The 70,213-nt window shown below is 51.5% G+C and overlaps 1 protein-coding gene across 1 annotated transcript; it reads left to right on the forward strand.

Annotated features, from left to right (window-relative positions):
• The first annotated feature begins 8,734 nt into the window (after positions 1–8,734).
• Positions 8,735–56,758, forward strand: EFCAB8 (EF-hand calcium binding domain 8). The gene is made up of 24 exons (XM_040638167.1): positions 8,735–9,159; positions 10,545–10,648; positions 13,008–13,143; positions 16,063–16,168; positions 16,388–16,472; positions 17,004–17,128; positions 19,768–19,841; positions 22,184–22,314; positions 26,797–26,864; positions 27,210–27,361; positions 28,791–28,928; positions 29,379–29,492; positions 29,932–30,159; positions 30,871–30,941; positions 31,717–31,921; positions 32,759–32,971; positions 34,102–34,230; positions 41,042–41,263; positions 41,799–41,936; positions 48,812–48,980; positions 53,685–53,814; positions 55,005–55,209; positions 55,293–55,391; positions 56,314–56,758. The coding sequence occupies exons 1-24, from the start codon at positions 9,049–9,051 to the stop codon at positions 56,671–56,673; spliced, it is 3,513 nt and encodes a 1,170-aa protein (XP_040494101.1). The 5' UTR covers positions 8,735–9,048; the 3' UTR covers positions 56,674–56,758.
• Positions 56,759–70,213: the final 13,455 nt, after the last annotated feature.

Below are 70,213 nucleotides of genomic sequence, written 5' to 3' on the forward strand. Positions count from 1 at the left end.
TCTGAGGCTACCAATTTGCAGTCTCTCCAGGGACTATCCTTAATTTTGTACAGCCAAGTTGTAGCAGTGGTGGGATAGGCTGTACAAATTACCCTCAAGCCTAAGATAAGTATTTAGTGTCCATTGTGCATGCTTGGGGCTGGGGAATAGAGAGATCATTAGTACAAGTTAAATTAAGATTAAATTAAGATAAACTAAATATGCCCTTGCCTTCAAAGAGCTCACTAGGAGATAGGACTAATAACAGGAGCTATCATTGATTGTGTAACTCAGTCTGCTGAGCCTGCCAGAATGTTCGGGGCTCACTTAGGTACCACTACAACCCTGCAAGGTGGGTACTACGGGTCTCTTTTGCAGATGAGACACGTGTGGCTCAGAGCAGTGATGTGATTTGCCCAAGGTAAATTAGCTTAGAAGTAGGGAGCTAGGCAGAATTCTCACCCAGAGCTCTGGGACTCTACAGCTGTGTGTGTTTCCCATCACGCCTTGCTGTCTACACATACAGACAGACATGCACAAGTATGCATGCATGGCAGATAGGAACAAAGAGTTTGGGAGCATGGGGTTGGCAGGGATGACTGTCACCTGAAAGTTATGGAAAAGCTCCTTGGAGGAGGTGTCATTGGAGCCAGACTTTGATGAGTGGGTAGGAGTTCACATCAAGGGGAGATGGTCTGCATTGCATAGAGGGAACATGTGAGTATAAGTGGAATGCTTGCTGTGTTTGGGGATGATGGGGAGCAGTTGGTGTGCCTGGATCATAGTGTGTGCATTGAAACTAGAAAGACAGGCCAGGGCTACAATGCAAACGGCTCTGAATGCCACACTCAGGAGTGGGGGTGGTGGTAGTAACCTGGAAAGTATCTGAGCTGGGATAAAGTTATAATCAGATTTGTCTTCCAGAAAGGAAGGATTGATCCCAGTATGCGGAGGTGAAGGGGAAAGTTAGGCCAAACTCTGGTGCCAGCTAGGGGACATGCTTGCTTGCACTTGTCCCAGCACAAGGCCATTGTTTGGGGTGGGCCAGGGATGGGGGTGGAGCAGGAGTTAGGTGTAGGAGTTAGGATCACAGTAAGAATCAGTAGGTGGGACAGTAAGAATGCATAGGAGGAGAAGGGAAGAGCCAAAGATGGTGCTGAGATGTCTAATCTGGGGCCTGGTGGCTGTGGGAGTATTACCTAGCTCAACTGTTGGGCTCCAGGAAGGCAGATCTTCACTGTGTTCACTCGTGTATCCACAGTCCTGGTGCTCAACAAATGTGTATAGACCATGAGGGAATGAACAAAAGTTCACAGGAGGATGGGCATGCTTGCTTGTTTGGTGGGGTTGGGGTGGGGAGAGAGAGCCATCCAACTTCCACCTTGTATTTTGGCTTTTTGAACTGAAGTCCTGAATGCTCAAGACCCAACTCAGTGCATTTCCGTGAGCAGCAGACACTCAATAGTTATCCCACGGTCCACTCTTGGCGTCCTTTGGGGGAAGCAGCCTTTGATGATCTGAGCCTTTTATGAGTGTGTGTAGGGGCTATGGGGAGGAGGCATTCATTGTTGAGGGCTGGATAGGGCAAAGTAGGCTATGGGGGGGGCATGGGGAGACGATGGGAAAAGGAAGCGGAAAGCCCCTGTCAGGGGTGTCTGCAGGAGCTTCGGTGTGTGTGCAGGTGATCCGATCTGACCCTGACCCAGGTGGGGGTTCTGGGATGCTCAGGACCAGATCAAATTGGCTGGGGAAGATGGAGCTGGATTCCTTGGGGTCTTGAATTCTGAGCATTGAAGATTGAAACAATACAGCACCTTATAAATTGGAGTCCTGGTCTGTGTGAGGTGAGACCTTGGCCATGTCCGCGAACCTCGCTGAGCCTCAGTCACGGCATCTGCAAAAGGAAAACAGTAGTGAGCTCCCCAAAGTCAGGAGAGACAGTCCAGACCTTTCTTGGTCTCCCTAGGTCTAAAAGTGGTTCAGATTTATTCGTTTGTCTCACTGTAACCCTATATACCCTGTCCTCCCCCCAAAGAGTCTCTATTTCAATAAGGTGTGCTTAGAAATGTTCAGCTCAGGCAATCAACCCTCTCACTCCCCGGTTCTTACAGTCATCTTTGTTTTAGGCATCCACCCCAGGTGGAGTCCAGAAGAACGAGGAGGTTCTTAGCTCCCCAGCATCATCCGTCACCCTTAGCCAACACGAGTCTCAACTGTTTACCCCGCTACACATGGCCAAGATGGAGAAAATATTTGAGGATGACAGTGACTCGACCGGAGGTAAAGGTGCCTTGCGGGCTCCATTTCCGGTTTCCTCGGTGTGTGCAGGGCTCAGATTTGACAAGCAGTTTTTCATCCGGTGTCTTTAAACTTTTAAAACTTTCTGTCTTTACATAAATATTGTAAGCATATTGGAGACTATTTCATACCTAGAAAAATAATACCCCCAATCCAAGCACCCAGATGTAACCACTGTCAGCATTTCGGTATATTTTCTTCCAAACAATTTCGTATGTGTGGTTTATTATCTATTGCTGTGTGACAATATTCTTGCACGCTTAGTGGCTTAAACCACACATTTATTGTCTCACAGTTTTGGTGGGTCAGGAGTCTGGGCATGGCTTAGCTGGCTCCTCTGCTCAGGGTCTCGCTAGGCCGGGGCTGTGGTAATCATCGGGGGCTTGCTGGGGAAAGGATCCACCTCCAAGTCCACTCGGGCTGTTGGCAGGATTTAGTTCTTTGCAGCTGCAGGACTGAGGGCTTCTGTCTCCTCCTGGCTAATTGGCCGGCGACTGTTTTTAGCTCCTGCAGCTGCCCACAGTTCCTGGCCATGTGGGAATCAGCAACATGGTGGATTTCAAGGCTCAGGGTAGCCGGGCAGATCGCAACTCCAGCAAGATGTGTGCTGCAGTCTTATAAGTATGCAATTATGCACACGTAACCCCACACATCCTGGCACCTTTGCCGTATTCTCTGGGTTAGAAGTGAGTCACAGGTTCTGCTCCACTCAGGAGGAGGGGATCACGGGAGGGCGTGAACACCGGGAGTGGACATCCTGGGGCCACCTGAAGTATCTCTGTGACAGATGGCTATGTGTGTTTTCACGTGTCGTAATTGTATTAGGTATGTAACTTCAGACCCTTCTTTTCCTCTTGATCTATGATACCTTTTACGTATCGTGTGTGGTCTTCCAAACCATCATTACCCACGAACACCAGTGCACTCCTTACGGGTGGGCTAAGCCATTCCCCCACAGTTGGCTATTTAGGTTTTACTGAGTTTAAAGAACGCTGAAGAACATCCTTTGTGCATCAAACTTTTCCTGTCTTTAGAGCTTAATTTTTCTCCTGGGGGTGATACACGTCAAGTCAAATAGTAGGAATACTTAAAGGCATCTTTGTTTGTATCCACTAGGCTCCGAGTACCAGCTCTGGGGGCATAGCTCCTTGTCCCATTAATTTGAGTTTTACGGTCATACCGCGATGTGGGCAGGAAAGGGTAGCAGATCCCCAGCTCACAGATAAACAAAGTGAGGGCAGGGACGGTGGGCGTGTGTGTGACACGGAGATGTGACAACTTCTAGCAGGAGTGATTTGGTGTTGGTGTTTGGTCTTGGAGGACCCTGAGTGTGCCAACTTTGACCACGACTTTTATCGTGTTTGTGTTTGAGTAGGCAGTGTATTCAGGCAGTTCAGAAGTCAAAACGTACCTTTCCCACGATACCTTTGTGGCATACAGAGAACATGTCTCCTCCGGCCCGGCCCGCGCTGCCCAGTTCTGCTCCGTCAGGCTGTGACCGCTTTCAGTCTCCGGTGACCTGGGGACGCTCAGAAGCGAAGTGGTCTCTTCTCCCTTTTGTATGCAGTGGCAGCCTGTCGTCCACGCTGTTCTGCGCTCGCTTCTTTCCTTCAGCTTTACCGAGCTACGACTGACAAATACGTTTGTAACGTATTCAAAGTGAACACCATGCTGAATCGATGTCCATGAACATCGAGAAAGGATCCCCACGATTGTCTACTCCTGCTTTTAATTTCTATCAAGTTTCCCCTTTTGCTTTTTACCTAATGTGTCTTGAAATACTTTCATATCAATGTAAGAAGAGTTTCCTCATTAAAAAAACCAAAAAAACAACAAACCCCCCCAAAAAAACTGGCCAGGTTTTAAATGGAGGAAAGGAAAATTCACCTTTCATTGATACAGGGTAAAGGAAAAGAGGATCATTTTTCTCGTTCGAAAGTCTTTTAAAGAGGTGGATCATGGGGGCGCCTGGGTGGTGGAGTTGATTTAACATCCAGCTCTTGATTTCGGCTTAGGTCATGATCTCAGGGTCGTGGGATCCAGCCCAGCATCGGGCTCCGCGCTCAGTGGGACATGGGCTTGAGATTCTCCCCCTCCGTCTGCTCCTCCTGCTTGCGCTCTTTCTCTCTCTCTCTCTGTCTAAAATAAATACATAAATCTTAAAAAAGTGGATCATGAACATGGGCTCCATAGCATTTCTTGAGAACCCTGACCTGACCATCCGTGCCTGTCTCGGAGGGAAAAGGGGAGAGGCCACTCGTCTATTCTACAAGTTCCCTTTAGGGGCCTTAGTTTTTTTTTATCTGTTGATTGGAGGTCTTTGAGGAGGGTCCGTGGTTCTTTGTTTTGTTTTAAAGATTTTATTTTAAGTGATCTCCTCACCAGATGTGGGGCTCTTATAACCCCGAGATCAAGCACTAGCTGAGCCAGCCAGGTGCCCTGAGGGTCTCTGGTTCTTTTCTTTTCTTTTTTCTTTTTTTTTTAAGATTTATTTATTTATTTGAGAGAGAGCAAGAGAATGCAGGGGGCAGGGACAGATGGAGAGGGACAGAAAGTCCTAAGCAGACTGCGCCGAGCACAGAGTTGGACACAGGGTTCGATCTCCCGACCCTGAGATCACACTCTGAGCCAAAAGCAAGAGTCGGACGCTCACCCAACTGTGCCACCCAGGTCCCGGGTCTGTGGTTCCTAGAGGGGAGTGCCCATGCCTCTCCTGGGAGAGATGCATCTACGTGCCCCTGGCCCCCACTCCAGGGGCGCTTGCAGGCTGCTGGGGTGGGGATCGAGGGAGAGCCACTGAGCTGGGGTCCCTGCAGCCCCAAGCCTGGGAGCCAGTGTGGCACTGATCTTCTGCACAGGCGATCCTGAGGGGACATGGGGGGCTACATGCCGAGTGTACCCCCACTTTCGCCAGCCGACATCTCATCAAGCACTGCAGGGCAGGGTAAGAATCAGCGTTGGTACGGAGCTTCATGGGTTAGCAAGTCCTCTGTCAGATTTGATTCAGTCGTCACAAAGCCCTGTGGCTTTCCATGTGACTTTCCATGTGACTTCACATAGGAGGGCCAGACACTAACGGCAGGCCCAAATGCAGTGGTCCGGGTGTCCTGATACAGAAACTGCTCTGTGGGCACCCCACACCGAGTGTAGCACTTCAGATCCAAAGTAGATGAAAGAAGGCCCCTTCTGGAAGAGCCAGGGGCATGACCATGCTTGGTGACTGTGCTGTAGGAAGGCAAGCACTGTGGGGCACACACATGGCCCTCCCTCCACCCCAACCCCAATGGCAGGGAGGCTAGGAAATATTTTCTTCTTAAATATTTTAAATACTGCATTTATTTAAAAAATGTTTGTAAGTATATAAAAAAGTAGAGGTAAATAGTCCATAATCCTACATCTTAGCATTACAAAGAAAGAGAAAGGTGACATGGGAGTTTCCCAGGAGGAGGAGGGGAGGGCAGTTCTCAGCAGAGGAGAGGTGTAGGGGTGTTGCTGCGCTGGGAGGAGGAGGGATATCCTGGGGCAAGGCTGGGAGGGAGGCAACCACAGATGATGTGGGTGCATTCGGGTCAGGAGGGGCCCTGAGCCCCAGTAGTGGGTCTGACAGGGAGGTGACACATCTAGAACTGCTGGAGAAAGGTGAGTGTCTTGGCCAGGGGGGACTGGCTCCCCACGTGACCACCGTACAGAGGGTATAGTGGACATTATAGTGGAGACAAGGGAAGGCTTCTGGTTTCAAATCCTCCTGGTGCCATTGTGCGTTCTTGGCAAATCCTAAACCTCTCCGTGCCTCTGTGTCCTCATCTGTAAGATGGGAAGAATGACAGTACCGTTCCTCTAGGACCACAGGATTCTTTTTTTTTTTTTAAGATTATATTTATTTATTTGATACAGAGAGAGCGCACAGAAGCAGGGGGAGCAGCAGAGGGAGAGGGAGAAGCAGGCTCCCCACTGAGCAGGGAGCCCGATGTGGAGCTTGATCCCAGGACCCTGGGATCACGACCTGAGCTGAAGGCAGACGCTTAACCGACTGAGCTCTCCAGGTGTTCCTGGACCGCAGGATTCTTGTGAGGTTTCCGGAGGGAGGACACTGGAAACCCCCCTCAGGTCCTCAGCCTGGGTGACTGGCTAGAGGTGACGCCATTAGCAGAGATGGGTGAATACGTGAGGTCACTCAAGAAGAGTGTCAGAAAAGCAAGGGGACAGTGATGAGAAGAGTTGAGGCACAATACTGAATGACAGGACAGGGCAGGCAACGGAGCCTGAAGGAGACCAGAGTGACCAGTGGGGTCACTGCTTGAAGGCAGGAGGCCCCTAAGGCAAGGAAGGGTCTGAGGTCTCTGGTGGCTGAGGAGGGTGGGTGGGCACAAGTCAGGGAGGGGTGGGCAGAGGTGGTGTCCAGTGCTGGGTGCTGGAGAGAACTTGTGGGGGTGGGGGGTGGGGGTGGAGGTGCAGGCAGAAGAGAGGAGGGTGGGAGTGAGGGTGGACCTTTGTCTCCTGAGGAAGGGGCCCGGGACCACCCAGGCTGGGAAGAGTTGGCTATCAGAACACCCCTTTATCTTCTGAGCTAGAAGGGGCAATAGTCACGGGTCATGAGATTGGGCCCCATGTTGGGCTCTGTGCTGGGTGTGGAGCCTGCTTAAGAATCTCCCTCTCCCTCTCTCTCTGCACACCCCCCCCCCCCGCCCCACTTGCGTTTGTTCTCGCTCTTTTAAAAAACAAGTGTAGAACAGCTGGCTAAGCTCAGAGGCTCAGGGAAAGGTGGTTAGAGAGTTCACCAAGTGTAATTCAGCGGTAAAATAATATGCATCTTTACATATTATTTTTTTCCATATTCCATATTACGTATCCCTCTTGAGAGGGATTTGTTCATTCAGCGCTGCACAAAGGCTCTTTGGCTTCTGGCTCCCTCCCAAAGGGAAGGCTCCGTGTCATGGACTGCCATCCGACTGACACCCGACTCTTAACATGGAAGGACCAGGTTGCCGGGGTCAGCCTTGGGCGCCACCCTGTGACCTTGGGTGCATGACCTCACCAGTTTCCTCACGAGTCCCTCTCATTAAATGGTCAGTGTGAATAAACGTAGAGAAACACCCAATATCATCACATCCACGTCCTAGCGCCAACAGCAGCATTCAGGGAACAAGCGTGTGCCCTGTGCCAAGGACCCAGTCATGGAGGGCACAGGCTCAGCCTGCCCTCACAGAGCTCACAGGCTGGAGTGGTGACAAAGAAGGTCAAGAGCAACAGTGGAGCCGGGTGGTGGGGTAGGGGGCCTCCCTAGATATTCCCCGGGAAGGCTTCCCTGTGGAGGAGACCAGATGGTGCAAAGGCCCTGGGGTGGGAGTATGCCTGGTGGTGTGAGAAACAGTGTGGGGACATTATGGCTGGAGGCAGGAATGAAGGGGATGGCAGTGGGAGGTGAGGTCTGAGCAGAGCCAGGAAATGCACAGCCTTCAGACTGGTGAAGATTCCAGATATTTGGAGGGGACTTTAGAAGCACTTTTTATAGACTGTGATTATAAAAAAAAAAAAAATGTAGGCGGGGATATTGGCCCATTGGCAGACAGATTCCCTTATAGTCACAAAACCCAGCATGGGGAGAGTATCCCTACCCTCTGCTCTTCTCCCCTCCCCAACTTCCCCTCCAGCCAAAGTTGGCATTTTAATTGCCCTTAATTTTTTTAAAGATTTTTATTTATTTATGTGACAGAGACAGCCAGCGAGAGAGGGAGCACAAGCAGGGGGAGTGGGAGAGGAAGAAGCAGGCTCTTAGCGGAGGAGCCTGATGTGGGGCTTTATCCCAGAATGCTGGGATCACGCCCTGAGCCGAAGGCAGACGCTTAACGACTGTGCCACCCAGGCGCCCCTTTATTTATTAATTTTTTAAAAAGATTTTATTTATTTATTTGAGAGAGAGAGTGAGAGTGAGAGAGTGAGCCCAAGTGGGCAGAGGGAGAGGCAGAGGGAGACGGAGAAGCAGACTGCCCCTGAGCAGGGAGCCCAATGCTGGGCTCAAACCCAGCACCCTGGGATCATGACCTGAGCTGAAGGCAGACGCTTAACTGACTGAACCACCCAGGTGTCCCTCAACTGCCTTTAAAACACAAACTTCACCTCTCTCTTTGTATATTTGAATTAATTTATGTCTTTGTTGCCATTATTAGTTCTGCCTCCCTCCCTTCCTCTTTCTTTCTTTCTTCTTTCTTTCTTTCTTTTCTTTCTTTCTTTCTTTCTTTCTTTCTTTCTTTCTTTCTTTCTTTCTTTCTTTCTTTCTTTCTTTCTTTCTCCTTTCCTCTTTCTCTCGCTCTCTGTCCCTCCCTCCCTCTTTTCCTTCCTTCCTTCCTTTCTTTCTTTCTTTCTTTCTTTCTTTCTTTCTTTCTTTCTTTCTCTCTTTTCTTTTCTTTTCTTTTCTTTTCTTTTCTTTTCTTTTCTTTTCTCTTTTCTTTCTTAGTTTTTGTCAGTTTTCTTTGTCTCAATGCCTGGCCTGTCTTACTTGTTCAGAAATGGGATGTGATCTTTTTAGCATCCCCTCACCCAGCAGGGCTGTGGGGCCAGTGCAGCGCTGCAGTGTAGACAGCATGCAGCCAGCATTTGCAGGCTGATTGAACGCCAAACAGATAGATGAGATTCAAGGGACAATGCAGCAAACGTGATTCTCTGGGTGCCCTCCCTCCGTGCCCAACACCCGAGAACCCTGCGGCTGCTGACGGGGCCAGGGACTTGCCATGACGTGGGTGATGTTCTTTCTTCTGTTTTGAAGTGCTGGACATGAAGGGTTTCATTAAGGCCGTGAAGAAGATTCTGAGCAGCACGTCAGATGAGGTGTTAGAGGCGCTGTTTTTGAAGGTGGACACAGACTGCAATGGCTCCGTCACCTGGGTGAGGAGGGTGCCCCTGTGCCCCCCCCCCGTAGCTGGAGGGAGGCTGAAGGGTCCCCGTGGCTGATCCGTAGAGCACGCGGAGGGTTGAGTATGGGGAGGTGGTCAAGGCATCGGAAAGCCTCCTGTGGGTTCTGGGGTGCTTGCTGGGTAGAGGGAACCCTCCTGAGACTTCTGTAAGCGGGGCTCATTGCAGCTCATTCTTCTCCTGGGGGAGTGTGTGTGACAAATGTCAGTGACCTTTGCATGAGGCCCCCCAGCGTGCAGCGGTGAGCAGGGAGGGCACCGCCCACCCACCAGCTGGCTCCCCTGCACACCAGCCTCCCATTCAGTCCCAGCAGGTGCCACAACCATCTCTCGGCCCTTTCTGGTCACTCAGCCAACGGACAGACCTGTGGCTGTTCAATCCAAAAATGCCAGGGTTAGAGCAGATATTTTTTTCCTGATTCTGTATGTTCTATGATGAGCAGACCTACCATTTAAGGATATGGAACACAAAAGGGTACAGAAAAGTACAAAAAAATAGCCTGACGTATTGACACAGCGATTCCAACAATGATAACTAGCCTTTACACCAGACATTATACTAAGCACTTATTGTATTGTTTTACTTAAACTTCACAGGAATCCTGCAGGGTAGGTGTTGTTACTTACTTAATTTGACAGATTGGGGAACTGAGGCATGAGGACGTTAAGGAACTTGCCCAGAGTGACAGAGCTAGTTAGCAGCTGAGCTAGTCTTCAGACGTGGGGAGCCTGCTTCAGGAACCCGTGTGTTAACTACTGTCATTCCTCCCCTTGGCTTAGGCATATATTCTTTTTCTTTCAGTTCTCTTAATATTCTACATAAACATGTTTCCAGAATTCTCTGCTATCTACACAATGATCTTAATAACTCCCCTTATAGGCTCATACGGTGGCCTGTTTTGGCCTTCATGAGGCATCAGCAGATTCTAGAGTTGCCCTTGCGGCCTGGCCTCTGGGTCTTCCCCTGCTGTTAACTTGTTATATGAGCTGGGACAACTCGTCTCTACTTTTATGGGCCTCAGTCTTATTATCCATAAAGTGGGGGGTGAATAAAGAGATTCAGACAGGATGCTGGATGTGTTGATCATATGGAGATGTATTTAGCATTACAGAAACGCGTTAAGGAGGGAGGTGCTGCTATGTACTTGCTGTTAGGCCCTTCACACATCCCAGATCCCAGAACAGCTCGGGGGCTTGGCTACTCCCCTTGGCCAGCCCCAGGAAGCAGCAGCCAGAGAGCCCCTTGGAAGGGGCTGGGAAAGATGGGGAAGGAACTGGAAGCCAGGCATGGGTTCCCACAGCCCAGGGCTCTGACGGCCTGGCCAACGCTGTCCTGCCTTGCGTTTCTTCCCGAGGCAGCAGAAGTACGTGGATTACATGATGCGGGAGTTCCAGAGAAAGGAAAGGATGCGGACGAGCCAGTACCGCCTGCGCTTCCACCTTCCCATGAAGATCATCCCCCTGTAAGGAGCCTCTCCCTGGACGGAAGGGGTGGTGGGAACAAGGCAGGGGCTGGCCCTGCAGTGAGTGCCCCTCCCTAAGTCCCTAAGCCACTCTTTTGGGGCCACCAAGGCTCATTTCAGCCTCTCAACCCTGTAGACGAGCCTGAGCATTAAGGCGTGATGTGTTCCCACTTTACAGACAAGTAAACAGAGGTTCAGAGAGGTCACATGAGAGTGATGGGTTTGCTGTGTTCTGACCCTCCCTGCAGCATCCAATGCTGCTCTTGCTTCCTCCCAGAGCTGGTGCTGAGTGGGCCTGGGGGTTTCATCCACAGGGCACAGATAGCTCACATGGCAGGGAGTAAAAGCCATCACTGGAAACTGCTCCTGGAGGCCACACCAGGCCTTAGGAACGGGCACTGGTCACTCCTGGGGCCTGTGGCTCTGTATGTGCCTTGACTCCCTCCTGACCTGCCTGTTTGCTCCTCCTCGTGGCTCCTCCCCACCGTGCCATCCGGACCGTCACCTCATCTTCTTTCTGTGCCTTGGCTCTGTCTGCCCCCACCCCACTGAACTCCCTAAGAACAAGGAGCCCTCCTGTGGACTGGCCGAGTTCCTTTCCCGGAGACCACCTGGGGGTTTGTGCACCTCCTGCCCAGTGCAGGTGGCCGGGCCAGGGAGCCGGGTCCTGTGGTCCGATGTTTGGTGACCGGCATTTGTGGCCTGCTTGGGAGTGGCTGTGGCTGGGACTGTCCTTGGGACCACCCCCCAGAACAGGCTGTGGGAAAGACCATAAACCAGAAGCCGTCTCTGCCCTGGAGCACCTGGAGATTCAGAGAGATGGTGTAATGAAAACCAGAAAGGGCAACTAAAACAATTTTGGTCAAGATTCAACTGAGGAATAGGCAATAAATATGAGCAGGGCAGGATTTTATAACCACACATCATGACCTGAAAACTTTGCTTGATGTGGCCAAGCCTTTATGGGTCTTTCTGTTCCCTTGGGACATTTAGATTCCCAGGGGTGCTTAAAGGGCCAGAACCAAAAACGTCAAGAAGCCTGTCCTTATTTTCCCCTATTTATTTGCTCAACCTTCAAACCCAGAGAGCATTTCCAACTTGGCAGAGAAAATAGCCAAGTACTATTTAATTACCTTCATGAAAGGGTTGTCTTAAAAGTTGGCTCCCCTTTCCTGAGGCTGGGCCAAGATCCCTGAACATCCATCTCCAGGATGCTGAAGCAGTCTAGCAGGTGGAGGTGCTGGCCTTGTGGGGTAACACCTCCCAAGGGCTCCCTGCACTTCTCACGGCTCTCACCTGTCGTGTTGACCCCTCAGAGTCCCGTGGCCCTGATGCGACAGGTGGCCCTGAGAGTGATGCTTGAGGGCAGACCGGGCAGCGCTGTGGGCCATGGGTGGGGGAGAGAGAGGAGCTGTGTCCAGACACACCCTCACCCTCTCTTCTGCTGAGACTGGTTCGGAGATAGAATTTCACAGTGGTGTGGGTTAGCCTTCGGCCACAGGTCACATGGTATCCCCAGTGACATTTGGAAAGGGCTCCAGCTGGAGTAGGGATTGAGGTGCCTAGGTTCTAGTTTGAGCTCTGCCCGTAGTCAGGACATAACTCCCGGCAAATGCTTATCCCTGGGTCCCTGTGAGGTGAGGTGACATTACCTGCCCTGCTGGGGGCCGCAGGTGTGGGATCATCAGGTGGGAGAATGTGTGCTGTGCTGTGTCCAGAAGTCAAAATGGCACTCCCTATAGTAGCCAGCCTGCCAGCTTAGCCAACTCGGGGCGGGAAAGAAGGCATCACTGTAGCTGGCTGGGGAGGGTACATGGTGGCTTCCTGCGAGGCCAGGCCTGTCGCGGGAGCCGTTTGCTGTGCTCAAGGCCTGGCCTTGGAGATGAGGAGTCAGGTACATGGGGTTCTGTTGGATACATTGTCCCTCGTCCACTTTCATCTCGTGCTTGGGTTATACTCCCTTCTCTGCCCTGAGTTGCCAGAACCTGTTATTATGAAGGTTTCAGTTGCAAGCCTCCCTCCACTTGCTTCCTGTAGACCATTTTTCTCATAAAAGAAGGTTTGCAAAAGACCTCTGTTCTCTGCCTCTCTTGACCCCGTCCCATCACGAGAAAGCTGACTGGCTGTGTGATAGGAGAAGCCTGCTGCTTGTGGAGCCCTGTCTCATACCAGCGGCCTCTTTAGGTCTCTTTTTCTTTGACCACTGCTGATAACGGTAGAAACCTGCCTGGCAGAGCCACGCATTGCGCAAGCGTGCACACCTGCGAGGGGAGCTCCCCTTGCTTGCTCTCCCCTTCCTCCTCTGTAGTCTTCATTCTGTTTCTGTTTGAGTCCTTCTCTCTCCTGTCACCTTCCACAGGAACCATGGATGCGAGATTGTGAAGGTGCAGTTTTTAACCCAGCGGTTCAAGAAGACGGGGCATCTCCTGACTGTCACCAAGGACGGGATCCTGCAGATCTGGTCTGAGGCCTTCTCGCTGCTTAACTCCTTTAGGGTGAGGGGGGCCGACCCATGGAGCACACATGGGGTGGTCGGAGAGCCTTTGCCTTTGTACCCCAATAGTGAAGGTGACCCGGACCCAGAATGAGCTCAGTCTTGGGGTTCATGGTCTAAGTGACCGCAGTCGCTGCTCCTGGGGCCAGGTTCTGGCTTCACTGTGGGACCGGGACCCTCACACTTCTCTTCTGTAAGCAGGATGACATCTGGGTATCCATTCTGCTTGGATGTCCAACAGACGCCTTATACCCAGTTTGTCCAAACAGAATGTCACTGTAGCCCTCCCTGGCCACCGGGCTTACTTCCCCTGGGCTCCATCTCAGTGAGTGATGTCATCACCCACCAAGGTTCCTGCGTTAGAGCTAAGCCCCCTCTCCTTTCCCTGTCACAACCACTCCATCACCAAGTGCTGCTGATTCGAATCCTTTACGTGGACCGGGCGGAAAATCACAGTGGTTGTGAGTGTGGGTTCTGGAGCCCACCTTAGAACCTGACAATGCCCTTTCCAGCTCTGTGACCTTAGACAGTTAGTATATAGTGCTCTGTGCCTCAGTTTCCTCATTTGTCAAATTGGGTCATCATAACCACCTCAGGCTGTTGGGAGGATTTAATGACATAAGAATACCCGTGTGGTACTCAGAGTAGGACAAGGCCCACAGCGAGTGCCAGACAAATACAAGCCGTTGTCATCATTGTCTGTGCTGTCAGCTCCTGGCCAAGTGCGGTAAGTGAGAAAACACTCAGAAAAGCTGGCTGTGCACTTAGTGTTGCCAGGCCAGTCCAGAATCGTCCAGCAAGTGAGGAAGGCACAGCTGCCCAGAGAAGGAAGGCTTACTGAGAAGGCTGCCAGCGGCAGGAAGGCTTTCATAAGTCTGTGAAACAGCAGTGTTTCATAGTGTATTGGGGGGCATCCCGTGGGGCTGGAGGGTTCTGGCTCGTCCCCTCTCAGTTGCCTAGGGAGACAGCTTAGGTCCGTGGAGGTCCAGTGACTCTCTTGGGTGTACTCGGTAGCCCAGGACCAAGGGGCACTCACACCCGAGTTCCCGAGGCTAGGGGTTCTGGCACCCTCCACCCTCTTTTTCTTTGTTGATGCTGTTGTGTGGGGGGGCACATTATAGCCTGAACTATGTAATGTTGGTTACGGCTGCTACTTGGTCACCTCAGCGCCCCTCAGAGACCAAGTCTGGGAGGGTTGAGGAGGACAGAGGGAGGCTCCCCGGAAGGCCCAGCATTCGTCCTTGAGGGGCTGCTTGGGCAAATAGATGTTGGCCAGGGTGATCCACCAGGCACCTTCCATGAACATCCACTGCATGCCGTGGTCATGCAGATGGAAAACCCTGGAGTTTGGGGGATGGGGGACTGGGCTTCACTTCCCAGTTGTGCAGCCTTGGACAAATCACTGAAACTCCCTAGGGCCCTGGGCTTCGGGGAGGAACATGGAGGTGATGGGGGTTACCATCCCCTCAGCTGTGTGTGGGGTAGAGGCCCCAGGGGGCCTGGCCCATTGTCCTCACTTCCCAGCCACCGGCACAAGCCTCTGTGCTCTCAGTGTGTTTGAGTTCTGATGGAATGGTCCCCTCCCTGCCCCGGCCTTTGCCAGCCCTTCTGCATACCCACCTGGAGGAGCTGCCAGAAAGCCTCCCCTCCCTGCTGTTTCACATGGTACTCCTCCCTGCTTCCTCAGTTCCCAGTTTGAGGCCTCGTTCAGGGAGTAAAATACAAGTTCCTTTGCTGGTCACCCCGAACTCCTCTCCCATCCTCTCTGCTCCTGCGCCCGCCGGGCTGGCCTCCTCTTTTCCCTGGACACCAACGCCCATTCCTGCTGACGTGCCTTTGTGTGTGGCGTCCCCCACCTGGAGCCTGGCATGCCCGCTCAGATTCCATCTGCAGGGGTGTTACGTGAGGCAGGCAGCAGAGCGCGGAAAGGCACCCTCCAACCTGGCGGGACGATGTCTTGTTCATAAGTCACTTGACACCCGTAGGTGACACCTGCAGATGGTAAACAAGATTCAGACAAAACAAGCAAAAGCGAATACAATGGTCATCCTCCCTCTCCCAGACCCTAATTCTCTCCTGGAGGCAATGACCAGTTTTGGGGTGCTCTTCTGTGGTTAGAAGAGGTACATACATCCCCCACCCTTTTCTTTTTAATTATACACATGGTAGCACATGATAGTGCTGCTTTCCACCTTGCCTTTTCATTTAATAATACAGCTTGGCGACTCTCTGTGACACGTGCACACCTCCCACGTTTGTAATGTCTGCGTCGTGTCCTGTGGTGTGGGTTTATATCAGCTCTCCTTTGCAGGCAGTCTGTGGCCTGTTGCCATCACAGCAGTGTGGCAGGGCCCGCCCTCACACACACTTCTCTGTGAGCACGTGGGAACACATCCATAGATGTGGCTTGGAAATAGAGCCTGGGATTACAAACCATGCACATTTAAAACTTTGGTGAGTGGGGCACCAGCGTGGCTCCCTCGGTTAAGTGTCTGACTTCAGCTGAGGTCATGATCTCAGGGTCCTAGGATCAGGCCCCTGTGTCAGGCAGGCTCCGTGCTCATTGGGGAGTCTGCTTCTCCCTCTGCGACTCTCTCTCTTGCTTTTGCCCTCTCTCTCTCAAATAAATAAAATCTTAAAAAAATCTTAAAACTTTGATGAGCATGTCAAATGCTCTAAAAAGGGGTTGTGAGGATGGGTGTTCTTTAAGCCCATTTGATGTGAAAACTGAGACTCAGAGAGGTCAGGGAACTTCTCCAAGGCCCCATCAGTAGTTGGTGGGAGCACTGGGCTTCATACCAGGTCTATGGATGCCTTCAGGGCTTTGGGTGGCAGGAGAGGGTTCATGGGGTCCCATGCTCTTGGCGTGCTCTGTCGGACAAGCCTCCCCAGCTCAGATCTCTGCTCTTCCTCTGGCCAGCTTAACCAGATCCAGCAGCTCTATAACCTGCAGATGTGGGTCATCGACATGGTGTGTCTCTATAACATGAACCTGATTGCGGTTGCATCTACGGACCAGAAGATAGGTGAGTCCCTGACGGCTCCCCGGGCCTGCGCTCGGCCGTTGGGAGGCATGCATTTGCACTTGGAGGGACCTGTCACCGAGCCAACCGTGGGCACGGGTTAGAGTCCTCTGGGGGTGCTGTAGCTGGTAAGCAGATGCTGCGTGTTGTCACCAGAGACCCCCAAGGCCTGGGACGTGGGCTTGGGCTCCGTGCATGCCTCCCCTTCTGTCTCTTCCCCAGAGTTTTTTGATATTAGCAACCATAACTGTGCCCGGGCCTTCACCTTCATTGACCTGGACAGCTGTGTCCTGGCCATGGACTACTGGTGAGTCTCAGGGGAGAGCGGCGCACGGTCTTGGCAGCCACAGCACTCAGCAGGGTTAGGACTCCCAGAAACCTCTCTGGAAACAGCCCTGGAAAGATTCCCGCTCTGTGTGCCTGTGTCCTCTTCACCAAGCTGCCCCTCCTGGGGGGTCACTCAGTCATCCGTCCCTCTTCCTCTCATGCCCGAGCAAGTCAGCCATCGAATCCTGGCAGAGGCTTGTCCTGCCAAGGCCGAGGACTCTGGGAATGTCATGGTCCATCGGTAGGGGTGAGTTGATAATGAGCGTCCAGAGGACCAGGGACTCATTTGTTTGGGTTTTAAAAGAAAATAATGATTTCTTTTGGACCTGGTTCACCGATGATCTGGATCTGGGCGGGTGGGCCCATGTTTGTCAGCTGTTGATGGCAGGGCTGGAAGGTCGTGTGGGAACTGCTCTCGGTCCCAGGGGGAGGAAGGTCACTGGACGCTGGGAGGGTGAGGGTTGCAGCTGGTGTGCCCAGCCCAGCCTCTTCTGTCTCCACCTCCCCTCAGGTCTGACTATCACAGAGGTGTGTTCTGCTATGGGGACACCAAAGGCAACGTCATCGTCTTCACCTCGGACAATGTGACCCTCGGCTTGTTCAACCCCCGAATCCTTCCCAGGACCTCCAAATGGGGTAGCTAAGATGCTGGGGAATTGATGGTGGAGGGAGGGAGATGGCCCTGCCCTGAGGAGCTCTTCTCTCTCCCGCCTCCCAGCTCAGGAGCCCCTGCTTCTTCGGAAGCCCAGGCAGCCGCGCAGCCGTGTGCTTAGCTCAGAGCGGCCTGTGGGGCAGGGGCTGATGAGGGGACAGCGGGAGCCAGAGGGGGCTGAGGAGAGGTGCAATGTCTGTGAAAGTGGGAGCTTGCACAGGTGAGGGGGAGCGGAGGGGCTGCAGGACCCTGCTCATCCCAGCAAGTGTGAACCTGTGCCTGCTGTGTGACCCCTGGGAAGCCACTCACCCCCTCGGGGTCTCGGGATGACAGCGCTACCTCTCTCCACGGTTGTGATGAGGGCTCGCTCTCCTTGGCTGGAGCTGCCTTTGGGTGGCTGGGGGTGAAGCAAGGCCTGCGGGAGAGCCTGGCCGAACGCGGATATGAACCTGTGTAAGCACGGTGACATGTCTTGCACACTTGGTGGGGCATGCTTTGGGCACGTCACCTCCTACAGTCCTCAGCCACTGCCAGGAGGGAGCCGCTGCTGTGACGGTCCATTAAGAGAGGAGGAAGGGTGCTTTTGGGGGTGAAGCATTTGCATGGGCCCCCCAGGGTGAGTGGCCTGAAGCAGGCAGTCTGCCCCGGAGACTGAACCTTAGCCCCTTGCTGGGCTGTACCCCAAACTGACTAACTGCTGCAGGGTACTGTTCGGGCTGCTCTGCCAAGGGCACTGGATCCGCGCTCTGGGGCCTGGGGCTGTTGGGGACTCAGCTGAGCCGGACCCAGTCCAGGATCGAGCCTTCGGTACAGTGTCAGGCCTCTAGGTTGCTTCATAGCCATCTAGAGGAGGCTCCACTACCAGGGGCCCCAGCCCGCAGGCTGTCCTCCAGGACACCAGAGCAGCCCCTTGGGCTTCTAGGCAGAGTTTCTGAGCAGGACATTCTTCAAGCGCTCCCGGGCCCTGGTGATCCCTCCTGCCGAGCTTGACAGGGCAACACTCCCCACACTGGCCTGATGGAAAACGGATCCCGCCCCGGATCCGGCAGTGGGCTGGCACCGGCTCGCTGCCCCTGGTGCCTGCCCGGCCCTGCCCCACCGAGTCGGCTGCCTGGCTGTGGTCATGCCGCGCCACCCGGGGCACCGGCAGGGGAGGTTGCCGTGGTCTTTGAACTGCGTGTTGGACGGGAGATCGGAGCAGGGGCAGGTGAAGCTGGAGTGTAGGAAGGAGACCTTCCATGCCACATGCTGCCTGAAGGCCGGGTCCCACACGAAGGTGGGCCCACCTGTGTTGACTCGGGAGGAGTTGGACAGACCAGCTGTGTGTGACCTGGAGCCACTTGCTTAACCTCTCTGTACCTCAGTTCCCTTATTAAACCGGGACGAGCAGACTCAGTTCATGGCTTTTCTATAAGGTGGAAGGAGAGTGTGCAGTGTGAGGCACACAGTAAGGGCCTGGTGACTACCTCCTCTGACCTCCTGGGGCTCCCCCGGCCTCATGGGAGAGGCAGACAGACAAACGTGTTTGCAGTGCAGCCCTGGCTAAGGGCCCATGCAGGCCACGCCCCACTTCAGCAACACTCCGCCCCTTGGGACTTTCTTGCAAGATGGGGCTGGTGACTTTGCAGCAGTAAAATGCTTGGCATAAGCCCCTAGGTCCCCCGTCTTTTCTCCGTTTTACTTGGGAGTTTCTCTCAGACTCGAGCCCAGATTGTCCCAATCCTTCTGACCTACCTCCTTAAAGCCTGCTCTGCAGGCAGACCCAGGCTTGTCCCCGTCACCGCTGGCTCCATCTGTCTGTGTCAAATCTTTCTGCTTGTGCCAGGGGCCTTTCCCTGGAGGCTTCTGGGCCCAGTGGCTGGCCATGGGAGGTTTTTGGAGGCCGGGAGACTCTAAATGCCGCAGAGGCCAGGCTGTGTTTAGGGCGGTTGCTCTAGGCATGCTCGCTGGAATCTTCTTCTTGGAACTTGTGTTTGCTGGGCAAGGTGGGGCATGTCGTTTGAAGCATGATGGTAAACTTCCAAATGATCCTTTCCAGAAAGAGTAGAGGGGTGCCTGGGTGGCTCAGTGGGTTAAGCAGCTGCCTTTGGCTCAGATCATGATCCTGGGGTTCTGGGATTGAGCCCGGCATCTGGCTCCCTGCTCAGCGGGGAGTCTGTTTCTCCCTCTCCCTCTGCTGCTCCCCCTGCTTGTGCTCTCTCTCTCTTTCTCTGTCAAATAAATAAAATCTTAAAAAAAAAAAAAAAAAAAAAGAAAGAGTAGAGCCTGGGGTCTCAGTTGATTCTCCACTGCAGCAGAGCTGGACCTCCCTCAATGAGAGTCACCTCGTGCAGATTGCCACATGCGGGCGAGAGCGGGGACCCTGAGATTTGGGGCTGGCTCCCCGTGCACCACCACAGGGGATCTGGCCAGCAGCATTTATCTGCCTGGGTCTGTGTTCTGGGTGTTGAGTTCACCCCACCGAACCCACCAGAACATGGTAAAGCTTGAACGAGCATTTGGATGGAAAAGCCTTTTGAGACCTACAGGAGTTGCAGACCAACTCAAGGTGTCCTCTGGGGTTTTGCTGGTCTGGCAAGGGCGGGGAGCTGGTGACGTGGACCTCGGTTTTCTCCCTGATCAGACCACTGGACCAGAGTTTCTGCACGGAAGCTCCTAAATGAGAAGTCCCCTTTGTACAGGAGTTATCAGCTGAAGGTACGTTGTATCTTTCCTTGGCCCATTACTGTGGTAATTATCTGTACACATGCACCACTCAAAAATCAATGCAGAAAGTGGATTTTCCCCTGGGTTCGGTGTTAGGCCCTGGGGCTTGGTCACTGGGAGCAGGATGGAGGCAGCTGGTGGACCCTGCGGCTTGTCTGCATGGCTCGTCTCTCTCATAACCTCCATTGCTCAAGGCCGGTCCTGGTAGACACCTGGATGGCTGCAGTGGCTTCTAGCTGTTTCTACACTTCCTTTCTCCATGCCGTGCTTTACTCCATTCTGCAGCCAGAGGAATGAGCAGCTAGAAACAGCCACGTCAGTCCTTTGCTCAAAATCGCCCAGTAGCTTCTCATCGCGTTTGGACAGAATCTCAAGTGCTTACCGTGACCATCAGGACATGAGATGACCTGGCCCCTGGCCTGTTCCCCATTGGCCTCGGCTCCGTTTCTTCTTCTCATTTACTCTGCCACAGAGACGCTGGCAATCGTGCTGTTCTCTGAACACCCCAAGCCTTTTCCCGCCTCAGGGCCTTGTCACACTCTGTCCTCTTCCCTAGCTTCCTGTATGCCCCTTTCTCTGCTTCCTTCGGGGCCCTCGCCAGCCAGCCTGGACCAGCCCCACTGCCTGCCCCTGCCTGTATCCCTTCACGCAGCAGCGCTTATAGGATTCTGACACCAAGGACAATGTGTTTTCCCCACATTGCCCCGCAATTCTTGGACCTAGCTGGGTGACCTACAATTCAACTCAGTTCTGACACTATCTACCCTGGGGAAAGCGTCAGATCCTACAGGTTGAGGGTCAGTCCCACAAGACTGCCCCCCCCCCCCACTGGAGGCCAGTCACAAGTGCAGGTAGTCATCTGTGCTTCTGACCCATCGGTTATAAATCAGAGGTTCCCATGACCCTCTATTTGGGTTTTGATTAATTCGCTAGAGTGTCTCGCAGAACTCAGAGAAATATTTACTTGCTAGATCACTGGTTTATTATAAGATACAACTCAGGAACAGCCAGAGGGAGGAGATGAGTAGGGCAAGGTGTGGGGAAGGGGGGGACAGAACTTCCCGGCCATCTCTGGGTACAAGGCTCACCCCACACCTCCACACGTTCACCAGCCCAGAGGCTCTCTGAACCCTGTCCTTTTGGGTTTTTATGGAGTTTCATTGCATAGATATGATTGATTAAATCATTAGCCATTGGCCATCAATTCAACCTGCAACTCCTCTCCCCAGGGGCCAGGGGGGTGGGATTGAAAGTTCCAGCCCTCCAGTCTCATGGTTGGTTCCCCTGGCCACCAGTCCCCATCCTTAGGGGCTTTCCAAAAATCACCCCATTAATGTAAACTCAGGTGTGGTTGAAAGGGGTTTGTTAATGAATATTAAGATACCTTTGTCTCATCACTTAGGAAATTCTAGGGGTTTTAGGAGCTCTGTGCCAGAAATGGTCATGAAGACCAAATATACATTTCTTACTGTAAATCACATTGTCACAGCTTACCGCCTCCCAACTTTGTGTCGTCCGCCCCTTGCTTTTTCTCATCCCGTCGCCCTCATGGGATTGGCAGCCCCTGAGGACAGGCACTTGGGGTCTCCCTGGGACCCTCTCAGGGAGAGTCACTCACGAATACCTTTTTCTGCACCGTCTGTGGGAATCTCATCTTGGGCTCGGTTTTCTACCTCAGTTGCTCAGTGTCCCATGTTCCGTTCGGTGCCCTGAATTCGGTGTCTTCACTGTGAGAGGCACTCAGTGAGGCAGTGCATGCAAAACCCGGCCCAGTGCCCAACATCCCCCTCCCTTCCTGCCCTGAAGAGGAGAATCCCCGGATTGGGAGGCCAAGTACAGGGCCAAAGCGCAGAGCCAGAGCTAGAGAGAGAATTCAGAGCCTGTGCAGTCAGACCGCCCCCTTGACGTCTGGTCTCAGCCTTCGTTGCTCGAGTTGCACCAGACAACATTCGCACACACTCCAAATCATGTCCTGAAACATGGAGGGCAGTGGTGGGCGGGGAGGCTCCTCTTTCCTCCGTGACAGGGCTCCCTGTGGATAAGAGGGACTGCGGGCCCGGCTGACTCCAATCCATCTTTCCACCTGCGCGGGGTGGGGTGGCAGACAGTGCTGTCACATGGGCCCGACCTAGCCTGTCTTCTAGCTTATAAACCAGACTTCCCGTGATAGCAGAGCTGGGTGCTTTTCACCTGTCTCACTGACAAGTGGTGGCCCAGGACTGGGCTAGGATCAGGGGGCCGTGTCGCCGTGTCAGAGCTGCGATCACTAGAGAGCATTCGACGTACTGACCTCCTGGCCCTGCCAGCCCCTACCGCTGCCGCTGTCTTCCCAGGCTCTCCATCCCAACTGGTGCCAGCAGGTCAAGTTCATCCCCCAGATGAACACGGTGGCCTCCTGCTCGGCCATTGAGAAATCCTCTCTGGTGCTGACCCTGTTGCCATCCAAAGCTCCAGAGAACCCCAAGTAAGGAGCGCCTCTCCCCAGGCTGGAGTGGGGGGTGCTGGGAGGGGGACGACATGACGGTGCGTCGGGGGGTCTGGCTTCACCTCAGCCCCCTGTGGCCATCCCTGCTGAGAGTGGGGGACAGCGACATCCTGTGGCTCTCACTGGGTCCGAGGGAGCAGTGTGTGTCCTGTGGGCCAACGGTGTGGAGTGGCAATCAGCACATGGGCTCTGTCGTCTATTTTTTTAAATTAAGATATAATTGACCTATACCACCATCTTAGTTTCAGGTGTGCCACATAATGATTTGGTATTTGTGTATATTGCAAAATAACCACCACAATAAGTCTAGGCAGCATCCATCGGCACAGTTACAATTTTTTTTCCTGTTACGAGAACTTTTATGGAGTATGGTTGTTTTTTTTTTTTTTTTAAAGATTTTATTTATTTATTCGACAGAGATAGAGACAGCCAGCGAGAGAGGGAACACAAGCAGGGGGAGTGGGAGAGGAAGAAGCAGGCTCACAGCGGAGGAGCCTGATGCGGGGCTCGATCCCATAACGCCGGGATCACGCCCTGAGCTGAAGGCAGACGCTTAACCGCTGTGCCACCCAGGCGCCCCTGGAGTATGGTTTTAATCATTGCTACCAGCAGCAAAAATATAACAAGGCTCTTTTATCCACCAATGTATATGCAAACCTCAGCACAGAAGCTGGAACACAGTGTAAGCAGGCAGTCAGAAAAAGATTTTCTGAAGGGAGGAACGAATGTGGGTTGCTTTACCTCTGTGCCCCTCACTCAGCGGCCTCGTCTGTAGAAGGGGTGATAGCAGGGCTTCTCCCCTCACGCCAGGGCCGACTGCTCTTTGTGCTGTACGGCCAGTAGTTGGCAGCACTTACTCTTTGGGTATGGTTCTAATCTCTCTCCTTTATTCCAAGTTCCACTACCCCAGAGTGAATTTTATTCTCCGTCCCTCCCTTCGTCCCTCCGTCCCTTCCTTCCCTCCTTCCCTCCATTCCTTTCTTCTTAATCAGTGATTAGTCACACTAGTAAGTCTACATACATAGGTTGACCCTGTAAAAAATTAAAACATTATAAATAAAGCCGTAATCCTTCTCTTGCCCAACCCCCACTGTCTCACTCCGTTCTCAAATGTCTCACTTTTTAAAAATTATTTTTTAATTTTTATGTAATATTTTAGAGAGAGAGGGTGAGGCGGGGCAGAGGGAGAGGGAGAATCTTAAGCAGGCTCCACGCCGACGCAGGGCTCGATCTCATGACCCTGAAATCACGACCTGAGCTGAAATCAAGAGTCTGACACTTAACCAACTGAGGCACCCAGGCGACCCTCATGTGTGTCTTTCAGTGAGCATTTCACTGTAGGTATTTTCTCCTGAGGGATTTTTTTTCCCTCCTGCCTCTGCAGTTTCCCTCCTGTGGCAGGTCTTTACCCCCTGGACCTTTTGGGTCTGTGACGTTTACTACTGGGCAGGTTAAACCATGAGCTGTACCACCCCCCTGTCTTCTTGGGGGAACAGCAGGAGATTTGAGGCTGTGTTGGGGGAGCAGCTGGGTGAGGCATAGCGGGAAGCCTGAGGGCCATTTCGACCCCATCTCTGTCTGTCCCTTCCTGTCCTGGTTGTTTTCCAGAAGGAAATTTGATCCTGGGATGGTAGGGCTAATTTGGTTCAGCTTCTCATTTTACAGACTGGAAACCTGAGACCTTTGAGTGAGGGACATGTCCCAGGCCTCACTGTACCTCCAGCGTCTTGTTAGCCAGAGCCCTCTGCGCATGTCCCCACCCAAGCCCAGGAACTAGCTGCTGGCTGGGCGGGGAGGGCCCGGAGAAGGCCCGAAGCCGTGGGGGAGCTTCAGTTGAGGCTTCCAGACCTTGAGTGAGGCAGTGCAGTCGGATTTTGCCTGGAGCTGACTTGCAGCAGAGGCTCATCTCTCTGCTTTGGTGGTAGTATTACCGCATGTCTGTGATACGTGTTTCATTCAGCTTCTTGTTTTATTTACTGGGTCTCAGTGGCAGGTGGACATCACAGGTTCACCTCTCTGTGGTCTGTCCCTGTTGCCTTCCTAATCTCACCTCTTCTACCTTCCTACTCCAGCCTCCTTGTGGCCCCCTAGTGGTTCAGGCATGCTCCTGCCCTGGGGCCTTTGAATTGCTCCTTTCTGCCTGGTATGCCCTTGTTTCTTCTGTTTTTATTTTTTAAAACATTTTCGTTACTAAAAATTTTAAACACACAGAAGTAGAGAAAATACTATAATATTTTAGTGTCACTAGTACCTAGCCCGAGTTTCTCCACTTGTCTCTAACATATCTTTTTACAATTATTTGCTAAGAGATATTAACAAGTTTTTAGATTTTGAGTACAGGAATGGTGTGGTCTGATGTAGAGGGACATCCTTCCGGCTGCTCTGTTGCAAGTGGAGCGGGCAGGTGTGCAGATGGGGACTCCGGTGATGACGCCATTGTAATAATTCAGGCTACCTATGATGGTGGCCTGGAATCGGCCAGTGGCGATAAGATGGAGGCATTTGAGATATACTTTGGGGGCAGGCTGGAGAATGTATTTACACACACAAGAGCACGCAGACCCTTTGGGTTGTCTGCATGCAGTACACCTGCTAGCCAACAGGTGGCACCATTGACTGCTTGCTAGTCTTTAGTTCTCGATAAGGACCTAAGGCATGGCCTCCACAGGTGGGGTCTGGCATTGTCACCCTCAAACTCTGCCTCTAGAGTCAGCCTCAGCTTCCGAGGCACTGTGGGCCCGAGCTGAATTCTTCAGGTGTTGGCAGCCAGCAGCGAATCTGAGGGGAAGAGCCGGGGTGGAGGTGGAGGGACCCTTGCTGGGTGTGTGGACTGACCTCTGCTTTCTCCCTGCTTTCCCCCTCTTCTCTCACTTCTGCCCCCACCACCGAGTCGAAGCCACCTGAACTGCTTGCCATGGCCTTCTTCCCTGTGTCCCCTCTGACATTCCAGTCCCCTCTCTGCAGAGCAGCCATCTGCAGACTGGTCTCCTCCAGCTACCCTATCAAAACCACCTGTTTATCTCCCTGCAGGACCTGCCACAACATGCAAATGTCCATCTCCTTTGTCTTCCTGTTCATTTACTTGCTCCTACTGTTTCCCTCTGAAGGAAAACTCCATGAAGGCAGGGGCATCTGATCTATGCCCCTGGTAATCCTGGAAGGGTGTAGATGCCAGTAAATCTTTGTTGCATGAGTGAGTGAATCAGCCTGAAATAACTTCTAGTGACCATTCTTCCCGAAGATTTCTCTGTGCATGTATGCATGGAGGAAGATGTATCTGGTTTGACAATAAATGAAAAACATGTATTTGATATGCTCTTCTTGAAGTTTCAGTTTTTTGAGGAATCTTTCTGGCAGTGGAAGGGAGAGTAGATTTGGAGTGGGAGCAAGACTGGAGGTTAAGACACCTGCTGGGAGGCTGATGCAGAGATGAAGGGGGCTTGAACTGAGCAAAGGCCAAGTCTGTGGTCAGATGCAGGCAACAAGGGTTCGGGGCCCAGCTGGATAATGGGAATGCTGGCAAGGGAGCCTCCAGGATGACCCCTGGGCAACTGCGTTAGGCACCCGGGGAGTGGCACAGGAGCCAGTTCAGGGGCACTTCAGTGGAAGGCATGCTGCGTTAGAGGGCTGGGGTACCCTGCAATGGGGGCCTCTGAGTTGAGTTTTGAAGGGGGAGTTTGAGTAGGAGCTGGCAGGGCAGGATGTATGGATAAGATGGAAGAGCACGTGCAAAGGCACAGAGCTTCCAGTACTCTTGGGCCTGACTTTCCTGAAACTCCTGTCTGGCTCACCCTGGCCCTCCTGAGCCCCATCTACCCGGCTGCACCTGTTCCTTTCCTGGAACACTGGTCACTGAGCCTGCCGCCTCTTCCTGCCACGCACACCCTGGGTCTCAATCCTGACCCCCCCATCTTGCCAGCTTCATGGCCTTGGGCAAACTCCTTAGTTTCTGCTTTCCGTATCCTCACTGGAGCACAGGGCTGATGACAGTCTCTAGGGTTATGTGAGGGGTCAGGTGATGCATGAGACAGTACCCAGCACCGGAACCAGCACAGAGCAGGCAGGGGCACAGCACCTGGGAGCTTGCCTTCCCCTGGCCCTTGGAATCCCCTTCTTTTTAAAAATCTGTGTCATGGGTGGGGGGACCGCCTGTCTCAGTATGGTTGAAGCGAGGATCAAGATTAGTTAAATGTATTACGGTGGTAAGAGGTGGGCGCCTCGTCGCTGAGCTGCTGGTTTGGGGCTGAGACCCATGGCAGCCACCCTGCCTATGGTGCTCAGCTCCGACTTGGCTGCAGGGCGAGCCCTGGACAGGGTTTCTGGGGCTGCTCCTTTCCTTGGGTAGAGAGGTAGTGGCTCCTCCCTGGCCTCCCTGCGGGCCTGCCTCCAGCTCCTCCAGCCTCAGAGGCTCCCCTGGGGCTGTCGCTCCCAGCCTACAGCCTTCCCCCTTTGCTGTTGTAGGTTTTCAGTGCTGAACTTAAGAAAAGGGATTCTTTGCTTTGATTACTGTCCAGATAAGAACTTAGTGGGTAAGTCATCTTCATGTCCCCCAGAAGCCCCAGGCCTGGTAGAACTGGGGTGAAGGCCCCTGGGGACGTGGGGACTGTCAGAGCTGAGAGGAGGCCCTGCAGAGTCCAGCCTCTGTCTGGGCTCCTGTCCTGCCACTCTGGTCCCTGCCCGTGGGCACCTGGGGCGGTGTGGTGACACAGGTTCTGCTTGGCCTGATGGGGGAGGTCATGGCGGAGGAGTGGCAAAGGGGCGGATTATAACCCCAACCTCCCATCTGCCACACCTGCCTGGGGTCCAAGGCCTGGTCCCAGGAGACGGTCCCAGCATAGGACCCTCGTGGTTGACACCCGTTCTTTTGACCCCAGTGACTGGTGGCTATGACCCGCTCATCCGCCTGTGGAACCCCCTCTTCTCAAAAAAGCCTGTGTGGGTGCTGAAGGGGCACCAGACTTCCGTGACGCACATCCTCGTGAACAGCAAGAACAGCGGCATCCTCCTCAGCGTCTCCAAGGACAAGGTGCTGGCCTCATGGAGCACTCACACAGTTCCTGCTCCCGACAGAGACGCTGGCCCTGGGATGGCCATCCAGCTCGGCCAGGCCAGGGGCCGGCAGTTGGCGGCAGCCTGAGGCCCAGGGGGATGGTGTGACCTCCCTGCCCATGGTTCCACACCTGGCCTCGGGCGCAGAGGGGGCTGCCCCAGCTGGAGTCACCATGAGGGGTCTCTGACAGCCCCTGGTAGAGGCTGCACCGCACTCCGAGCAGTCCACCAGGGCTGGGTCCCATGTAGCCCAGCCTGGCTTCTTACTCTGTGCTCCTGGGCGAGGCCCTTCCCTTTTCTGAGCCTCAGCTCCCCTCATCCATAGGATGGGTCGTTGAGAGCTTTAGAGCAGGACTGGCGGTAAAGCAGCACTGTCGTGGCTGGCACATGGTAGGTGTGCAATATGTGCGAGCCACTCTCCTGTCCTTTCCCCTGCCCCCAGACCCAGACTTGCACCCCAGCTCTCCTAGTGACCCCTTCTCGGCTGCCCTGGCTCTCAGGGCCTGACCGGACCTTCTCCAGCACCCGGGACTCCCTAGTTCCAGGCCTGTCACTTTGCGCCTCTGCATTGATTGGTTCAGGGTACCACCCCATCCGCGGGGCTGCTTGGCTGTGCTGGCCAATGTGGGGGTGCAGCCAATGGTGCCAGGTGTCGTCCTTCAGGGCACACGTTTGTGTCTTCTGGGAATCAGTAGATTGAGAGTTGGCAGGACCCTCGGGTCACCTAAGCCACCCTCCCCAATACAGCCCGCACTTGTTATTATCTGGAATTCTCTCAGTAGCCCCGAGAATTGGGTGTCATGGCCTCTGCTGAAGGATCTGAGGCTGGAGGGGCGGGGGACCAGGACAGTCTGGCCTAAATCCTCACAGTAGCGATGGGCAGAGGCAGGGTATGGATTGGAGTCACGCCCTTTCCTGCTTACTGCTGATGTCTCCAAGCAAGGAGCATCCCGGAGGGATTCCGTGAGGCCTCTAGGGACTTCCATGGGTTCCTCAACTTGGGATGAACTCGAGGGGGCTGCTGTGGGGACCCTGTCGGTGCCGCTGTGTGGTCCTGGCTCTAGTTGAGGCAGGCTGGGGGGAGCCTGTGAGGGTCTGCAGGGGCTCGTGCTGTCTTGCTCGGTCTTCCTCCTCAGCAGTTGAGTGGCAGCTGCTCCAGCAGGGTGGAGGCCCTGGGGGAAGGCTCTGGGTAGCGGGGGCGGAGGGGGTGCAGAGGGAGCCTCGGTTTCCTCATCGGAGCTTAAGAACAGCATCTCCGTGGCACGGTTGGTGTCCATGCAGTCGGTGTGTGTCAGGAGTGCTGGCGCCGTGTGCCACGGGCCCTCTTCACACCCCAAGGCCTCAGGCGCCTTCTGCCTCCCCGAGGGCCCACCCTCAGCTTCTTTGCCCGTTTCTCACCCCCCCAGAATATCCGGGTGTGGGACATGCAGGACTACATATGCCTCCAGTCCTTTTGCGGGAAGCTTTTCGCCCTGGGAAACTGCCCCATCACCAGCATCTACTTCCACAAGAGTGAAAACAGTCTCATCTGTAGCACCTATTCGGTGAGTGCTGTGCAGGAGGGAGCAAGCCCCGCCCCCCGCCACGGGAGCCAAGAAGGCATTCACTAGACGCTGGCCCCTCCCCCAAGGAACCTAGGAGGTAGAAGGAGAATGGAGAATGCCAGTAGAAAATGCTCTGTGCTGGGATGAAGATGCATGCCACGTGCTTCTTGGAGCACAGAGTGTGGTCGGAGAAGGCTCCCCGGAGGAGAGGACACCAGATTGAGGCTTTAAGCTTCTCAGGAATCATAAGGGACATTGGACTCCCAAGGAGTAGGCGTGAGCGGTATCAGCAGGCAGGCCGAGGAGCCAAGAGGCCTCTCTGGGCTCAGCTCTGCATGCAGTCACAGATGTCTTAATGTTTTAATTTATTGGCAGTTTCTCTCGGGGGCCAGTCACCAAGGGCAGAGCCCTTCTGACTGCCCAGCTGCCGGACCCTCTCCTCACCTACAGATTGGGATCCTCAAAGGGTACTTGGAGACCGAGGGCCCTGGGAGAGCCGGGGATAAGACCACGACCTACAGCTCTCCTCTGTGCGCCGTTCTCTACAGCAGGATTTTTAAGCAGGTGAGTGGGCTGGAGCTGGTCGTCCCTCAGGCTGGCAGGAGTGCCAGGGGACCTCGGGCAGGACCCAGACCCCCACGTGTCCAGAGCTGCATCCAAGGAGCCGTCAGCACCGTGGCGGGGTGGGGGGAGGATTCATAGCTTGGAGGGGCGTGGGGGCAGCGGCCTGTGGAGGAGAAGCAGCCCTGCAGAGGGGTCGGCGGCCTGAGGTGGGGTGCGAGCCCCACCACTTGGTCGGAGGATCGCCTCACTCCTCTGAGCAGAGGAAGGCCTGTCTTCACCAGGGGCTAATCGGGCAGCAGAAAGGCCCTGGATGTCCGCCTCGCAGGGCGTCGCGGGGAGGGGGGGGGGCTGTGCCAGCCCCGGCCATGACAGGGGGGGCCACCCTGGGGAGTGGGGACGCTCTCCTCTCCGGGAGCTCCAGCGGCGTGCTCCCCCACAGGTGGTGAGCGGCTGCCTGAGCAGCTTGGTGAGCGTGTGGGAGATGGAGACGGGCCGGCGGACGGCGGAGTTCTCGGTGAGCGGCGACCAGCAGGTGGAGCTGACCACCATGTGCCTGGACGAATCGGAGCGCCGCCTGCTGACGGGCTTGCGCGACGGCACCCTAAAGATGTGGAGCTACACCACCGGGGAGTGCCTGCTGGTCTTCCCCAACCCGGACCGCCTGGAGGTCGGTCTGCTGTGTCAGCTGGGGCCGGGGTGCCGCCTGAGCCGCAAAGCACGGCGCTCCCGACCCTGGGGCGCCCTGCGCTTTCGGCCCCCCTTTAAGGCTGTGCGCATAGACCGCCTGCCTTCGTGCCTCCCTGAGCCTTTGTGTTCTCGCCCGTGAAGGGAAGCCAGGTAACAGTGCCCGTCTTACTAAGGGTTCTGCAAGGGCTAGCTCCGCTCGGTCTTTGGATTTGTGAGCACGCCTTACCCCGGGCCGAGAGCTTCGACGGCATTTCTAGCTGTAGGCCAGCTGAGCCCCATGCTCACTCCCGTTCGGGAAATGTGTGCCAGCGTCCTCGAGACAGTCTGTGGCTGTGGCGCAGAGCAAAGCCAGCAGTCCGACTTCGGGACCTGAGCCCACGGCTAACTCGTATGAAAGTCCTTCAGCCAGCTCAGAAGGAGCCCTTGGCTGAGTAGCCAGGGACCTGAGTACTGGTCCAGCGCCTACCACTCAGTTTTTGACCTTTCCCAAGTAGCTACCTATTGAGCGGCCGTGGATACCTGCTCCATGTCTGTCAAACCGGATGATGTCGTGTGAGAGCGTTCTGAAAAATCTATGGTGGCACGGCCCCTAGGGAACTCTCATCATCAAGAAGAGGTTTGACTTCTTGCTTGGCCCAGGGCCATTTTCTCTGAGGCCCCTCAGGGCTCTGTTTTCTTTCATCCTCCACAGATCAGTGGGATTGTGCATATGAACAGAGCCTTCTACGTGACCGGGTGGAGTAAAAGAATCACTTGTTTCTTGTGAGTAGCAGGGGTGCGTGTGAGTAGCTCAGAGCAGGGACAGCTCTCTCTACTTCAGATGGGTTCCCCCATTCCTAGCTTCACTACTGGTTGGAAGACCAAGCCAGAAATCCGTGGTGGGTCATGTCCAATGCTCCATCTGCTTATCCATCGTTTCATTCATCACCCCTTGAGGCTAACATGTTCTAGATTTTGTGCTACGTGCTGGAGACGGGTGTGAGCAGGGATGATGGGGCCTCCACCCTCCTCGGGGGAGCAGATGCTAATCAAATAATTTCATTTATAATGATAAAGTCTGTTGAGTGCTGTGGGGAAAAAAAGCACAGGTTTCCATGGGGAGGGGTTGGGAATCTGATTTAGTCGCAGGGACAGTCAGGAAAGGCTCATCTGAGGATGTTGTGGGTGGAGTGGGATCTTCTCAGTAAAGCAGCAAAGGGCTTGGGGTAAGAGGAACATTCCAGGCAGAGGGAACAGAATATGCAAGTCCTCTTCCTTTCCAGAGGGCCTTTCTAGGGCCATGGTTTCCCTTCTTTCATCCTTACTCAGCTGTCCGAATGCGGTGGGTTTGTCAGATTAGTTTGTGTAAAGCCCCGAGGACAGGGCCTTTGTGAGAGGCACATAGTAGGTGCTTCGTAAATGAGGTCGCGGGGCAGAGCTTCAACCTGAGTGCCCTCTCCTGAGTTGCCTCCCAGAATCTAAAGGCCCCGGTGTTGCCCGCCCCCGTGGCACAGTAAGGCTGAGCTGTCTGCCCTCCCGCCTCCGGCCCTGTGCGCAGGCCCCACAAGACCAAGCCGGTGCTCACTTGCTACCACTGGCAGAGCTTCCACAGGGAGGACGTTCTGAGCATGGCCAAGTACCAGAACCAGTTCCTCGGGACCTCTTCCTACAACGGGGACATCCTCTTCTGGAACGTCAACATGTTCAAGCCCATCCTCAATTTCAACGCCTCTGTGAGCCCCTTGCCTTTGCAGCCCAAGAAGGTATGGTTAACAGGAGCGCCCCCCACTCTCTCTCGGCCGTGGGTCAGGATCAACCCGGCCGGGGGGTGGGGTAGGAAGCTCCCCTGGGAAGGAGAAAGGACGTGACGACTTCTTTTGGAGGAGGTTGGGAGCTAGGGAGGTGGTGCTAGTTTCTAGACTTACTCTCATTTGACAGGCAAGGAAACTGAGACACAGGGAAGTTAAGCGTCTTGCCTGAGGTTGCACAGCCAGAAGTGATCGGTGCAGACTCAGGTGGTCTGACAGCAGAGCCTGTGGTGGGGCCCTGTTCTGTCTAGTAGATGACTCTCTCCTTGGAGGCGGCTCCTGTCTTACCCTCACTGTTATGTGTTCCCACTCCGGGCTCACTGGGCTCATAGGAAGCCCACCGTCTCTGAATTATGCTGTCTTTGCAGATGAAAGCTGGAAGGGGCCTTCGGTGTCACCTCATCCAGTAATTTCCCAAACATGTTGGGGAGAGATGCTCAGAGGCTACTGCGGGGGCGTCTCCGAGCAGTCAGCTTTTTATCTGTTTCACACTTTGGAGCGTCCCTTCCGATTAAAAACAACCTCACAAATATTTGGAAACCACTGTCCATTTCACGGATGGGGAGACTGAGTCCCTCATGGGAGCAGTGTCCTGCCTGTGGGGACTCAGNNTGGTTGGCCCCGGGACAGGATTATGAGCTCTAGCTTGATGCTTCCAAGGGTACTCAGTTTCTAGGGAGCAAGGCCTGGGGCACCTGGAGGGCCCTTGGATATTGGCATCAGGCTGCGGAGGCCCTGCATGTCCCTCGGGGACACTGCAGGGTCACCGGGGCGGGTGTCTCCCTGGCACAGGTCCAAGAAGTGGACAACTTCCTGGCCGAGGGCCTCCGGGCCGGCAAGTCCTGCATGGAGAACCAGGAGTGGGCGTACAAACCGCCAGCGCGGCCCCCAGGCCCCAGAGGCAGGACGGTGGCCAACGCTAACCTGCAACGGAACCTGATGTCGGCCCCCCCGGTGATGAAGCACCCCAGAGACAAGCAGCCAGAGAGACCCACACCCCCGCAGGTGGGAGCGGGAGCTGAGCTGGTTGCTACCTTCACTCGCTGGCCACCCCGGGGGACTGTCCTGTGTTTGCGTTCTTATATGGAGGCACTCCCACCCCCCACCTCCCAGCACCTTTCCGTCCGTCAGCTCACCTCCCTGGTTAGATTCACCTGATCCACCCCACTCTGCGCCTGCAGTCAGGACATGCTCCCTTCCCAGAGTCTACAAGCTCGGGGGGCGGGGGGGGCGGCCGGACCTGGAGGGAGGACAACCCAGAGAACCTATAATCACAGGCTAGCTTCTGGGCTACTTTCTCAGTCCTCCAGCGAGTGTAACCTGGCAGAGATGAGCCACTGGGGCCTGCCTACCTCCCCCACCCAGCCTCACGTCCCTGGAGACCAGGCTCCGGTGGTGGTTGGGGGCTCAAGTAGAGGCAAACTACTTCCCTGCTCCTCTGAGCCCTCATCTCTGCCCCGGGATTAACCCTTCCAGCCTTGACTAATGGTCTCATTTTGAGAGGAGGAGGGAGAGAGAGCACAGGGCGGGTTTGGCCTCCGACTCTCAGCAGTGAAGACAGTATCTCGTACAGGGCTGGGGGAGCTCAGCAGACTGCTTCAGCAATGAAGCCTGATTCCCGTTCCTGGGAACTGAGGCTCGAAAGAGAGACCCCACCTGCAAACACATGACACTTGTAGGCAGCGCAGACTCGATCCCACGTGGGCTGCTCGGCCGGGTTCTGCTGTAGGGCTGCACTGCGCCTTACTACAGGGCACTCGGAGCACCTCTGGAGTATCGGGGCTGCACCACTGCATTAATATCTTCTAGAGCAATGGCTATGCACTCCCTAACCCTCACCTTTGGCCAGGGGTCTCTTCCAGGACAAAGTGGCAGGGAGGGGGTGTGTTTCCCCAAAGGCAAACTCGAAGTCTCTGTCCCAAGAGCAGAAGCTGCTGGTTTAAAATGGAGACTCCCTAGTGCTGGAATGCCTTACTGCAGGATTCCTTCAACACCTGGCCGTCCCTTTCACAAGGCAGTGGATGGGCTGAGGGAGGCTGGGCGGGTTGTCCTTGGCATCTGCCTCTGGTCTCTGTTCCCCCACAGGGTAGGGAGACCCTCCCATGATGACCTGGGAGGCCCATTTTTTTTCCCAGAAAACTGTCCGCTTTGGAAGCCCCAAGCTGTTAAGAAAACCCTATGGCAAACTGTCAATCATCAGAGATACTCAAAGAGAGGAGTTCCAGAAGAAGATACTGCTGCAGTCCAATGCATCGGTGGAGAAGGTGGGCCACGCTCGGGCAGGGTCTGGGCGTGAACAGTGGGGATGGGCTGGGAAGGGCAGGGCTGGTGAGCCTGGGGGGCCAGCCTCTTCTCCCCAGGCCCTGGAGAGGCATGGTACAGGTGAAGGTACCACTCAGGATTCTGGCTTCAGGGCTGCTGTGTGTGGGGGAAGCTCCTTGGGTGTGTGTGGGGGGCTGTCGAGGGTCCCCTCCTGGTTGGGAGGTAGGAGAAGCAGCATTGCCAGAAACCACTGTTAAAATGCCCTTCTGTGCTCTGGTAGGGTGTGTTTTGTTTTTGTTTTGTTTTTTAAAGATTTTATTTGTTTATTTGAGACACAGAGAGCGCGCGTGCGCGCGCACACACACACACACACACACACACACACACACACGAAGGGGGGGCAGAGAAAGAGGGAGAAGCAGACTCCCCACCCAGCAGGGAGCCCGACGTGGGGCTTGATCCCAGGACCTTGAGATCATGACCTGAGCTGAAGGCAGATACTTAACGACTGAGCCAGCCAGGCGCCCCTGGTAGGGTGTTTTGTATAACATGTGAGTAGGGATTGGGTCATCTCTGTTCTTCTCCCTTCCTCCTGCACCTTTCCCCTTTCTGACCCTGGACACCCCTCACTGTGTTGTCACCACTAAATGAAGTGACCACTAAGGCCCCTTCTAGCTGTGACCTGCAAAGATACGGTACTTCAGAGACTGTTTGGGTTCCCTTAGTCCGTACTAGGGGCCCAGTGAAAGTCCACATGACAGTTGTGTTAGGGTGTGGCAGGACCGGCCCCTCCCCCAGCTCCAGGGCACAGGGACTTGGGAATCGAGGAGCAGTGCCCTGCAGAGCTGGGTCCTGCAGGGGTGGGGGAAGTGGAGAGCTGTGAGCGGTGGGACAGGCTCTCCTCCAGGTTCTGAATGTGCTTTCCTCTCTTTTAAAAAAATGCCCTAGGGGTGCCTGGTGGGTAGAGCATGCAACTCTCGATTTTGGGGTTGTGAGTTTGAGTCCCGATTGGGTATAGGGATTACTTAAAAAAAAAAAAAAAGCCTTAAAAAAACTTTAAAAAGTAGTCATGCTAGTTGGTTAAAAAAAGAAAAAAAGAAGTGTGCGTAAAACAAACATCAAGTTCCCCTGTGTCTCACTCACTCCACCCCACCCAACAGCAGCAGCCACAGTCACCGCCAGTGAATTGGTGGACTGGGTTAGTCTTTATTCTTTCTATTTTTAGACCAGTGATGTAAAACAGCTACGTCCTACCATTTACTTTTTAAAAACTTAACTATATGGCGTGGATCTGTTTCCATATCAGTAATTTAGATTCATCTTATTCTTTATTATAATTGTGTAGTGCCACATAGGTTGGAGGGATCACACACGATTAAGCCAGTCGTCTCTTTTATTTATTTATTTACTTATTTATTTATGGATTTTATTTATTTACTTGTGAGAGAGAGAGAGGGAGCACAAGGGGGGTGAGGGGCAGAGAGAGAAGCAGACCCCCCCGCTGAGCAGGGAGCCTGATGGGGGCTCGATCCCAGGACTCCGGGACCATGACCTGAGCTGAAGGCAGACACTTAACGATGGAGCCACCCAGGCGCCCGCCAGCCTTCTCTTAACAGACATGTAGATGAGTTCTAGTTTTTAACTTTGGTGAGCAGCTGTGCATCGAACGTCCTTGTGCATATGTTTCTGTGCTCGTGTAAGTGCATTGAAAGGATGGATTCCTGGAAACAGTTGCCCCACAGATCGCATCCCTTTCAGCCTCTGAGTTTGACCCAAGTAGATGATTCGAAGTCTGACTTTTGATGGTGACCTAGTCCCCCTACAGCCCACATAGTTATTCATTAAGTGTTTACCCCATGCCAGGCCCTGGGGAGGCAGCAGGAAAGAAAACACCTGTGCCCCCGTGCAGCTGACATTCTAGCTGGGGTGAGACAATTAACCAGTGGGTAAAATAAATGGTAGGTCACAGGGTGAGCAAGTACAGCGGAGAACCAGAAAACTGAGGCAAGGGGAGGGGGGATGGCAAGGGAGGTGGAGAGGGCGAGGCTGTTTAAATAGGGTAGTCAGGGAGGGCTTCATGGAGGAGGTGGCATTTGCACAGAATGTGAAGCCTGCAGTTGTTTGGAAGGATGGTGATCCAGGCAGAGGGAGCAGCAAGTAGAAAGGCCCTCACAGGAGAGCTTATTTACAATGTTCAAGAAAGAGCACTTCTTTCTCTAATTAGAAAGTGGTACATGTCCTTCATTAAAATTGAATACTTCAAGCCTTATAGGAGTGTATAAAATAAAAGGATGACTTACCTTCTTCCTCAGTCTCCAGGGTAAGGACAGTGAAGGCATCCTTGTAGATATTTTTCTGTGCATATACAAGTACATACATGTACGAAAGTATGTATGTTCCTATAAATATTTTTTCACTGGATAGTATCCTATTATACATATGCTACTCTGCAATTTGCTCTTTTTCACCCAACACCTCATGGCATCGCTTCCTGCCAGTGTCTGTGGAGCTGCAGCCTCTCCTTTACCAGGTGCATGGCATTTGGGTTAATGGGATACCCGATCTATCCAGCTGGCCCGCTGTTGCTGCTAGACGGTTAACTTCGTAGGTTTTGCCTTTGTAGTTAACATTGCCATGAACATCTTTGTACATGAATTTTGGACCTCACATCCATTTCCCAGCTATAAAACTCCGGGGTTAGAAATGCACTCTTAGAAAGCTTTTGCGATGGAGTGTTACGTTCCTAATAATAAGATCAGCAGCAGTTGATACTAGTTAATACTAGTATCTACTACATGTGAGCTTAAACATTTGCCTAAATTATTTTTATTTTGTCTCTCAAACAGCCCTGGTGGGTGTGTACTATTATTATTCCCATTTTATGGATAAAGAGACGGGGGCTCAACAAAGTGAAGTGACTTGCCCAAGATTCTCACTGTCAGAAAGTAGCCGAGCCAAGGCCTGATTCCAGATCTGTTGGTTTTCAAAGTCTGTGTCCTTGACTCTTTGTGCTGCCACCATTGGGAATTCCTTGGGCTTTTTATCTGGACTGGTGATCTGTGTGTAATATGATTTGTATCATGAATCTTGACAAGAGTCTTTGGAGATTGTATGCAAAGCACTGAATGTCTACTGGTGAAATTTCAGGCTGGTGTGTGTGTGTAAGTGTGCGCATGTGTGTGGCTGGCAGTGCTGTCTAAGGCTGGCCCACTTCTGATGCTGACCCTCCTTCCTGGCTTCTAAGTGCTCTGTCTTCTACCCCCGGTATTTCTGAAGCAGTTGAGTCCTTTCCCTCTGGGGAGCTGGGTGGCAGACAGAGTGGAACTTCTCAGGATGGCTCCCTGGAGAGGGTCCCCCTCGGTCCTAGCCTTTCCATAGCAGATGAGAGAGGGGCAAGGACACCTGGGGGAGTCTTACCTGTCAGGTCCCCTTCGTCACCATTGCTGTCCGGCCATCTCAGAAGACCGTGGGGGAGGCAGGAAGGACATTTGGAGGGGGACAAGGACACAGATCCATGTACAGCTCTCTCTCTTACGGTTTAGAAATGAAGCCCCCATGCTTGACCCTCTCCTTAGTGGTGAAGCCCAGCCCAAGTGTAGCCTCACCTTCTTCTGAACGGGTCCCAGGCAGACCGTTTGTCCCCCTGCTGTTGAGAACTGTCTGGGACCAATGGGGTACGTGAGGCTGGAATGTCCAACCTCAGTCCAGAAGCTCTTTCCAAAGCAGGCAGGGGACTGTCTTTGAGGTCTCAGGGGCCAGGTGCAGAGTGCAAAAGGAATAGTGTTGCTTACCTGCCTTCCAACCACACGGATCCTGCTCTGTGCTGCCCAGGGCAGGGCATCCTTCTGTGCCCACACCTGACACTGGCCACACAGCCCTGCCGGTGGGCTCCCGCAGGCCCACGGCCCTCTCTGGCCATCATGCCCCTTCAGCCTGCCCACTTAAGCTGTCCCAGGGCTGGTGCAGGAAGGGTCGGGAGGAAGCCTCAGCTCTCCCCAGTTCAGAAATAGGAGATCTTTGTGGCACATCATTTTTGTGAATCCTGTGCAGGTATGAGGAATCACATTTTAAGAGAATATTTAATGATCTGAAATAGCCTTATAACAAAATTGTCTTTAAAACTGATAAATAATGACTACTATGAAAAATTAAGTGTGCCTCTTTGAGATTTGTTTTTATATGTCTGTATACTATATATACACGGAGGTATGGTTTTGGTGTTTAAACAAGACCAGGAGCATTTGAGACTGTAGTTCACCTGTTTGCTTTTATTTTTTCTTTTTAAACCTACCAATGTAGAGTAAACAACTTTTCCTCTCAGTGCGTATAAATCTATCTACTCCATTCTTGTTAATGGCTTCATACAGAGGGCCAATCTATGCTTTTTTGAACCTAAAACTTACACAATTTGGTAAGGCCCCCTTTATGAAAAATAACACAAAATTATGAAAAAAACCTAGATACAAAAGTGAAAATTTATTTAGAATCAGAAAAGAAATGACAATTTTAAAACTTAACAACTGACAATTACAACAGTCACCCCATGTTGCTAATTCCTCCCTTGGAAGGGCCTTGAACTTGACCTTGAAGTTTGCCTTTAGCTTTACGAACTTCACTGGCAAATCTGCCCCCCGGACTGCAGTATGTTTCTTTGGACTTGCCATAATTTATTTAATGAATGCCCAACTGATAGACATTTAACTTGTTCCTAGTTTTTTGCTGTTATAAACAATGGTGTGACTGAGATCCTTATAGATTTGTCTGTGTAAACTAGATTTTCTAGAAGTGGGATTGATGGGTCACCAAGTGAGCACAGTTTACATTTTGATGGATGAGGCCAATTTGCTCTGCCAAGGCTGTGATGAGCTGCTTTCCCTCCAACATTGTGTGAGTCTACCTTTGTCCTTATACTAAGCCAATAATGGATATTAGCCTTTTCTTAATTTCTGCCAGTCTAGTAGGTAGAAATTTTTTAAAAAAATATTTCTTTGATTATTTGTAATACTGAGCATTCTTCATGTTTGTTAGACATTTTTCTTTTTTTTCCTTCCTTCCTTCCTTCCTTCCTTCCTTCCTTCCTTCCTTCCTTCCTCTCTTCCTTTCTTTCTTTGAGAGATAGAGAGCGTGTGCTAGTGGGGAGGAGGGGCATAAGCCAAGGGAGAGAGAGGATTTTAAGTAGACTCCACACCCAGCACAGAGCCCAACGTGGCGCTCGATCCCACAACTGTGAGATCACGACCTGAGCCGAAATCAAGAGTTGGACGCTTAACCGACTAAGCCACCCAGGCGCCTCTAGACATTTGTATTTCTCCAGTGAATCAAATATCCATTCATATCCTTTGTCCGTTGTTTTTCACATTAATTCCTTGGAGCTCCTTAGGTGCTTTGGAAGTGAATCCTTTGCCTGTTGCGTATTTGCAGGTATTTTCGCCTCATCTGCCTTTGTGATATCACACTGACATTTTAGTTTTTATCTAGCTATCTTTATTTTTCTTTGCAACAATGGAGAAAGGCATTGTTTATCCCAAGATCACAGAAAAATTTGTTATATTTTCTTGTCATTTATAATTGCATATATATTTAGTCATCTTTCTGTCCGATCTGGGTAGTTTTGTGTATGGTGTGATGTATGAATCTACAATTTTTTTCTAGATTGATAACCAGCTGTTCAAATGCCATTTATTATGTAGTTTTATCTTTTCTCCACTGGCTTGAGATTCTATCATTCTTATATAGTATTAGAGTCTTCTGTCTCTGGGATCTCTCTTCTTCCTTTGCTTTTTGTCTGTTCTTGCATATATATTTGACAATTTTAAAAATGTGGTAAGTCTTTATAGACAGTGCAGTAAGATCATGGTGATTGTTTCTGGGTATTGGGAGTCCATGGGTGATTTTAATTTCTTCTCATCTGTCTGTGCTGTCCACATTTGCACTGTGTGCTAGTATACTTGCATGAAGTGGGGGAAATGCTCGCCCTTTGTCTTTGGTTTAGGGACTCCTGGTTTTGTGACCCTGGCCCCTGGGCTGACAGGAAGCAGGTTAAGCATTTTGTTTTGGACGTGTATGATAATAGGGGTAATTGCGAGTTTTTGTTGGCGACATGTTTTGGGGACACACAAGTCACCACACTGTAATTTCTTTCTTATTTATTTATTTATTTATTTGAGAGAGAGAGAGAGCAGGGGGAGAAACAGAGAAAATCTTAAGCAGACTCCGTGCTGAGCACAGAGCCCAACGTGGGGCTCAATCTCAGGACATTGACATCACGACCCTGAGATCGCAACCTGAGCCAAAGCCAAGAGTCGGACGTTTAGCCAACTGTACCACCCAGGTGCTTCAAACCACACTGTAATTTCTGACCTAGCAGGAACAGGGCAGAGGGAGAGATAGATCTCAAGCTGACTCCCCGCTGAGTGCAGAGCCTGATGTGCTCAATCTCATGACCTTGAGATCATGACCTGAGCTGAAATCACGAGAGGCCGCTTAACCAACCGAGCACCCTTGTATGTCTTCTTCAACAAACATTCACTGATCACGTACCATGTGCCAGGCACCACTGTAGCTGCTGAGGGTAAAATAGTGAACCAAAAAAGACACGAACCCCTGCGCGCAAGGAGCTCATAGTGCACCCAAATGTTCCTCGTTACCGGCTAGGGAGGAAGAGTGGTAGATGGTCACCATTCTCACTGGGCATCTAGGAAATCGGGGGGTAGGTGGGGGTGGTGACTTGCCAGGCCCCTCAGCACCACGTGGCCGTGGCAGGGTGAGGCCCAGCTCACAGCACTGCTGAGCAGGCCTGCCTCTCTTGCGCAGATCATCTTCCTGCAGACCAGGCCCCGCCAGCCACACGTGGCCGCCCTGCTGAGCAGCTGCATTGACGGCCACATCTATGCCTGGTCCATCCACGGGGGCGGAGGCCTGTTGGGGAAGTTCCCCGTGGACTTCCTAAGCCAGGAGGATGTGGTGGTGGGTGCCATGGCCTCGGACGAAAAAGACTTGATCCTTCTCACGGGGGATTGTAAAGGATACATCAAGGTGAGGAAGAACTGGCTTGAGATTGAGGGGCTGGTGTCAGCCACGCTCTGGCCACACTCTTTGCTGTGTGTGGCACTAGCCTAGTCCCTACTCCCTCTGGGTACTGGTTTCATTTGTAAAATGGTGGGCAGTAGACGTCCTCTTCTGCTCTGATGCCCCCAGGAAATAAGGGAGGACATGGCTCCAAGAAGCCTCTCCCAGTGGGTCCCCTACTGCATTATTCTCTTCCTGCAACCCCTTCACCCCCAGCTGTGCACCTCTGTGATCACCTGTCTCAGGAGCTGACTTCATGCTTTGTGGTGAGACATGAGGCAAGAGTGTCTTGTCCTTGGGCCGGTCATACCCTCTCTGCATGCCAGCTAAGGGGTCTGGCTTAGAAGATCCTTAGGGCGCCTTCTGACCCTGAGTGTCTGGGTATCTCAGAGGTGTGAGTGCTCCCACCTCAGAGTGAAGAGTAATCATCTGGGAGGGCCCACAGTGTGAATTGGTGTTGGTGTCAAGGGTGCTGGGCTGCTAACCCACATTTTGTGCCTAGATCTGGGACATCAAGGATTACTGCGTATTCACTGACAAGTGGTCACCTCAATCCAGTGGAACAAACAAGTTCCAGTTCTTAATTCCTGAACGGGTCCAGATCAACCTCCCACGCTACATCCCCTTGCAGGAGAAAGAGGTAGGAAGATTACTGGAGGAATTTGAACCACACTAATGAGCTGGGGCCATGTTCTCTTACTGAGATTCTGAGTCTTTCATGTTTCTTGTTCAAGGTAGTCTGGTTGATATGGAAAAGTTTTTGTTAGCCAGAAGTCACCATTACCCAGTAAAACGCGAGTCTATACACACCAAATATACCCACGTCCACCCACATGCTCGTGAACGCACGCACACACACACACACACACACACACACACACACACACACCTTCTGAGGGCTTTAATCTTTGTAATGAGGGCCCTGCAGCCATGAATTCTTTTTAAAATAATGACAATATTTGGGGCAGCTGGCTGGCTCAGTGGGTAGAGCATGCGACGTTTGATCTCAGGGTTGTAAGTTTGAGCCCAATGTTAGGTGCAGAGATTACGTAAAAATCAAATCTTTAAGAAAATAATGAAAATATCTAGGTATTTTCTTGAGTAGGTAATATATTTACATAGTTCAAAAATCACTTGCTATTTCCCTAATGACTAATGTTATCAGGAAAATGCAAATTAAAACCACAATGTGATACCACTCCACATCCGCCAGAATGACTAAGACTAAAAAGATGGGCAATCCCAAATGTTGGCAAGGATGTAGGTCCACTGAAATTTCTATTGCTGGCAGGAATGTAAATTGGTATAATCACTTTGGGGAACTGTTTGGCAGTAACTTCTAGAACTGAATATATGTCTACACTATGATCCAGCAATTCCACTTCTAGGTTTAGACACCAGAGAAGCCTATGCTCTAAATGATAATGAATAAAAACATGGATAGAATTACCATTTGTAATAACTCTACATATGAAAGAACCCAAATGCCCATCAACGTAGACTGGAAAAATACATTGCACTATGCACACTGTACAGAATAATATCGGGCATTAGAAATGAATGATTTGCAACTATTTATTACCAAATGGGTAGTTATTTGAACAATGTAAGTGAAAGAAGTCAGACACTAAGTATATATGGTAGGTTTTATCGTTCCATCTATATAAAGCACAAAAACAGACAAAACAAAGGTACCCCATTAGAAGTGATTACTTTTGTGTGAGGCATGGAGTGGCTGGAAGGAGTCATGAGGGGGGCTTTGGGGCTGACAATGCTCTGTTTCATAATCTGGGTCTGGCCATGCAGCTGTGTTCAGCTTGTAAAAATTTATACAGTGGCACATTTATGACATGTATGCTTTTCTATATGTATGTTATACATCAACAAAGATTTAAAAACTCAGGGAGTAGAAAAGGCTTATGGTGAGGACTCTTCATCCTACTCCTGTTCCCACCAAAACCAGTTCTTCTTGTTTCACTTCTATTGATTTTTGGTGATTCTTCCAGTATTTATTTATCCAAACAGAAATGTGCAAAGTTCTTTCCTCCTTATTTTTACGTGAAGGTAGCATACCATACACACTGGTGCTCACCTTGCTTTTCTTATTCCATAATATATCCTGGAGATCTTTGCATAGAAGTACATTATTCTTTATAGCTGTGCAGTAAGCCATAGGATATATTAATGATATAATTCCCTTTGAAGGGAAATTGAGGTTGTTTTCAGTCTTTTTTTCTTAAAAGTGAATAGTGGATGTTGTTTCCTATGTGTGAAAAATATGTCTGAAGCATAGATTCCTAGAAGTCAGATTTCTAGGTCAAGGGCTTGTATGCATTTGCGGTTTTGATAAATATCTTGCACTCTTAGGTGCCTTTTGAGTCTCTGCACAAAGATGCTAGATCTAGTCTGGTTTCAGTAAGAAGAAAATTTTACTGCATTCAAATCTGTTGGGAATCAGTCACCCATCGGTTCAATAGATGAGGAATCTGTAATGTTAATATAACCATTTTCATAACAACAGTATGTGCCATTTATTTTTAAAAAAGATTTTATTTATTTATTTATTTGAGAGAGAGAGAGCACGAGTGGAGGGGGGCAGGGACAGAGGGAGAGGGAGAAGCAAACTCGCTACTAAGCAGGGAGGCCTGACATGGGGCTCGATCCCAGGACCCCAAGATCATAACCTGAGCTGAAGGCCACTGCTTAACTGACTAAGCCACCCAGGCGCCCAATAAGTGTCATTTATTTACTGCTTACTGTGTTTCAAAGATTGTGATAAGGGCTTTTAGGTATTCTCTCATTGACTCTCCATGATAGCTCTGTGAGGGAGAGGTTACTTTTCAGATGAGGAATATAAAACTGAAGAGCTGGAGGGACCTGTCTTAAGTTCACACAACTGCCGATGTTGGATCTGGGAGTAAGTCCAAGTCTGTCTGATGGCAAAACCTGTGCTCCTGACCATGTTATAATGATATATTTTAAACAAATTGGGATTATATTGTATGTACCTAGAATTTCCTATATTCTCAAACATTCTTAAAGATCAGACTTTCTAATGATTAAGTCATATTTGCTTTATAGAGATACAATCATTTATTTAACTTATTGTCAGACATTAGATCAGTTTTTAAATTTTTCATTATCAAAAAAGTGATAGAAAATGGATAAATTCTTAGATATGAATTACCAGAGTGGGCTCAAAAAGAAATAGAAAATCTAAAGAAATAGAAAATTTGAATATCACAAGTAAAGAGATTGAATTAGTAATAAAACTTCCCACAAAGAAAAGCCCAGGTACAGATGACTTTACTGGTGAATTCTACTAAATAATTAAAGAAGAATTAATGTCAATTCCTCAAGAATTCTTGCCAAAGAGTTTTCTATGAGGCCAATATTACCTTGATACTATATCCAGACAAGGACATCATAAGAAAATAAAACTACATCTCTTGTGAATATAGATGCAAATATCATCAATAAAATACTAGAAAATTGAATCCAACATCATATGAAAAGGATTACATAGCATGGCTAAGTGAGGCTTCCCTAGAATGCAAGGTTGGTTTAATATCCAAAATCAGGGGCTCATGGGTGGCACAGCGGTTAAGCGTCTGCCTTCGGCTCAGGGCATGATCCCAGCGTTATGGGATCGAGCCCCACATCAGGCTTCTCTGCTATGAGCCTGCTTCTTCCTCTCCCACTCCCCCTGCTTGTGTTCCCTCTCTCGCTGGCTGTCTCTATCTCTGTCAAATAAATAAATAAAAAATCTTTAAGAAAATATCCAAAATCAATTAATGTAATACACCATATTACATGAATAAGAACAAAAGACACATAATCATCTCAGTAGATGCAGAAACAGCATTTGAGAAAATCCAACACCCTTTCCTGATAAAAATGTTCAATCAACAAGGAGTAGAAGGGAACTTCCTCAACTTGGTAAAGTCCATCTGCAAAAAGCAGCTACTATCATATTTAATGGTGAAAGATCAAACTTTTTCCTCCTAAGATCAGGAACAAGATGAGGATGTCTGCTCTTGCCATTCCTACTAATGTTTTACCAGAAGGGCAAGTAGGCAAGAAAATGAAATAAAAGGCATCCAGCTTACAATAGCATCAAAAAGAATAAAACATTGAGAAATGAGTTTACAAAAGTAGTGCGAAACTTGTTTTATGAAAACTTCAGATCGCTGTTGAAAAAAATTGAAGACAACCTAAATAAATGTAAAAATAGCCCTTGTTCATGGATTGGAAGATTTAATCTTGTTAATATAGCAGTTTTTGCCAAATTGATTCAATGTAATCTATCAAAATCCCAGCTTCTTATTTTACAGAAATTGATAAACTGATTCTAGAATTCATATGGAAATACAAGTGACCTAGAATGGTTCAAAAATCTTGAAAAAGAACAGAGTTGGAAAACTCACACTTCCCAACTTCAAAACTTACTCTGAAGCTACAGTGAAAACAGTGTTGTACTCGCATTAGGGTGGACATACAGGTCAATAAAATAAAATTAAGCGTGGAAAAATAAACTTTCACATTTATGGTCAATTGATTTTTTGGCAAAGGTGCCAAAACAATCAAATGGAGGGAAGAATAGCCTTTTAAACAATGATGCTGGGAAAACTGCATATCCACACAAGAAGAATGAACATATAACATAGAGAAGAACATACCTCACAACATATATAAAAATTAACTTCAGTGGTCATGGACCTAAATGGAAGAGTTAAAATTATAAGACTCCTAGAAGAAAGCATAGGAAGAAATCTGCATGACTCTGGGTTAGGCAATATTTCTTAAATATGATGCAAAATCACAAGCAAAAAAAGGAACAAATAAATCGAATTTTGTCAAATTTAAAAATTTTCAGCCTGCAAAAGACACCATTAAGAAAGGGAAAAGCTGGGACGCCTGGGTGGCGCAGTCGTTAGGCGTCTGCCTTCCGCTCAGGGCGCGATCCTGGTGTTCTGGGATCGAGCCCCACGTCAGGCTCCTCTGCTGGGAGCCTGCTTCTTCCTATCCCACTCCCCCTGCTTGTGTTCCCTCTCTCGCTGGCTGTATCTCTGTCAAATAAATAAATTTAAAAAAATCTTTAAGAAAGGGAAAAGCTAACGTATAGAATAGAAGAGAATATTTGCAAATCATGTATATGGTAAAAACTAGTATCCAGACTATTCGAAGAATTCTTACACATCAACAATAAAAAGACAAATAACCCAAATAAAAATGGGCAAAGGATACATAGACATTTCTTCAAGAAGATACACAGATCACCAATAAGTATATGAAAAGATGCTGAACATCATTAGGAATTAGGGAAATTCGTATCAAAACCATAACGAGATCCCACTTCACACTCATTAGGATGGCTGTAGATAATAAATGTCGGCCAAGATGTGGGTAAGTTGGAACTCTCACACATTGCTGGTAAGAACATAAGGTGGGTATAGCCACTTTGGAAAACAGTTTAACAGTTTCTTCGAAAGCTAAACACAGAGTTACCAGATGACCCAGCAATACACCCAAGAGAAATGAAGACACGTCCACACAAAATCTTATATGTGGGTGTTTATAGCAACATTAGTTGTAATAACCAAAAAGTGAAAACAACCCACGTATCCACAATGGATGAATGGATAAGTAATGTAATAAAGTACCGACACCCACTATAGCACCATGGACCTTGAAAACATGCTACGTGAAAGAAGCCAGCCACAAAAAACCGCATATTGTCTGATTCTACTTACACCATGAAATGACCTAAAATTGATCACGATGGTGGTTGCAAACTCTGTGAATATACTAAACACCACCGAAGCAAGCACTTGAAATGGGTAAATTGTATGTGAATTGTATTTCAATAAAGCTGTGTTTAAAAGCTATAAAAATGATAGAGCAATTTTTCTTTTTCACCAATCTTTTTGTTGTTGTTCGTAGTTGTTCATCTGCACATCTGGTAGTTTATCTCATGAAAATAGTTTGTAAAACAACATAAATCTTCCCAAAGCCTTTAATGTGTACTGCCAAACTGCACTCCAGAAGGTTTATAGAGTTTTGCACTTCTAGTATTTTGCTTTATCCTTGCCAGCATAAAGTATTGATTAGTAGCGGTATTCATCCAAGTGAGGGTTCCTTGGGCTGCTAGAGTGCCTTGCTTATAGAAGGCGTTCGGTAAATAAATGTTTGAAGTGAAAAAACCTTTTGGCTGATTTTTAAATGCAAACGGTTTCCTTTGATTTTAATGAAGATATCTTTGCTTATTAGTGATATTGACATCTTATTTTGTTGGTCATGTATAGTTTTGTGAATTGTCTCTTTATGTCCTCTGTCCATTCCTCTATTGTGGTAACCATCTTTTATAAGTGATGTATAATCATTTTTAAACATATTAAAAATATTAACTTACTATCTGTCTGTGTATTGCCAGTATTTCCCCCCAATTGGTCATTTGCCTTTTAATTTTATTTATGACGATTTTAAAATTACAGTTTTTTTGGGGGGGTCAAATCAATTTTTCTTCCCATTGTGGTATTTCCCATTGTCAATCACTTTCTTATTCAGAGGTAAGCTAAATACTCATATTTTCTTTTACATGTTTTGCGGTTTTATTAAAAAGAATTCTTTGATCCTTTTAGTGTTTCTTTAGTTGTTTTTTAAAAATTAAAAAAATTTTTTTATTCTAAGTAGGCTCCATGCCCAACATGGGGCTCGAACTCCCAACTGTGGGATCAAGAGTTGTATGTTTGCCAACTGAGCCAGCTAGGTGCCTACCATTTCTTTAGTTGTAAGAAACACAACAATGATTGAAGTTTCTCTTGATAGTTTATCAGGTATTCCAGCACTGTTTATGGGTCATGCTCTCTATTACCACAAATTTTCCTGCCACTCTTACATATGGATGTTTTATGTAAATGTATGTTGGTTTCTGAGCTTTCTATCATCCCCCATTGTTCTGTTTAAAGTTTTTATATTGTGACTTAACATACTTGAACATGGTAAAAATACATCCCCCTTCAATACTGTTTCATTTAAAAGAATCCTGGTTATTTTTACTCATTTTCCAGTTAAGTAGAGTTCATCCTTTCATAGTGTAATGTGATCTATCACTCCCTTGCTCACCCTGTTCTATTCCCAGTGCCCAGCTGAATAATTTTAGAAGACCCAGGTCTTGTCCTAGCCTCACCACTTTCTAGCTATGTGGCTTTGGGCTCACTTCTCTCCTCTGTGAAATGGTGAGACTCGCCCATCCTGAAGGTTGTTATGATGTTCAAATGGGATAATCTGTATAGATGCAGTTGGTAAACAACATAGCAATATGCAAATGCTTCTTTATGACTTAACCGAAGGGACCAGAGGCAGCCAGAGAAGTGCCAGAACTTACCTAAGTTAATGTGGGAGAATGTCTAGAACTAGAACCCTGGGACATGGGCCAGGGGACTGTGTCCTAGGATCCTTCCAGAGGGCTCTACTAGCTCCAGTATAAGTAGTTCTCCTGTATTTCCCCTGTAGGTTGTGGCTGGCCAGACCATTTCCCTGGTTCCCCCCAAGCTTCTGAATACCTGGAAGGGCCATTTGGATAGTGTGGCAGACATCCTGTATGTGGATAGCTTCCAGCTGGTTATCAGTGCTGGCCAGGACTGTGACGTCAAGGCTTGGAAACTCTCCGGTGACACCATTGGTATGGGTCCTGCTGAAGGTCAGCCATGCTACATGGCCCATCATGGCCCTGTCCCCATTAGAACCTAAGCTGGCATAAACCTTATATCCTGTGGGGTGGGGTTTCAGGCCACAGCAGCTGTCTCTGCTCAAATAGTATCACAGGATTTCTAGTTGTCCATTCAGCAGTCTGTCCATCCATCAACTGTCCATCCACCCACTCACCCACCCACCCAAAATTATTTGCCTGTGTATATTTTTGTGAATCATATATCTGAGAAGGCACATCCCTTTCTCTTTTTAAAAATAAATTTATTTGTTGTGTTATAACATGCGTAAAGAAAAGCACACAAACCAAAAGGGTTCAGCTTGTGAATTTTCAGAAAGTAAATACATACCCATATAGCCATCACATAAAAAGCATCTTATACTTTCTTACACTTAGTACTTGCATGGTCTCTCTCTCAGCTCTTCTGCCTGGCCCCCAGCCTGCCTTGTATGGTCACCATATACCCTGGGAAGGCCTGAAGGAAAGAGTTGGTGGGTAGCTGCAGACTTGCCCTGTGGCTGGAACATCCTGGGCTATAATCTGTTATGTCATGTGAGGCTGTTCAAAGTTCACTAAGGACTCATCTGGTTTCTCCTCCTCCACAGAGGGTTCAACCTCCTCTCATTACTCTGTCAGGTTGGAAGCAGCCTTGGTCTCTTGTCTCTTATCAAAGGCTTATTCCTTTCTGAATTAGTTCACCTAGGTTTCCTTGTGTTTTCAGCTCTTATATGGGTAAAAACTTTTTGGCTATTTTAAATTTATTTCTGTTCTCTAATGAAATTCCTCATCTTCTACTTTATATTCTTGAACATTTTGATCAAAGTTATTTTAAAGTCTTTGATAATTCCAATATCTGGTTCACTCCCGGGTCTGTTTCTATTGCCTATCATTTCTGTTGGTTCCAAACATGACAGAGTAACAAGGACTGGATTTACATCTCCACTTTAAATGACTAAAAGGATGAACAAAATATATATAACAGTTTCCAGACATTAGACAGCAGGCAGCAAAGAATAGCAATTCCTGAGGTATAATTTATACTCATATATTATACATAATATAATATACAAAATTAGTGTAAATTATATATAATATATACAAGTATGTCTGTAACATTATAAATTGTATATAATATAGTATAAATAGATGTAATATTATAATATATAATGTATATAAATATTATGAATGTACTTCATGTGTTACAAAAGATAGAAGAAAACCTCAGCATGTTAAAGAGAGAACTGGAATATATGTAAAAAGACCCAAATTGAAATTAAGAAATGAAAAACAATGTCTGAGATAAAAATACACTGGATAGGATTAATAGCAGATTAGATACAACAGAAGAAAAGTTTAGTGACTATGAAGACATAGTAATAGAAACCAAAAAAAAAAGACTGAGTAAGCTGACATCTTAACTATATGACATGATGATTTGGTATATGGGTACATTGTGAAATAATTACCACAATCAAGATAATTATTACATCTATCACCTCACATAGTTACTATTTTTTTTTTTTTTTTGGTGGTGAGAACACTTAATATCTACTCTTAGCAAATTTCAAGTGGGCAATATAGTATCATTAACTGTAGTCACCATGCTGTACATTAGATCCCCGGAATTTAATTCACCTTATAACTGAAAGTTTGTACCCTTTGCCAACATGACTTTTCAACCTATCTCTGTCCTTATATTTAAATGTGCCTCTTTTGAAGAGCATTATATTGAGTCTTATTTTTTTCACCCTGACAACCTTTGCCTTTTAATTGGATATTTAGTCCATTCAAATATTAATGAAATTACTTATATGGTTTAAGTCTATCATCTTGATATCTGTTTTCTGTTCTTCCTTCATTCTTCTTTTTCTGCCTTCTTTTGGATTAATCAAGTATTTAAAACAATTATCTTGTTTTATTCCTTTATTAGCTTTTTAATTGTTTTTATATTATCCTTTAGTGGTTACCCTAGAGATTATAATATGCACTCTTGACCTGATACCACTTCTTGTGCAAGAATCTTACTTTCTTCTTCCCACCACTCCTTCCTTCATTCACTCTCTCTCTCAAATAAATAAATAAAATCTTAAAAAAAAGAAAAGACTCAATCACTTAACTGACTGAGCCACCCAGGCATCCCTGCTAGTGATTAATTCTTTAAGCTTTTATTTATCTGAAAACATCTTTATTTTGCCTTAAAATGTTAAGACTATTTTACTGGGCATAGAATTCTCAGCTGGAAGTTTATTTTCTTTCAGTACTTAAAAAAAAGATTTTTCCATCATCTCTGGCTTCTGTATTTTCTTTTGAAAAGTCAGTTGTAAGTTGACGCTTTATTTAATTTTTTTTTTTTTTTGAGAGAGAGAGAGTATGTGTGAGTGGGGTGGGGTGAGGAGGGGCAGAGGGAGACGGAGAGAATCTTAAGCAGAATCCACTTAGGCAGACTCCAACATGGGGCTCGATCTCATGACCCTGAGATCACGACCTGAGCCGAAATCAAGAATCTGTCGCTTACCCGACTGAGCCACCCAGAGGTTGATACTTTGAAGGTAATTTTTCTTTTTTCTCTGTCTGCTTTTGGTTTTCAGCAGTTTGACTATGATGTGCCGAAGTGTGGTTTTATTTGTGTTTATACTGCTTGGAGTCACTGATCTTTTTTAACCTGTGGGTTGCTATTTTTCATCAATTTTAAAAAATTGTCAAACATCATCTTCTCAGTACTGCTTTTACCCATCCTCTCTCTCCTCCCGTTGTGGGGTTCCAGTTACATGTATGTTAGAACATTGACTCTGTCCCATGTATCTCTCATACTCTGCTCTGTTCTGTTTTGTTGTTGTTGTTGTTTCCAATCTCTGCGTTCCAGTTTGGATATTTTCTGCTGACCTGCCTTCCAATTCATTAATCTTGCCTTCTTCTGTATGCAGCCTGCTATTAAATCCATTCAGTTAATTCTTAATTTTGTTTTTGGTTTTTTGGTTTTTTTTTTTAGTTCTGAAATACCCATTTGGTTCTTTCCTATAGAATCCAAATCATTGTTGAAATTCTCCTTCTTTTCCTTCCCTTTGTTCATATTTTCCATTATTTCATTTAACTATTTACAATAGTTATTTTAAAGTTTTATTTGATGACTCCAACGTCAGAATTCTCTGTGGGTCCGATTCTTATGCCTATTTCTTCTTTTTAGGTTATACTTTTCTGTCCTGTAACTTCAGGTTATACTTTTATGTTATACTTTCCTCTCTTTTTACATGTTATATGCATAAAAAAAATTCATCCCTCCAAAATCCCCCAAAACAACAACACCTCCCCCGCCCACCACCAAAACCCAAACCCAAACCCAAACTAAAACCAAATCTAAAATGAAACCCCAGACTTTGGACTTTGTATAGAAGAACCACAGAGACCAAAATTTGCATGATTTCCCTCCAGTGCCTGTGCTGGTTCCTCTCTATGGGGCTGTTCATCTCACTGCTGTCAGGAACTGAGCTGGGTTGGGTCTGGACTGCAGCTTTCGGTAGACTCAGTTTGCTTCTGTTTTCCATTGTGACGTCTGTCTCCAGGGTGAAGTCTGTTGTGTTTGTTAAAAGGCTTCCTCCTCTAGTGGGACTTTGTCTCCCATGAACCTCATTCTATCTGTCTAGCCCAACTTCCAGGCCCTCAGCTCCCCCAGTGCTCAGCAAATGTCTGTGGAAAACACAGCGATGTGTATGGAACTCCATTAGACTTGATCCATCCTGCCAGCCAGAATGGCTCTCAGAAGCTTGGGCAGTTTCTCTTCCTTCCAGTAGCTTCCTTTGTCTAAGCCCACCCGCAGACTCAGAAAATGCTCCCAGAGAAGGAAGCAGCCCTCATTTTCAGGTCTTCTTGGAAGGACTCTTCCCTTTCTGTAATTTTAGTTCATCTGCTCTCTTTCACTTCTACACCTCTCCGATGACTTTTTAAAGTAGGATTTTTTACTATATTTTTTTTAAATTCTAAAAAATCTGCAGCAGGAGAATGGCCTACTACTAGCTATGCCCTGCCCCAAAGCCGGACTCATGCTTCTCTGTTCTCACTCCCTGCTTTCCCCTCCAGCCCTGTTCCTCCCCAGCGCCGCCCCAACCTCACATCTGATGGACACCCGATCATTTTGTGCCATTGCTACTTTCTTTTTTTTTTTTTTTAAAGATTTATTTATGTATTTATTTGACAATGAGAGAGACAGCTAGAGAAAGAGGGAACACAAGCAGGGGGAGTGGGAGAGGAAGAAGCAGGCTCCCAGCAGAGGAGCCTGATGTGGGGCTCGATCCCATAACGCCGGGATCACGCCCTGAGCTGAAGGCAGACGCTTAACGACTGAGCCACCCAGGCGCCCCCCATTGCTACTTTCTACACGAGCTACGTAAGCCCACCCGAGGATCACTGTCATCGCCACAGTGCCCTTTCCATCTCAGCCTACATGCGGGGCAGGATGCTTTGGCCTTTGCTCCAAGTATACTCTAGGGCTAGTGTCTGGTTCCTTCGGGTATTTGTTGAGTAGCCAGCATAATGCCTGGCACGTGGTAAGCATCCAGAGGTGTAGGCCAAGGGTAAGGGGTTGCTAGCTGACTCCTGAGGGGGGAGGGTGAAGGGCAGAAGGATCAGAGGAGGGGAGGTAGTCCAGTTCTTGTTACTGAGCTGGGTCTGGTTAAATCACAGGGACGTTTGGCCTGAGTGTTTGGAAAAGGTTGGAGGGTGTTCAGATGGTCGGTGATCTTGAAGTGAGAAAAAGCTCAGAGGAGGCCGACTCTACAGACACGGCCCAGAAGGTCTTCCGTCCAGAGTTGCAGTGAGTTATCACAGCCCCCCTGCTCTTTGCCGGCCCAAGGAGGGGGATGCTGGGAGCCTCCCCAGGTCCTGGGCAGCCTCATCTGGGCTGGGTAGTGCCGGACATCTCTGGGGAGGACCCTCAGAAGGCCACAGTCTTGGGACCTGCAGGACACTGGACCGTACAGGCGGCAGCTGTGGCCTAGGAGCCCAGCTCAGCCGAAAGTTTGAGTGGCACAAACCAGCAGGAAATATAAAAATGCAGGCCCTTCGATGGGCCCCCGCCCCAGAGCCAGGTCCAGATCAGCCAGGGCTGGCTCCCCTGCCCAGGCCATTTCTATGTGGCTAGAGGTCCCTAGGAGGAGAGTGCCCGGGGCTGTGGTCCTGAGCAGAGGCTTGAGTTATTTCCCTGAGCCCCGGGAAAGTCAGGCTGCTGCTTTCCTCTCCGGGTTCCTCCTCCACCCGTGTGCCACTCTCACTCCTGACCGAGTCTCAGATCATGTTGGGTCATTCCGAAAACTGTTTATTGAGGTCCTGCTGACTGCCAGACTCTGTGCTAGGTTCTAGAGATCCAAAACAATCCAGACACAGGTCCTGCCTCCGAGACCTCGCAGTCCCCTCGGGGAGATGGACATGTAAACTCACGGCTGCTGGTTTATGTGATGTGTGATGGGACTGTTAAGAACAGGAATGGCTCAGAGGACAGTCCCCTCATTGGGTGGGTCAAGTAAAAATCTTCATAGGAGAGGAGATTTCTGGAGTTGGGTTTTGATATGTAAGTAGGAGTTTTCCAGGTACCCATCCGGTCCTTGTGGCTCCTCTCCTCTTGTCGAGGTATACATCTTTACAGTCCCGTGTGGGATTAGCAAACAAGGCAGAGGCAGGGTTTCCCTGGGAGGGAGAGGATGTTTAAATATTTCGCAAGGGGAGGCCCAGGTAAGGTCAAGATGGGGTGTTAGGCCTCCATGGGGGAGAGCACAGGGTGGTAGGAAAGGTCACAGGACTTGTCGGGGGTCAGTTTAGTCTGGGCTTTGCTAACGTTCCCTGGACATTTGTTTAATGATGGGCCCTGGGCAGTACAGCCTCAGGGGAGGGATGAGAAGGTTGGGAGAGGCTCGGGCCCAGGAGGGAGAAAGCCTCTCCGGGTCCGTAGGAAGGCTACCCTGCCTTGTGGTATGAGGGCGTCTTATGAAGGAAAGGCCCTCGCGTCAGGGAGGAGCGGGCTCTGGCCGAGGCCCTGGTGTACCAGCGGCGGGAGCAGGTGGCGCTCATGGCTCTCCTGAATGGCAAGGCCAACGCGGAGGCCCAGGCGTGGGCCAAGCTGCAGAAGATCACCCAGACGTCCCCGTGGGCCGGAGAGCGCTCTCCAGAAGACATCGAGCACAGCTGGCACAAGTGGGAGTCCAAGGGCAAGCAGGTGAGGCTGCGGGGGGACCCAGGGCACAGAGGGGCCCGCCACGGTCTGCCCCGAGGCTTCACTCTTGCCCGTGGCGCCCCCAGGTGAGCGAAGTTGTGGGAGCAGCATACAAGCCCAAGGACCGGTCCCAGCGTCACCGACTCCTGTCCACCCACGTGCAGTATGGCTGGATGAAGCACCAGGTGAGGCAGGGCGGGGCTTGCTCCCCGAGGTGCTGGTGCGGGAGGCTGGGGAGCCCCTCTCATCCACAGCCACCCTCGTGCCCCCAGGGCCCTCCAGTCAGGGGCCGGGGAGCGTCAGTCCTTAAACAGAATGCTGGGCCACAGGCAGTTGTGGGAGGAAGCTGGTCTGGCTGGTGCCCTGGACACCAGGCCACGGACACAGGTTTTTGTCTCTGAGGACACCCTCATGGGGCAGATGGCAGGCGGCTCTCCGCAGGCCTGGTACTTCGATCGACTTAAAAGAATTTCCCAGAGTCTGTGGCTATTCGTCTGGCTGTTTGTCCGCCTCCATACCGTGGGCCGCTCCAGAGCAGACACAGGGTCTCCTGGTGCCTCAGGGATGGAAGGAATGGAAGGGCGCTCGGCTTGGGGAAAGAAAAAGGGAGCCGGGGATTTTGCAGGACAGCTTTGAGCCCCATCCTGCCTCTTGCTTGGACAGACTCAAGCCTCTTCCAAAGGCGTTTGCCAATAGAGCTTCCTCCCTCTGTGGTGGGCTCTTGAAGCGAGAGACCCCTTCTGTCCTGGGCTTGGAGAGGTCAGTGCGAAGGGGGGCTGCTCAGCATTCCCGCCTTCTAGAGATGGGCCTCAGAGCGCAGCCTGGTGAGCGCTGACAGGAGAGGTGGGGGCCCCACTCGGGTCCAGCTTGAGGCGTCATTCTAAGATGGGGAGAGTCCGGTGCTGAGCACAAAGTGTTGTTGTCAGCACCAGGAGAAGGGCCAGTGCCAGACCTGGCACACAGTGGGCTTGCAGTGCCAGTGGGCTGTGGTTCTCCGTGAAAACCGTGGTACTCTGGAGACTTCTTTTGTCCAGGAAGACCCCAGGGCCCATCCTTCCTGTGAGGCTGCTCTTGGTCCTGGGTGAACCGCCTGCTGTTTCCCCCCAGATTTCACCTCAGATCTACCAAAGCCTGCACTTCAACAGACTGTCGCCCACCCACACACCTGACCTCCTGCTGCACAACATTCTAGAGCAGCAGGTCCCGCACATCCAGCTGGCAGCCCACGACAGCCACAAGCACCCGGATCCTGAGCGGAGCACCCGCTCGTCTGCCACCTCCCTCTTCCCCAGCGACACCCTCGCCCCGTCAGCCTCAGGCTTGGGTTCCTGGAGTCCGCCTTATCCAGCTCCCCGCATCTCCAGGCCTCCCCCTCAGTCCTGTCCCAGGCGTCCAGGTACATCGTGCAGAGGTCAGCGACCCCCATACCTGTTGCCTCATTCATTGAACTGCTGTCAAGACCTCTGAAGGCCACCCTTCAGTCCTCCATGAAGAAGAGCTACCGCGTCAGGTTCTAAGGCGGCCCATCCTCTCTCCAGTCCTCCAGCGCGAGGCCCAGGCCCATGGGCGTCCTGTCTGTCCCTGGCTTATTACCCCTGCCAGACCCAGAGGATAGAGGCCTTCTTCTATTGACCTCCTTCTTCACCAGAGTCCTGGAGAAGAAAATAAATATTTGCAGATATCGGAGTCCCATAGGCCAGGAGGTTGGGTCGTGTGTCTCTTGTCCCTTAGACACCAGGCTGTGTCTGAGATGGGGCCACGTTCCCCCAACAAGGCCCCGGTTGAATGCAGGGGACAGTCCCCTCCCCCAGGACACCTGGTGCAGCCGTCTGGCAGGTGAAGCATAGGGCCAGAGCCTCGAAGGCTCCGTGGTGATGCAGCCGGTGGGTCATGCCGCTGGGCTGAGCTGTTTGCTTCTGAAACTTGGTTCAGCCTCATGGCTGGAGTGAGGCCTGGCAGCCATCTGGAGGTGGTGGCAGCTGTGTGTCTCCTGCCCTGCTCTGTCTGTCCTCCTCTGCCATCGGGCACTCACCATAGGGAACTCTGCCTTTACAAACTGTTCTGCCCTTCTTGCAAGGGAGGCCCCGAAGCATGGTGGAAGGCACCTCGGCCTGGGTCACTTTGGACCCAGATTTTTCTGAGCCGAAGCCCCTCAATCCTTCCACTGTGTGCCGCTCTGGGCAGCGTCTTGGGTGGAGAACTCAGGGTGGATAGGCGGTGGTAAAAGCAGTGGCAGGGCCAAGGCCTCTGCCTAGTGGTGGGGGGAAGCCCAAGTGGGGGCGGTGGGTGGTGGGGGAATGGGATGTGGTGATTACCAGACCTCAGGGGATTTTCTTAAAGGCATCTGCAGAGCCTTCGCCTGGGGGGAGGTTCAGGGTCTTTAGAAGCTGAGATCCTGACTTAGGGGCCATCTGGCTGGACACTAGGGGTCAGGACAGGTCAACCTCAGGGGAAGCTTCCACCCGACTGCCATTCGGTGAACCCTCCCCTCAGCAGGACCCAGCCCCGTCACAGCAGCATTTTACTGCCTCTGCCCACGTGTTTCGGTGTAGGCACATTGTAGGCACGGGAGAAAATTACCTCCTACGCGGGAGTGTCACCTCCTACGCGGGCAGCAGCTAACCGTGGGCACTTGTCTCCAGCCGGGGGAGCTTGCTGGCGGCCCCTCCAGTGGGCAGGCACCCCTGATGCTGAATCCCAGGCCCAGAAGGCACCCCCTACAGTGTTGTGTGTCTCCTGCTGCTCACACCCAGCCCCTCCTGGCCTGAGCCCTAGATGCCAAATGGGACAGATCATTCTGGAGCATCAGGGTCAGAAGGAGCTTAGAACACAGATGGGGGACTGGAGGTCAGTGTCACACTGGAGCTGGTGAGTGAGGAAGGTGGGCTGGCGGCCCAACGTCCTGTCTCCTGGACACCTGTGCTCCCCGAGCCCCATAGCGCCCCCCACCTCCCTAGGCCCAGGTGCCTGCCCAGCCACACCAGCCTCTTTGCCTGCTCTCTGCCTTCTGCGTCAATGGCCTTTAAAACACTACTTATATTTAGCTTTCTTCTGATTCTAAAAGTACCGCAGGCTGAGTACAGAAAAATCAAGAAAATACCGAAAAGCATAAAAGCCAGTAAAAACCATCTGGATCCCATCTCCCAGAGATCAGTTTGGTGCATTTTCCTCTAGGTGTTTTCCTGTCTTCGCACACACGTGTGCAGACCTCATACACACGCACTCACACCCTCGATTCCCGCACGTTCATTCGCTCCTCGTACCTCACACCCACACAGCCCATGACCTTGGGACCCAAGCTTTGAATGCAGCCTTCCTCACGTGATGATGAGCACGTGACCGTCGCTGCTTTTCCTCGCGCCCTCGCCTGTGACGGCTGTGTCCAGCCCCTCCCTGGGTTGCCTTCTTCAGGATGGAGGGCTGCGGCCAAGGAGCAAACATGCCTCCTGTTTGCCCCCTAAAGATGCACTGCTAACAATCCAACAGAGGAACAGACATTTATCTCCAGTGGAACAGAAGCATTTTCCTGGGCCCGGCTGGGCTGAGGAGTCATGACCCCCCTGGCCGGCTGAAGGTGGGTGTCCTTCCACCAGGAGATGGGGCATGAGAGTACGGAGGGAAGTGTGGGGACAGCCATCATTGACCTTGTTTTCTGGCATCACTTCCTTATTTCACACTTGTTCAACACTTACTGAGCACCTGCTGTATGCCTGGCACTGCCCTGGGCACTGGGGACACCAGAATGAAGAACACCAGCCTTGGCCTACGGGGGACACGGACCACGCCTGTGTGTGGACGCATCTTCACTGGCTTCTCCAACACATGATCGTGCTGAGCACAAGCATTGGGCACCCGGGGGGCAGAGCCATGGGACGGTGTGCAGATGCAGCGTGGCTCAGGAGAAGCAATCTCAAGTGGCTTCCTGGAGGAGGGGGCCTTTAGCCCAGAGCCGGCCAGGACCTTTGTGTTTGATGTCTGCTCCGCCTGAGTAGGGCTTCTGTTGGATCAAATGGCTTCCCCTTCGTGTGCTCCTCAAATATCCCTTCAGTGCCTGATACCCCTGCACGCTCTACCCCTGCCCTGCTTTATTCTCACCACAGTATTTCTCTGTGTGTCTGTTTACCACTGTGCCCCCTCCCCCCAGCCCCGCAGGGCAGGACCATGTCTATCTTGTTCACAGTTCCCGTGCCTGGCGTAGTACTTGGCACATAGCAGGTGTTGGATAACTATTTGTCCAGTAAATATCTATAACTGTTAGCTCAAAGTCTCCCTCCCCCAGGGGCTCTTCCAAGATTGATCTCACCCCGGTTTTCCCTCTGGGCCTCTGTGTTCTCTATTTGCCAGCCCTGGATGGACTGTGGAGGGTCCCTCCCTAGTGAGGGACTGTAGACCCTGTCTGTGAGCCCCAAGGGGCTTTTGGGAAGGGGCAGAAGACCGGAGGCCTTGAGGTTCTGCCTGGTTCTGGTATCTGGGCTTCTTTCAGGATTCTATGCTGAGTGGATCCTGACCGGGGTCGGGAAGGGTGGGCAGGTCTTGGACTGGCCGGTGGTGGTGTCAGCAAGGGCAACCGCAGGGGCAAAGGCCTGGGAGTGGGGCAGTGAGGAGCATCTGGGAGCCCAGCTGGGGGTCTCATTGTTCCGGAGGCCTGACCAGGGCTGGGTGTTCTGTGTGCTGTGCTTGGGGAGTGGGGTGCAGATCCAGAATGCCGTGTTGCCCGTACTCCTGACATGCATCACATCTCCCCCCAGAGTCCAGCACAGGAGTGGGCAGCCTGGGGCCCAGGGAGGGTAGGTGCCTGGACCAGGGTCACCAGCTTTTGTGCTGAGCAGTGGTATCTGGCCTTCGTGACCTGTTTCCCCACCAGTGCCGGTGGGGGCAGTAGGGAGGGGGTCTTCCAGCAGAGAGAACAGCCTGGGAAGAAGGCCCCAGGTGGGAATGAATCTGCATTTTTGGAGGTCAGTGTGGCTCAGGAGAGCCAACAGAGGAGGGAGGCGCCATGGGGAGAGCGGCCGGTCACACAGGGCTTTTTTCTCTTGGGAATCCTGAGGGCATTTTAATAAAAGGTGCAACGCAGTCTCACTGGTGTCTTGAAAGCTCCCTCTGGCTGCCTCAAGGGCATGGACTGCAGAGGCAGGAGTGGTTCTGGGAGCCCGGGATGGGGGGCGGGCAGGCGCCGGGGTTGGCCCGGCCCAGAGGGCAGCGGACTCTGATGGTGGGGCTCGCTGTGGGGCCTCTGAGGCGGCGGGAGGGGAGCTCCGGGCTGCTCGCGGCGGCTTCTCCTTCAAACCTTTTTTTCCCTCCCTTTTTACTTCAAGAGCTTTAAAAAGCTATTAGATTCCCCCAATTCTCACACATAATTTTAAAATTGTCTTAGGGGCGCCTGGGTGGCACAGCGGTTAAGCGTCTGCCTTCAGCTCAGGGCGTGATCCCGGCGTTATGGGATCGAGCCCCACATCAGGCTTCTCCGCTGTGAGCCTGCTTCTTCCTCTCCCACTCCCCCTGCTTGTGTTCCCTCTCTCGCTGGCTGTCTCTATCCTGTCGAATAAATAAATAAAATCTTTAAAAAAAAATAAATAAAATTGTCTTAATTTATTTTAAAAAGGTTTCAGTGATTGAGATGTGTGTCATAATTCCACGATTGTTTCCCCTTGGCAAGCTGGTTTGCCCCCGTAGGAACAAGGCGGTGAGGGCACGCCTGCTGGGGAGGGAGCGCCCCCTGGTGGAACGAGTCCCGGTCACAGCCCCCCAGCCTGGCTCGGAGGTGCCGAGAAGGGGAGATTCCTTCCCCTGAAGAGGAGTTGGGCTTGTGGTGGGGAGTGAGGGTGGATGGGGAACCTCTGGTTCTTCTTGGAGCCCGTGGAGGGGATGTGACAAGGGGCCGGAGAAACTTTCCAATTTACCAGATGTTTTACACACATTTTCTTACAAAGTTCCAATGCAGTAGGTCATCTATCCCCATTTTACAGATGAGAAAACAGGTCACCCAGCCAGCTAATGTCAGCTAGGTTTCCAACCAGGGATTTCAGGGGTTCCTGACCCTTCTGGGCCAAGATGCTCAGGATTTGGGGGTGCTGCATTTGGGTGGGGCATCCCTTGAACACTGGAGACAAAAAAGTGGTGGAAAGATTCCTTGTGACAGGAGACCCTGCCTCCTGTGGCAGGCAAGTTCAAAGGTCAGGAAAGGGAGTGTCCCATTGCCTCGTAGCGTGGACAGCCATGCTGTTCAAACTTCCCAGCGCGCTGGGTGAGCAAGTCGCTCACTTTCTCTGAGAGAACATTTTGTCTGTCCTCCTGCCCTCTGGGCTGGAGCACATACCTTGAGGGCATATCTTTTTGTGGGGAGTGGGCCGAAGGGAAGTCTTGGTAGATGGAGATGCTGTCCCATGAGTCATTTCCCTTTGCAAAGTGGGCAGCAGGGTTCTGAGTCCCAAGGCCTGGCTTCTGATTTGAGGAGTTGAGGAGGGAGCCCCCCAGCCCATCTGGCCCATCCAGCCTCAGTGTTCTTCTTGCCCACTCAATCACAGGAGCCAGTGGAACTGGACAGAAACGTCTTCTTCTCCCAACTTCTCTCAGTTACTACTTTTTTTTTTTTTAAGATTTTGTTCATTTATTTGACACACAGAAAGAGCACAAGCAGGGGGAGTGGCAGGCAGAGGGAGAGGGAGAAGCAGGCTCCCTGCTGAGCAGGGAGCCCAACACAGGGTTCCATCCCAGGATGCTGGGATCATGACCTGAGCTGAAGGCAGATTCTTTATTTTTTCCTTTTAAAGATTTTTTAATTTATTTGACAGAGAAACAGCCAGAGAGAGAGGGAACACAAGCAGGGGGAGTGGGAGAGGAAGAAGCAGGCTCCCAGTGGAGGAGCCCGATGTGGGGCTTGATCCCAGGACTCCGGGATCACGCCCTGAGCCGAAGGCAGACGCTTAACGACTGCGCCACCCAGGCACCCCTGAAGGCAGATTCTTAACCGACTGAGCCACCTAGGCACCTATATTTAAATATTTACTTTTTTATATTGGTAATTCGTATCTTCTCTTTTTTTCCCCTTGATCAAAGGAGCTAGAGGCATCAATTTTCAATTTTTTTTTAATCCTTCTCATGAAATTGAAAAGAAAGTATGTTCGGTGCTGACAACACTTCGAAAATAGCTCTGATGTTCACTACTTGCCTTTTTAACAACAGATGGAGGGAGGGAGAGCGGGAACAAGGGGAAGAGGGGAGGAGGGAGAGCAAGCAGGGCAGGGCCTTGAGCTACGGTTTAATCACATTTAGGGGAAAGTTTATTAGCTCTTCACTTGCTTTGTATCTCTGGAGAATGATTCTGATTTTCCATTCATAGTAGGCAGCTACAGTTCCATTAAAAACCAATTTAAGTAAAAAAGGAGAACAGTCGATATAAGAAAACCGTTCCGTTAGCTAGAGGAGAGGCTGCTCACAGACTTGCCCAAAGGAATGGCTGCGGTGGGGCCCACGAGTCAGGCGACCTCATAACCAGCGTCAGGAGTCACTGCTGCCGGGCACCCCCTCTCCTGCCAGGGAAAGGGCAGGACATGGGTTTGCACCAGGAGATCCTGGGCCCTGAAGACAGTGACATTGGCTTGTCCCCAACAGTACCCTGATTGTGACTCACTTAAGAAAGTTCTCTTCAGGATGTTTCCTTCCTTGGTAAGTGGATCCTGGGGCTCTGCCTGAGGGGTTGCGAAGAGGTGAAATGTTTGTGGGAGTCTAGAGGGTGAGGCAGTGGTGGGAGAGGTGGTCCCAAGTGTGGGGGAGTTCCAGGAAGGGACGACAGTAAGGGAGAAAGACCCACCCGGTATTCTTCACTGAGCATATTGCTTGGACTCCGCCTGCGTGGGTATTTTTGTGCTATTTTTCAGATGAGGAGACTGAGGCTCTGAGGAGTTAGGTAGGTTTTGTCTGGCTCTCTGAGGCGTTAGAGGTGCCGGGGGTGAGGGAGAGGAGAGCAGTGGCTAGAGCTGGTGTTCCACAGAATGTGGGCTGCAGAGCGGGACCAACGAGGGCTCAGATCTTAGCTTCTCTCCTCATTCCTGGTATGACTCTGGGCAAGTGTCCAAACCTCTCAGAGCCTCAGTTGCCATCTTTATAAAATGGGGATAAATGATTGGTGGTTGAATTCCCTGGAGGGAAGGGGACATGGCCTGGCCACAGAACCTCTGGATTCTCACCGAACGTGAAGTTGGCAGTGGCCGGCCCTCGGTGCCCTTTGTGCCGGCCGCTGGGGACCTCAGTGCTAGAGCAGATACTACAGGAGGACGGTTGCTTGATTATGAAGACATGCGCCCTTGGGAAGCCACTGCTGAGCGGCCAATGGCTCGCCATGTCTGCTGCTCGGACTCCAGGTGCTGAGGGCTGCCCAGGGGCGCCCTGTCTTCCTGCTCCTTCCTTCCCCATCCCTGCCTCGGTGGTCCTCAGGAAAGGTGCTGGTGGGCTCTTCCCCATGGCGGTGTGAGTGGCTGAGAGCAGCACAGAGCTGGCGTAGGGAGCTGTACTTCCAGGCACATCACAGGAAATCCCACAGAAAGCTGGGGGGGGGGTGGCCCTGAGCAGTGGGGCATCACCTCGGAGCCGCTCCTGGCCTTGCCCCACCCTCTCTTGCAGGACCTGTTCCTCCAAATTGTGTGTATGGTTTATGGGTGCAAACTCATGGTCACCAGGGACACGTCAGTTTCCAGCCCTGCCTCCTGCCTGCCCTTTTCTTGCCCGCGTCCCGGGAAGCTGGGACTTAGAAGCAGCCCCGTGTCCTTCCAAACCTGCTGAGCAACGGGATCCCACTGCAGGGTATCAACACTCCAGGAACGCAGGGTCCCATCCTGATGCCACTCACAGGGTCTTATTGGAGGGGGGGGGGAGCTTTGTGTCCTTCTGTGGCTGAAGAACACAGGTTTGGTGCCTGACTGATCGGGGTCCAAATCCTGAGTTGCTGTGTGACAGAGGCAGGTTACTGCCCTTCTATGGGCCTCGGTGGCCTCATCTGTCAAGGGGGGGCAGGAGGAAGCAGAAGCATCCACCTCCTGGAGCGGGAGCTAAGGCAGGTGACAGGCTTGGCATGTTACAGTGACAGCATCTCATCGTTGTCAAGAGCTGGGCAGGGTAGCCGGTTCCGCCAGCGCCAACACCCCGCGTGGCAGGCTGCCTGGTGCCAGGGATCCTTCTGGCTCATGTCCTGGGTATGGAGCTGCTGGTGTCACCATGGAGATTGTCCAAGTGAGCCCCCGTGGCATCGGCGCCCCCTGACTCCCGGCCTGCTTGCAGGCAGGAGCTCCGGGTTGGCCTGGGGCCCAGGCCTGCGGCACCTTGGTCCTCCTGGGTGAGAAGTGGCAGCACTTTGCATCTCCAGAGGTCCTTCCTACCTCTCATCAACCAGAGGAGGCCGAAGGGCAGGGAGCGGCATGCCCGTCTGCAGGTGCCCGTCTGCAGGTGTGGTGACCGGGACCCCCCCCCCAAGAGAGGGACGCGGCTGGACCCCAGGCTTCCCACTCTCCAGAACTCATCTCCCTCTTGTCCGTTTGTGGTGAGTGCCCCTGTTCTCCAGGGAATGTTACTGGCATGACCCTGACCTTAGACTAGGTGATGACCCTCAGGGAGTGTCCCCTCGAGACTTGCGGGAGGCCAAGCCGCCACCAACCCTGCCCATCCTTCATGGGCCTCATGCGGCATTAGTGCCCTGTTACAAGTAAATGCCCCGGTTTGTTCCCTGATTCCCAGAATCGGAGGCCGGGCTGTCCCCAGGGCAGCGCAGCTTGGGGCGTCAGCACCCCTCCCGCGGGAGTTCACTTCTCCAGCTCTGCTTCCGGAGCACCTACCGTGTAGAGACTGGGTGCTAGGCTCCAGGGACACGGCGGGGAGAAGACCAACAGGGGCCTCCCACGCAGCCCATAAGGGAGAATAGTAAAAATGGTCAAAAGACGTGGAAGCCAGGAAAGCAGGAGGTGGGGAAGACATGTGCGGTGGGAGGTGACGGAGAGGTCATCTGGGCATGGGAGCAGCTGGGCAGCAGCCGGCGGGCCGAGCAGCCAGCTGGTGGACGTTCTGGGGAAGAACGTTCCAGGCAGGGCACAGCTGAGACATCGCTGCGCTGGGGAGTGAGGCCAGTGTCAGGCGGCACCAGCGAGGTGGCTGATGGAGAGTGAGCGGGTGGGGCAAGGGGGGGAGGCCGGGCGAGGGGCAGCCGGGCAGGCAGGGCCTCGCAGATCAGGAAAAGGAAGCTACTCCAAGTAGGAGGGGTTTGCAGCCCGGATCTGGTCAGATCCTCCCTGGCGCAGAGCCAGGGAGGAGGCCGCTAGTGGAGCCACTGTGCAGAGGGGAGGGGAGCAGGGGTATGCAGGAGCTGGAGGCCGGTGGTACCTATTGGCAGGAGCGAAGGGTGGGGAAGGGAGGCATCTCACGCACATCCCTGGTGTTTGTCCCGAGGCACTGTGCACTGCAAGCCCCACTGAACTCTCAGATAGGTGGGTGTCTTTCCCCCCTTTTAGAGAAGAGAGTAGAGGCTCAGAGAGGGAAAGTGACTTGCCAAGGACACCCAGCACAGAAACTAGAGTGGCATTTGCACCCCATATACCTGGCTCCCCACTCCCATGGCACTCCTGGGTGCCTTCCTGGTTCTGCTGGCTAGGTGACCATGGGCCAGTGGCTAAATCTCTTTGAACCTCCACTGGAAAGTGAGACAGCCCCCGCCGTGATTCAAATAAGAAATGCCAACATCCCAGTGGGTGGCACTTCCAGGGCTGAGGACCCCTCAGGGAGGAGGAAGGAGCCCCCTCTAAAACTAGGTGTGAGAATCCACAGAGTTCTGGGCCCCCGAGTAAACCCACCCCCGGGCTTGCACACCTCCTGGGACAGGGGCCTCAGTCCCTCAGGGTTGGACTGTTAGAAAGTCCTTCCTTGGGGCATCCACTTCTACCTCTTGCTCTGGCCCAGCTCTGCCCAGGATGGCGATGCGTGGTGGGGGTATTCCCTTAGTTTCTCACAGAGGCGGCAGGAGGGACCTAGCCATGCCAGCTTTTGGGGGCCCCAGCACCGCCTGCCTCACCCTCCCTGTGGACCCACAGCCTCCAACCCCCTACCCCTACCAGCCCTCCTTTCCCAGACACGCCACCAGCAGCGACTGCAGAGCCAGACAGCCAGCCTTGAACTCGAACTTGAACTCCAGCTCTGCAGCTCACAACTGACCACATGCGGGCCACTACTCCCTCAGTTCCTCCCATTGTACCTCCCTCCTGTGGCTGGTGGGAGAAGTGGATGTGGGGGTATACATCAGGCACCCAGCTCCAGGCCCCGCAGGGCCAGCCCTCCATGAAGGATGCCTGTTACTTGTCATTTGTATCTCTCACCCGCCCTTGCGAAGTGCAGGGTCTCAGAACCTCCTGGGATGACACCAGGCATATCTGTGCTGATTGGAAAGGACCATGCTGTCCTGTAAGAGGGGGCCTTCCGGAGGTCAGGCCGTCACTTGGGTGCACGGCTGGCTGGTGGCATTGACGGTGGATAAGCTGGCAAGGAAAGAACGGAGAGGTCACTGGGGAGCTTTGCTCTTCTGAACCCTGGGGATGGACCCTCCTCCCCTTTCTGACCTCAGACCCGCTGCAGAAGCTGAGGGCTCAGCAGACTCAGGGCTGTGTGTTGGGGGGCAGAAGCTCCCTGGCTCTGGGGCGGGAGGCTGGCCTAGTCCCTCTTTCCCCTGGCCAGACCTCTCCTGGAGCCCAGCCCCAGGGAACTGCCACCATTGAGGAACGAGCGGCTTCTGTGTGTCCATAGACCAGGAAGGTGTAGGGATTCGGGGAGCCCCAGAGTCCAGGCCCACCTTCCGGGCCACCTAGAGCTTCCCATAAGCCCTTGGGCCCCTTGGGTGAGAAGAGGGGTAGATGGGGGTGCTACCTTCTAGGCTCCTCGCCTGTGACCACAATGCGTGGCGACTAGCAGTATCTCCTCCTTTCTAGGGCTAAGTCATCCCCAGAGCTCTGGCAGGGTGACAGTGACCTAGAAAATGACCATTGTGGGTCTTCGCACTGGCCTGCCTGCCTGGGGGCTTGTAGCTGGACTTGACTCGAGGAAATCATGTGGTAATTCCCTCACTCTGCGCGTGCGGGGCTCATACCCTTCACCGCAGTCAACAAGGACCTTTCACAGCAGCGGTTTGGGGGGCCTCAGTCTACCACTGGCTGGGAGGGGGTGAGGACCAGCCTTGCCCGGGAGCACATGAGGAAATGGACGGTGACTTCCTCTAGGTCACACAGTGAGGGAGCACCAGGCAGGGGTGGGGCCCAGGGTCCAGGGGTCCCTGAGTCTCAGAGAGGCCGAGGCCTCCCCCATCTGCCCTATCTAGCCTGGTGACCAGGGATTAGTAGGATTAGCTCAAATCCTGGGGCTTGAGCTAGGCTTATCGGAGGTGCCACTCTGGGGGGCCTGAGGGAGTGGTTTGGCACTCGGTATGTCCGGTCTGCCTTGGTCGCTGCTGAGCGCTGACTCCTTGGCCGGCGGCCCACTCCTCTGCTCCAGTCCCGGGGGTGGGTCGAGGGGCGGGCAGCCAGCCAGCCTTGTGCATTGTGGACCTGGACGGGGACCCGGAGGGGCACACAGGGATGACGACTGAGGCCTCGAGGTGGCCTTTGTTCTCCTGCGGGATGCTGCCGCCCCAGGGAGCCCTCCCAGAAAGAAACAGCCCCTTGCCCCCTGCTGGGCTGAATAGGCTTCCGTCTGAGACTGGGTCCCTCTCAGGGCCTGTTTCCTTATCTGTGCAGAGGACCATTCAAGTTCACTGGGGCCTGTACCACCCAACCCAGGGCCTACTGACCTTGGAGGATGGACTGTGGGGCAGGGGAAGGGGGGACCGCCTGGTCATCCAGGCAGGGGGCTAGCTGAAGCAGTGGGTGCCCCTCATGAAGAACAAGACTCCCCAGGGATTGGAGGCCCCGTCTGTGCCATCTGTGTGATTGTCTCCGGGGCCTGGGGGGGATGAGGCGGTCAGGCTGTTCGCAGGGCCCCGCTGGGACAAAAGCCAGGATTCCTGCCCTCTACTCATGGTTCCGCAGTCAGTCCACCCGAACCTGCTGGAATTTGAAGTGACCGTGGGAAGGGTTGAAGGGAGAGCAAGCACCAGGGGCCTGAGGGTTGGGAAGACGTCGCAGCTCTGCTATAACCCGCCGTGCGAGCTCAGCAAGTCTCCCTGCCTCTCCCGTCCCGGTTCCTCATCTGTGGGGACGAGATGAGGCGATGGGGATGAACGCGCCTGTGCATTACGGAATGCTTGCAGGTGACAGCAGTGTGTGTCTAGAACACTGGGGAGAATTTACTTGAGTCCTTAAGAGAGTAGGAACCATGGAGGGTAAAGTGCCACATGAGTGTCAAACAGCAGGAGTTTCCTCCACAGCTGCTCTAACCATAGAAAACGTCACTGAAGGTGAAGACCCCATTTACAATCGCCCTACTGCTGGTGAAAGATCCAGGATTAGATCTGACAAAAAAGTGCAGAATTCATACGAAGAAAGCAATGGCACTTTACTGAAGCTGTTGAAGGAAAAATTGAAGACCCAGAGAGAAGACTTCATGTTCCAGGAAGAGAAGAACTGACATGGCCAAGAGATTTATTCTACATACGTGAATCCATAGAACCTCTGCGGGTCCAGCTGTTAAAAAATGCAGCTTGATTGACACAAGTGGATCGGAAAGTTTGCCCGGCAGAGAAAGTGTATGAGAAGCAGAAGTAAAGAGCGGGGCGCTCATCACGGCACACACGGACACATATTCCAAAGCTAGAGTAACTCGAAGGATATGGTGTTGGTGCAGGAAGAGGCAGGGGGCTCAAGGAAGTGAGAAAGAGACCAGAAGCTGTGCTTCCAAGCTACAGAGGAAAGATGGTCTCTACTGGTATAGATGGTACTGTACTGTGGCTTTTGGGTAGTAACTTAACAAAAATTAAACTAGATCCCTACCTCACACCATGCACAAAAATAAATTCCAGATGCATTAAAGAGCTTTTATACATCTGAATCTTGTGTGTGTGCATTTAAGAGTATAACCATCACTTATCACATATCTATTCTTACATACGTAATATCTATATAGATACATAGATATAAAATCAGTAGAAACGTGGGAGCATATTGCTATTATCTTGGAACTGGGCAGGTCTTTCCTGAAATGATACAACTTAGAATCTATAAAGGAAAAAATGATTTAACTACATAAAGTTTTCAAAAATATCTGCTGACAAAATACACGTTCAACAAAGTTAAAAGACAAATTACTGGAAGAAAACATGTAGAATGGTTGAGTGAGGCTGGGAGGGGCATTTGGGGGAGGAAGTGGGGGTGTCTATGGCTCAGCTTTTCATCAAATCTCAGTATGGTGTGGCTTTTTAATCGCAAGAATGGTTCTAAAAAAATCCACAGAAATAATGCCGGGTTGGCTACTTGTGGTTCCCAGGTCCACTGATTGTTGATAGCAGCTGGGGGGTGGCAGGAGTACAAGGTGACTCCTTGAAGCCCATCCCACTGTGGAGACCATGGGAGGGCAGGTACTGGGGCCAGCTGCTGGTGAGGAACTTGGCGGATGGCCAGAGGGACGGATTCTGCAACAGGACAGGTGCCAGTCCAGGGTGCCCTCCCAGGAGACTAACATATTTCTGTTTATCCATCCTTCTAATGCCCAGCTGGACCCTTGCCAGCCTCTGTACCTACCTGCCCCTTCCTGTATGAATTCCCTCCCCTGTAGGCTCCATTCCCTGGGCCCTTTCCAGTTTGGCCAGCCTGTCCCTCCTCTGGGACCCTGCTTAGGGGCAGTGTCGTGTCCCCCCCCCCCCCCCGGCCAAGGACTGGGCCTCCTATCACCGGCCTGGGGATAGAGGCTGACAGTCGCCTTGGTGATCATTTACCCAGGGCCTACTGTGAGTCACGGTAGACACCAGCACTAGCTACTGTTTTTAGCGCTTCCATAAGCTCTTGAGTAAGTACTCAGCAGGGGGGACTCAGCTAAGGCAAAGATTATGCGT

This window comes from Ursus maritimus, unplaced genomic scaffold, assembly GCF_017311325.1.
Source record: "Ursus maritimus isolate PB19 unplaced genomic scaffold, ASM1731132v1 scaffold_22, whole genome shotgun sequence".
NCBI classification, from domain to species: domain Eukaryota; kingdom Metazoa; phylum Chordata; class Mammalia; order Carnivora; family Ursidae; genus Ursus; species Ursus maritimus.

Coding starts and splice junctions, on each gene's coding strand:
- EFCAB8 (XM_040638167.1), top strand. CDS start 9,049: ATGAAGGGTTTCATTAAGGCCGTGAAGAAGATTCTGAGCAGCACGTCA. Junction 17,129..19,767: donor TCCCAGGACCTCCAAATGGG/GTAGCTAAGATG, acceptor CTCCCTGATCAG/ACCACTGGACCAGAGTTTCT. Junction 34,231..41,041: donor CCAATGCATCGGTGGAGAAG/GTGGGCCACGCT, acceptor TCTCTTGCGCAG/ATCATCTTCCTGCAGACCAG.